This window comes from Catharus ustulatus, chromosome 1 (assembly GCF_009819885.2).
Source record: "Catharus ustulatus isolate bCatUst1 chromosome 1, bCatUst1.pri.v2, whole genome shotgun sequence".
NCBI classification, from domain to species: domain Eukaryota; kingdom Metazoa; phylum Chordata; class Aves; order Passeriformes; family Turdidae; genus Catharus; species Catharus ustulatus.
In genome coordinates, this window is record NC_046221.1 from 71422537 (window position 1) to 71494003 (window position 71467).

The 71467-nt window shown below is 39.7% G+C and overlaps 2 protein-coding genes and 1 long non-coding RNA gene across 10 annotated transcripts; 2 read left to right on the forward strand and 1 right to left on the reverse strand.

Annotated features, from left to right (window-relative positions):
- The first annotated feature begins 7903 nt into the window (after window positions 1-7903).
- ECI2 (enoyl-CoA delta isomerase 2) lies at window positions 7904-38961 on the forward strand. Of its 5 annotated transcripts, XM_033073147.2 has the most exons (12): window positions 7956-8041; window positions 21032-21221; window positions 22837-23048; window positions 25619-25781; window positions 28081-28179; window positions 29859-30050; window positions 30870-30939; window positions 32266-32368; window positions 34342-34462; window positions 36542-36631; window positions 37462-37605; window positions 38422-38961. In XM_033073147.2, the coding sequence occupies exons 4-12, from the start codon at window positions 25659-25661 to the stop codon at window positions 38575-38577; spliced, it is 1098 nt and encodes a 365-aa protein (XP_032929038.1). In that variant the 5' UTR covers window positions 7956-8041; window positions 21032-21221; window positions 22837-23048; window positions 25619-25658; the 3' UTR covers window positions 38578-38961. The 5 variants fall into 5 exon arrangements, with proteins under 5 accessions (XP_032929018.1, XP_032929055.1, XP_032929038.1 ...); XM_033073137.2 differs by lacking the exon at window positions 22837-23048; XM_033073156.2 differs by lacking the exon at window positions 22837-23048 and having other exon boundaries at window positions 25645-25781.
- A 4921-nt stretch (window positions 38962-43882) lies between these two features.
- PRPF4B (pre-mRNA processing factor 4B) lies at window positions 43883-68712 on the reverse strand. Of its 3 annotated transcripts, XR_004416989.1 has the most exons (20): window positions 68604-68712; window positions 63662-64855; window positions 60571-60744; window positions 60141-60296; window positions 59348-59429; window positions 57842-58052; window positions 55451-55524; window positions 53922-54012; window positions 53392-53539; window positions 52033-52170; window positions 50692-50845; window positions 49689-49803; window positions 49068-49219; window positions 48565-48651; window positions 47624-47901; window positions 47129-47263; window positions 46570-46615; window positions 45964-46050; window positions 45097-45142; window positions 43883-44075 (listed from the first exon to the last, which is right to left on the reverse strand). XR_004416989.1 is itself a non-coding variant. In XM_033051186.2 (15 exons), exons 1-15 carry the CDS (start codon window positions 68639-68641, stop codon window positions 47698-47700), a joined length of 3018 nt encoding a protein of 1005 aa, XP_032907077.1. In that variant the 5' UTR covers window positions 68642-68712; the 3' UTR covers window positions 46570-47697. The 3 variants fall into 3 exon arrangements, 1 of the variants encoding a protein (XP_032907077.1); XR_004416988.1 differs by having other exon boundaries at window positions 47129-47901; XM_033051186.2 differs by lacking the exons at window positions 43883-44075; window positions 45097-45142; window positions 45964-46050 and having other exon boundaries at window positions 46570-47901.
- A 58-nt stretch (window positions 68713-68770) lies between these two features.
- On the forward strand, window positions 68771-71252 carry LOC116992058. Of its 2 annotated transcripts, none has more exons than XR_004416992.1 (2): window positions 68771-68843; window positions 69564-71252. It is a non-coding gene; the product is annotated as an uncharacterized LOC116992058 (long non-coding RNA). The 2 variants fall into 2 exon arrangements; XR_004416991.1 differs by having other exon boundaries at window positions 68778-69074.
- The last annotated feature ends 215 nt before the right edge of the window (window positions 71253-71467 follow it).

The window sequence follows — 71467 nt, forward strand, 5'->3', positions numbered from 1 at the left end:
TTAAAAATAGAATGGATATCATATAAAATTTTCTAGACTGAATTCATCTGACTTTTTATCATCCAGTCACTCAGTATCATGATATCCTTATGCACATCTTTGCAATTGGCATGTATCATTCCTTCTGTGTACCTACTGCTCCTATTCCATCAAGAGTTGTTAGGGCAGTGGAAAAGGAAATAGCAGTGCATGAAATATATTGTCCTGTTTTCAACTGGATAGAATTAATTTTCTTCCTTGGAACTGGCATAATGCTGTGGTTTGGATTGAGGTTGAGACAAATTTTTACAACATACTGATGTTTGTTTCTAAGTAGTGCTTACACTAAGTTAAGGATTTTTCAGTTTCCCATGCTATGCTAGGGAGGAGGTGCACAAGAAGTTGGGAAGAAGCATGGCCAGGACAGCTAACCTGAGGTGACCAAAGGGATATTCCATACCACAGACATCATGCTGAGTATATAAACTGGGGAAAATTGTCTGGGAAACAATCCCTGTTTGGGCCTGGGTATTGGTCTGTGGTAGGTGAGCAAATGTATTCTGCTCTGGTTTTACCTCTTTCTGTTTTCTCCCTTATCATCATCATCATCATCATCATCATCATCATCATCATCATCATTATTGTTATCTGCAGTTATTAAGCTGCTTTTACCTGAAACAGAGGGTTTTACTTATTTCCAGTTCTCCTTGCCATCCCATCAGTTTCTCTGTGCGTGGGCTGAGTGAGAGGCTGTGTGTTACCCCTAGCTGCCAGTTGGGGTTAAACCAAGACGTACATACTGATTAAAATTGACCACAATCTCAAAACTAAACTTGTCTAAAAGTAGAAAAAATGCAAATAAGAATTACAAAGGAAAAATCTTACTTGCTAGAGTAGCTTCCAAGAACATCATCAACACCCCACAAAATCACTAGCTCAAATTTAAAGAGGAATCAACAGCCTCAGACACCCTGAGTTGTGCAAGCAGCTCAAGCAAAGCTCTGAGACAGACCTACACCATACCCTTGTCAACAGATTTATGGTGGCCTGGAGTCTGCTAGGACATGCAAGCCCTGGGCTGTGGGAGGAAATGAATTAGCAGGACCCCATCTCCAAATTACACTGTGTACAAGAAGAATGCCCTGCTGCACTGAACTCCAACCCAACTGGGATTACTGCTAAAATTCCTTTGCTGACACTGGTCACCATGTGGAAAGGTGAAAGAACAAAGGAACTATCACTAAACATAGTGATGCAGTGCAAATGGAAGTGTTTCAGAAATCTGGTATCTCAAAGAGTGACTGTGCTCTGAGTTGTGTCAGCTTCGCTATTTTTGTGGAGAGAGTAAATCAAAATGGGAAACTGGTCCAGCCAATGAGTTTTTTTGCATGGATTATTTTTTAACTGCATCAGTTCTCTGATCTGGTTCACTGAACACCCACACAAATACCGGTGTCAGCACTGCACCCCGGGCTGTGCAAGAGTGATCACAAACAAACAAGCAGAAGCAGAGAACACTTATAATACATCAAGGACCAGAAAATCTCACACGAGAAAAATGTTTACTACAACAATCGTTTAATAGAGTACAAAGACTGTGATGCAGTCTTTTGCTACTGGAACCATTAATAGTTTCACTTTCTTCTGCCAACAAAAAAACGTGTAGGGATTTAATATCTTCCCCTATCTCTCTGTCAAGTTTCATTTTAACATGCTAATTGATGCAGATCACTGTCACTTTATAATATGCTTCCTAGAAGAGCCAGGTAACAGCCGCATTTGTACCTACTTATAGGTATAGTGCTTCCTGCAAAATAAAACATTTTAGGAATATAAACAGCCCAAGACAGAAAGCATACCAAATCCCTCAAGGCTATGACAGAAACCAAAACAAATTCCCCAGAGGCAGTGCATCAATGCCTTAATATCATAAGCTGATGTAACTGCTGCTGAAAGAAGCAATCCCGCTGCCTGTCAGGACCCCTCATAACTCCCTCCTTGGCATCAGCATGAGCGTGCATTCATGTGTGTGACAAAAAGGATAAGTTGTTTGATCTGGGTCACAATTAACCATTATTTACTTACTGTGTTTTGCCTGGTTAATTGTAACAGATCAATCCCCTGAGCCGGGTCAATGCACGGCCATGAAAACAGCCCTGTCAGCAGAAAACAAGGCATGGGAGTGAACTGGGAGGGACTGAGGAAAACAGAAAAATTGCTCCTTTTAGTAGTGTGTTTGCTTATTCTGGCTTAAAGTTTAAACTGTGAAATGATGGCCCAAAATAGGTTTGGTTTCTTGTGGCTTTTTCTTTTTTTAAAATTTTTTTTATCTCAAGTGAAAGCACAAAAATAGGAGTGCCAGTTTTTTGGCAAAAGGGTCTGATGAGCCCACAACCTGCATCATTTAAGGGTTCAGGAAACTAAAATAACTCCAGTTTAAAAGGATTTTAATTCCTTTAATTAACAGTTCTACCATTTGTTGATTCATACGAAAAATAGACTCCTGTAACTACATCTCCTGATTGAATTCCAGGCAATAATGTTTCTTTACCAGGTGCTTTTGGTGTGAAAAACCACCGCAACTCAGCATATCATTTTAGATGCATTCAAACAGGATTTTCTCATTTCCTGCATTTGCAGATTAATTTTAATGGTTAACTTGCCAAAGTACTGACAAATAAGGTATGACATGTAGCCTTGCACAAATAGTTGTAGCACTTCAGAACAGGAGGATGAGAATGCACACATTCCACAGATTGTGAATAGGGGTTGCAAATCTTCAATATATTTGAAAACATGCAAGTCTTTCAAGAGCTAAATACATAGATTTGCTGGTTACCATGTAAAGCTTCACAAAATATCTTTGAGATTGCTTTCCATGTTATTTCCTAAAATAAATAAATAAATAAATAAATAAATTTGCAATTGTGCTTTTGTTTCTGTTCTGGTTAAACATCTTTAGAATAATATTCCTATGCAGTTTAAATGTTCATTCAATAAACCAAGCAAGATGATGAGGAAAGCATAGTAATTTCTGAACACCAAAACACTGGTTAGAGAGAAGAGGCCTCAAAACAAGATTGCCAAGTAGTTTGTTTAAACCTGAACCTGTGACTTGTAAGAGTAGCTAAGTGCTGGTGATAAGAAGCGCTAAAGTTATTATGATCATGACTACAGCATAAACAGCCTTCTCCAGTGTCTGAATACTGTAAGTAAATAGTGGATGACTAAAGTAAACAAGAATCTGCCCACATTCTACCTACAGAAAATTGTATTAGACCCTGCAAAACAAGTGCCTTCTGCAACTGTATTGTAAAGGGATGAGAAACACTCTACAGTGAAATTCTGGAAGAAAATATTGAGAGACATTACAGCACACAGAGAGAAGAACTAAGCAATAAAAAAATGTGACAGCTAACATGGTACAGTTGAGGTAAGTCCTTCAATAACATTATAGTGCCTAACTAATTGCAGTTGTTTGCAGACAGGAGGCTTAACCCCTCAGATACTCTACAGTGAAAATATTTCAGCGAGATAGGCCTAAACTTATAGTCCAGTACATAGGATCTTAATAAAAATTATATGTATTGTCCACTGAATACTGAATGCTGAGAATTTTGGAAACATTCATAATTCAAGATAGAAGAGGGTATATTTTTATTAGATGAGGATAACCTGAAGCTAGATGGCATATATTAATTTACATTCATGGTAAAAGAACTGCAATGGTTTGGAGTAACAGGGATGGTTTTGGATTGAACATTAGGGCAAAGTGTGAGAAGACTGAACAGCTCAAGGCATGCACCAGGTGGTCAGTGGAGGTGACTATTGAGAATTGTGGACCGAGAACTTGGTATTTTAGATCCAAAGTAAGCACAATGCTGCAAAAAGGCTGTTCCTCCAGAATTAATGATTGCATGAGAATGAACCATCAATCCAGCCAAGAAAAGTGGAGTACAATTTGTTAGCTCCTGATTGAGTCTCATATTTATATTTCGCTGTTGGTAAAAACCTCTGCTTAAGTAAATAAATCCAAGTCTAATTCCTTCTTGAGTGTCAGGAACTGAGCATACCTTTCATGTTGAGGAAAAAACAGCCCCCACATAAACATGAGGTTCTAAAGCCAGTCTTACAAAGACATCAGTGATTAATGCTCTTTGCTAATATTGTAGTTTTCTACACTGTAGCAGCAAAACTATGAAAACCCTCTCTCCTGCACGTCTGAAACAGGATTTCATCATCAATGCAAAAAACATGCTAATATCATCAGAAAGTGAGTCTTGAAGAATTTATTGGACTGGTTTTCAAGGGGAAAACCATTCATCATGGAAATCAAGTTCCGAATAATAAAGTACACAACACATCTGTTTTCTGGATAAACACTTCCATCAAAGAGAGAACAGTTGCCTTATCATGGTAAAGAATTGCAAATATTCAACTCCTTAACATTGAGTTTAATCCAGCAACATTACAAAAAGCTTGTTTTAGAAAATCTACAGGAAAAGCAATCAAACATCCAACACAAAGACTAAAGAAATTATTGCAAAGATGCAAGCAATATCATCACAGAAAAAGAAAAAAAAGATTATCGTGCTGGTGAGACTGTGGAATATTGCACAACTGAAGAAGAAGAAACTGATGCAAATTTCCTGAAGAAACTGGTGGTACAAATGATAGAGTGATCACCTTAGTGTATCAAAATCAGCTTTGATTGTGTCAACACTGTTCCTCCCTTCCACCGCAAAGTTACGCAAAACACTTCTTGTTCAGGCTTGTATCAACACATCAGAGAGCCTTCAATTATGCTGAAACACACAGCACGTAAGTATAGATTACAACAGACAATCATTCTGCAAATAAAACATCAGGATCTTGTGGTCTGGAAGCTTAGTGCATGATTTGGTGTTTCATAAGAAGGGCCCAGTGTTTTCTCTAGCACTTATACATGTGCCCATATATAAAGGGATAGAACAAAAGTGCGTAACATTGAGCCACACTGAAATCTTTAAGGTTTGTGACCTTGCTCCCCCAATATCACAATTCCAGGAATAAGAATACATCAAAAGAAGAAACAGTTAAAAACTTGCTAAGAAAATAAACTGTATCACATATGTAAGGAAAGATAACACCACCTATAGGACAGAAAGAGGTTTATGTGCTGAGATATTAATAAAATGGGGGAGTGGTTAGCTCACCTGAACAGTGAGATGAATGCTAGGAAGTTGAGAGAAAAACTAGAGAAGAAAAAAGAGAAAAGAAAAAAGGAAGGAGGACACCTGGAGGTACAGGTTTCTAGTGACAGACACATGTGGCAAATTGCACTCTTGTACACACAATACATGGATTGTGACCTGTATCATAGAGAGGTGATGAGAAAAAGAAGTCGCTGAGGTTATCATTTCTCCATATCCTCTCTATAAGCACAGAATACTGCTAGTGTCTGTATTTAATCCTACAGGATGCAATCCATCTTTGAATGCAAAGATGCCTTTTTGCAGTCTTCAGGCAAAACTGAAAAACGTTAATGAATTTTCAGAACTTCCAGTGTGACTTTATTAAAAAGCCTGGTCTATTTAAATTGACATAGATACAGCATAAAGAAATTAAACAAAATTATACTTCTAGGCAGCAGCAGAAAATGTGAAGATGAACTAAAGGAAGAGCGTGAGAATTTTACCCAAGGATAAAAGTGCAGCTAGGAAAAAAATCTTCATCTTACCATTAATAATATAATGCTAGAGAGGGCATTGCCATGAGGGACTTGTTTGTCAAACAATAAATCTAAAGCAACTTACTAAATGAGTCCTCTAGGGAGCCCTCTCTAGATTCATTACTTTAGTGCTAGCAATACTACTACAGTAAACTTTCAATTTATATTCATTGCATTACATTTCTGTAGTGATTTTTCTGGTCTTTACAAATAACAAGACTAAAATTGTTGTGTTCATAAGGTTTCGTTTCAAAAAAAAATGTGTTCCTACAGCAAAACAAATGCTAGTATTTTAGAGCCAAATTCTCCTCTTATTCACAGAATAAGCCTTGATCCTATATCTCAGAGTAAAACAGTCCACAGTTTGTCTTTATATGTTCAGAATACTGTCTCCAACAACTTACATGCTTGTAAAACATGAGTTTTGCTTGGTTAGGGGAAAATAAGGATATAGATTAACAGAAACATTTACTGCAACACCTTCAGGAGAGTGCTTTTAAAGTCTTCTGCAAATGTGAAACAATTCCACATCACAGTCTAGTATAGCAGAGATGGAAATTGCTACTGAGAGGCTAAAACACAAATAAACACCTGCTTTAAGTACGTCTGCTAGAACTGTAAACCAGTAAAGGTTGTTTCTGAAATTGTGAAATGCTAGACTTTTGCGTCTGTAATCATGAGTAAAAGTCGTGTGCCAAGTTCAAAGAACACCCATACTTGAAACCCAAAGCTATGTTAGAAAAAATCAGCTACATGACCCAGTCACACATCATGACCTTGGCAGTATGAGGAGGAAAATGTGCCATCCTGGTTGTTAGTCTCTAACAGTTATGTACTATTTGGAAAACTATAATCAAACACTTAAGGAAGGAGAGACCTGCAGGTCATTAGCAGCTTCAAAACATTTATCCTTGAGGAGAGTCTTAAAGGCATTTACTTTTGGGGAGGAGAGGGTAAAGCCCCAGGACTGAAAGGTGATTTTATTAGGTGTGTTTTGAAAGGAAACTAACAGAGCTGAGTACCTGAATTGTGAAGATCTTCAGAGTACCGAAGAGAAACATCTTTCACAAAGCAAGGGAAAATTAAATATACCTTCAGGAACTGAAGATGAAAGAGCAAAAACTGAGCAATAAATAGTGATATCTTTTAAGTTAGATGGGGCAGACACTAGTGCTTATTCTGCCCTTACACAGTGCCAGTGCCACTGAGGTACAGACACCAAGCCATTCAGCAGCCTGCCAGGTGATTTGTGTGCACAAACAAGAATGCAAACATTTTAGGAGCTTCCTAAACAGAAAGTTAGTACAATAAGTGGCTGTAATTAACAATACAATGCCCATTACAAGCTGCTTTTGGGGAGACTGAGACACATTTACGACTTTTGCCCATGAAAGGGCAAAATTCATGTCAATTCGTTTTCCATTGACTGCTCTGGTGACCTTGGCTGACCACCAGGTTTGCACCACGACTGGTTCCATTTCTGACCCTGCAGAATTTGCGGCACGTGGAACTGCCTGGTCCTGTTACTCTTGCTGTGAGCGAGTTTAAGGAGCGAGTCCTGAGCAGTGCCTAAAGCACCTTGAAGACACTCACAAGTTTAAGGAACCTAATGGGATTTTATCCCATGGTACTGAGGGAACTGGGTCACTAAGCTGCTCTCCATTATTTATTATCAGCACCTTGGGAGCTAGAGGTGTTCGGCCTGGAGAGAAGGAGACCCAAGGGTGGCCTTATCACTTCTCCAACTGCCTGAAAGGAGGTTGAATCCAGGTGGGATTGGCCTCTTCTCCCAGGCAACGAGTGACAGAATGAGAGGTCGTAGCCTCAAGCTACATCAGGAAAGCCTCAGATTTCGAACATTACGAAGAATTTCTTCAGGGAAAAAATGAAGACATTGGAATGGGCTGTCAAGGGAGGTGGTGGCATCACCATCCCTGGATGCGCTCAAGAAACAACTGCACAAAGTTCAGCTTAGGTGGTGCCATGGTTTAGCTGATGTTGGGTCATAGGTTGGACTCCGTGATCGCAGAGGTGTTTTCCCAACTAAACGATTCTGCGGCTCCCAGCCACAGCTTCGCAGCCGAGCGCCACACTGCACTGCCCGCCCGCTTTACGGGCAGGGCCGAGCTCAGCCCGGCCCCGCCGCGGCCCCGCCCTCAGCCCGCTCTCTCCGCGGCCATGGAGGCGGCAATCCAGCCCCGGGGCGGGGGCGGATGGCTGCCACCGATCCGGCCCCGGCAGGGCGGGGTTTGCCGTCTCCTCCTCCCTCCCGCCTGCTTTTCCCCTAGTTATGGCGTCCCCAGCTCTGACCTTCGTCCGGAGCTTGTGCTGGCGGGCGCCCTGCGGGACAAGGTGAGTGTCGATCTCTTCAGGGCTGCCCGCCGGGGCTGGGAGGGTGCCCGTGCCGGGGGGTGCCCGTGCCCGTGCCCGTGCCCGTGCCCGTGCCCGTGCCCGTGCCGGGGGGTGCCTGTGCCCATGTCGGTGCTGGGCAGCCCCAGCTGCCTCCCGCCGGGGCTCGGTGTGCGGAGCAGGAGCTTCCCTGCCCGCTCCGCTGGTGCACCGGGCCAGGCGCCGCTCTAGTCCCAAAAATGGGGGAGGTCGCTTTCTGCTAAGATCGGGCACCCCTCCGGCCGTACAAACCGCCTTTGAGTGTTTGAACACAGCGTCGGAGTGGGAAATCTGTGTTTGATGCCTTCCTGACGCGAATATTTCACCAGCAGAAAAGTTGTTGGCTAGGCTGGGGGGGAGGTATCCAAGATGTTTGGGCCTTTTCTTCTTTTCTGTGTTATATTTTATCAGTCGCATAGATCACATGATCATAAATGGTTTGAGTTATAAGGGACCTTAGAGTTCATCGAATTCCAGCTTTGGACCAGGTTACTCAGAGCAAGCCTGCCCTTGACAAAACCAAGCTTAATTGTGTGTCCAGCTAATTAGGTCTTCTTGCTAAGACTGTTCTGACTTTCCAAATAATCAGTATCTTCTACACCTTTATTTATTCCATTTTGTCTTTAAGCTGTTTCCAAGTAAAGTTTCATGGGCAGGAGCGTGTGGTACAGCACCTGTGCACCTTCAGGGTTAGCTGGGCAGTGGGAAGCAGAAAGGATGGCTTTAGTTGCAATTGCACTTGGAATTGTGTGATACACATTTTTGTTGAAAACAGCTAAATAAGCTGTGAAGTTGCTTGTATATGTTGCTTGTAAAGTTGCTTGTATATGAATAAGAACCACAAAGTATGTCACTTGATAGAGTTTCCTCTTCCTATCAAAAATTGCTCAATACTCAATAAAAAGCAAGGTGTGTTAAATATACTTGGTAAACAAGTTCCTAAATAGAATAGTGAAGCAGACATCATCATACCAATAGATTTAAAGATGTGTGATACTCTGATTGGTAACAACATTTAGATTTGACTGTTACAGTGCACACTTTCATAAGTGAGATGCTTTTACTCCAATATCCAAGTAATGTCTGTTAGGCATGAGTGCATCTTAACCAGAAGACTGTAAGACATTTATGCATTAAATTGTAATATTTTTCACCCAAAACTTTGTAAGAAGTTATTTGAACATCCTAAGACAGAGGAAGAAACAAAGAGAATTAAATGACTTCTGCCCTCATTTCAAAAAAAAGAATTCTCTAGGCAAGCTTTCTCAGCTAAATCATATTAATTTAATGTAGCTAACTTGTTACAATGAGAGTGAGGGAAAGCAGTTCTAAATTGAGAAAACATGTAAAAGACTGACCTGCTGATCAGTGTTAGGCTGGTGGAAGCAGACGTATTTGAAATGGCCTGATTCTGTATGAAACAGCAGTTCATAAATCAGTATTAATAATGGCTTCATGTTTTTAGCATTTAATCAGATATAATAAAGAAAAGTAGTGCAATTTTTAATGCTGGAACACTAGAAAGTTGAGCTTTATTTTTTATATTAGCAGTATGCAAGCAGAATTTTGTCAAAGACACTGGCAACATTGCTGTGCCAGTGAATTTAGACTGCAAGAAGTGCTGCCTAATCTTGGAAAAAGAAGTCATATCCTTGGAACACTGAAAGAGAAAGACTTGTACAAATATAAAGGCAAATGCAAGATTTCCTCTTACTTTGTTTTGGTTTGTTACTTTTTCTAAATAAGACATTCATAATTCTTTCAGACACAGAATTGTACGTTCCACAGGTCTTCTTGTCCTGCTCTGTTGCAGTATATAATATTTCAAGTTTAAATTCATCTGAGGAGAGGGGATACTGGCACAAATGCACGTTCAGAAGAGTCTTACTGGGGCTGTAAGCATTTGACAGTCTTTGCATTCAGATCTTTGAGGTTGGAGGCCCCTCTGCATTCAGATCTTTGCCATGAAACTTTCATGGGAGCACTATTAAATGCTGGTCTTTAAGTGAAGTGAATTGAAAGCCAGTTAATTTTTTCTTATACTGTTGGCTTCTCCTTGCTCTGCAGCCTTGTTGGTCTCTCCCTGTGCAAGGAGTACTTCCTGCTCACAGTAAATATCTACTACAGTATCTGGTTTTCAGCTTGGGAGGCAGCACTCTTTAAGAGTTCAAGTTCACTTCCATCTGTCTCCTGAGCAGCATTCCAAATCTCTTCTCGGCATCCTCTCATCATCTCATGACAAAACATCTGGATGCTTACAGCCCACCCACATGGCAGGAGCTCAGGTGTTCCAGCATGATACACAACAGTACTTATTAAATTTCTGCAGTCTTTTTGTACTTCTGCCTGGGAGTTAATTGATCCTGCTCCCTGAATTGCTTGCTCTTTACTTGGTAGTGCAGTTGTATTTGTTAGTTGTTATATCAAACACCCTTTAACAGATTTATGGCAAAGCAGGACATTATAGCCCTTCCATCTTTTCCTTTACCTCTCTCTGATTACAGACCTGTAGATCCACAGAAAAAGGCTATGGCTCTTTTCTGCCTTGTCTCCCACTGAACCAGTCAGATGTAAAGTCCTGGGTCTTCAGGGCCCAAAGGCTTTGCTTTGCCATGAAATGGTGCTTTTATGAAGAAACACTGCACTGAGAGCAGAGGAGGAACTGATCTCTTGCAGCTGAGAGATTGTTTCTTGCTTCATCAAGTGACTGTGATCAGAGGCCTCCTTCAATTAGTAGTTCAGTATTCCAGGTCATTCCCTAAAAAGACTTTTTGATTGCTGTTAATGATGTATCACCTGCATCACAGGATTTTGTTCGCTTCTTTTTAATATCTGAGGAGCACATAAATACATTTTCCCACTGCTACAGACATGCAGTAAAGTTTCCTGCATTTGAGGAGATTCCAGCACAGAGGACATGTAAGCCTTGCCATCAAGTCCCTCTTTGAGCCTACTGCCACTCTGGAGGTGACCAGTAAGTCTGGTGGTATCCCCTTTTCCATTCTGTTTCATTTTTCTGGGTTTGGCCATGAGGACCTAACTGGCCTCAGACAGAGAGAGTCTGCCTTGTATTCTTGTGGTGGGAAATGTCTAGTCCTTTCTGTCAATCCTATTCAGATGGTTGTGGTTGGGTATGGACGTACAAATTTTAGGAGCTTTGTTCTGATGTTCTCATGCTGGCTGAGCAAAGAGGGCACTATTGCTTCTTCACCCATTTTCCCCCCACCAGGCTCTATTTCTGTATTGTAGCAGCTTTCTTTTTCTTTCTTACTGTCTACTGTCATCCCTAATCTGTTGCCTTCGTTGGGGGAGAAACGAAGGCAAGTGGCGACCTGGTTAGAGCGGGCCACGGCGAACACACACACATACACTTTTACAATCCCAGTCGCCAGACAAATCACTCGCTACACTGATGCAGTCGACGGTGAAATGCGTTTATTTCTCGGCAAACGCCGGCTTAAGTAACTTCGATACAGCTGTGATTGGCTAATGCCATGGAGAGGGCGGGGCCTAACTCCTCGTGTATAACGATGTCTTCTGAACGAACTTTCTAGCTCACCACATTTCCCCCCTCTCCATGACCGATTAAGCCTTCGCAACTGTGCTAAACTGATGTTAGTAACAACTCGTGAAACATATTAGTAACAACACGTGAACTATTTTAAACGTCAAAATGCAATCGCAACTTGGTTATAACTTATCCAGGCTAACAATGAAAAGGGAACCGAACATTAACACAGGTACAACAACTGCAACTAGTCCCACTAGGGTGAACACATGGGTGGTAAACAGGGCTGTTGGGTAAACAGGGGAATTGAACTGGTTTCATTGCCGGAGCGTTTGGCCGTGACGCTGGAACTTGTCTTCGAGTTCTTTGCTTGGCCGATGAAGCAGGTTTGGCAACGACAGAACACCGAAGCACGAAGATGGAACGCGAGGCTGATGAGATGGATCACGGCGGTGAACCTGTCAAAAGAAACTCAGAGATTTCGTTAGTTTCATCGGTTTTGTTAGACAGCACGGGCTTTATGGATTTTAATGGGCACCACTTGATGACGTCATCATTTTTTACTGCTGCGTACCCTCTGCCCATTACAACTAGCTTCCATCGTTTCTTTAGCATAGGAAGCTTCTGCTGTCTCCAGAGCAGTCACTGCTTCAGAGGTTAGCTCCAGTTCACTTGCTGTGGTGTCATCACTCACATTCTTTCTAGTCTCTGGCACTGTCTTAGCAGTGCATCCTCCACAGTAACACTCAGTTCGGCTGCTTTCTGAATTTCTTTCTCTTCTCTTGCCTGCTCAATGCACTCGTCAGAGCAGCAGATATCCATGATGGTGATCTCTCCTCAATGCTGCTCACTACCTTTTCTTCTTCCACAACGGTAACAGCAACTGCATGTACCAGCCCTTCAGATCCTTACTCCATCCTCAGGGTCTCCTCTAACTTTTCTGCTCTCTCTTCCTCTGAGGTTTGTTCTCTCATTGCTTCAGCATCTTTCACTCATTGGGCTTCCGTCTTTTCCTGTTCTGCTGCTTCATACTCCGATAAAGGAACAACAGCTGGAATATCAGAATGTTCTTCAGCTGTTTCTGCCATGTCTTCTCTTGCTTGTTACCTGCAGCTGAGTCCGCACACCAGGGCACTGGCAAAGGAATTCTCGCATGTGTGGGTGCACTCCTGCCTGGACTGCTGGATGGGGACCCGGTGCCCCTCCAGGAGGAGCGCCCGCAGTCCTGGCGCGAGAAGAAGCTGATGGAGGGACTGCTGCGTGGATGGGAGCTAGATGTTCTTCTTCTGTGACTGGCTGGTTCGATGCCCAGATGCCTTGGGGCAAATCTCCTGTCTTTCTCCCCGCTTCTTTTCCCTGTGTTTTTTGGGTATTTTTTTTTTTTGGGTTTTTTTTTTTTTTTTTGACTTTTAAAAATAACATTGCCCACTTTATTTTGAACTTCCACGCTATTGGGGCGAACGATGAAGAAATTAATTCTTTTCTTTACGTTTCAGTAGTGCTACAGGTTTGGTTTCACCGCGAAGGGTGGGAAGCAGCAGCAGCTCGTGTTTACGGAGCTGCGGCACCAACCTGGGCCAGGGCTGTGGGGTGTGAGGAATCCCCCATTCCTCCCGACGGGCTGGGAGCGGGGGGCTCTCCCTCCGCCACCTTCCCATCCTCTTCAGAGGTGCCCTCCGCCGCCTGGAACAGCTCCTCGGTGAGGGCGGCAATGCGGGACAGCGCCTCTTCCCTCAGCAGCTCCCGCAGCAGCGCTTCCACAGCCTCCACCCGCGGCCCCACCATGGCCCCTCATGTTTGTCACTGCCCGTGTGTGAGGCGCGAGAAAGCTCTTGGCCCCGCCCCTCGCCCTCAGGCTCGGCGTCATCTTGTGACGTGTAGAGCAGCGGTTGTTTTTTTTTTTTTTTTTTTTTTTTTTTTAAAAACTTCTTCAGGGCTTGCCTCTTTAAAAATGCCCTGAGACTCACATATTTTCTTGCAGTCTGGCGACCGATTAGTAGCTGGATTGGGGGTTGAGATAAGGGACTGGGGCCGTGAGCGGTTGTCAGTTTTCGACCCCGCACGATCACCAGACGCAGACTGAGTGGCGGCCACCTCCACTTTCGGTGTGATTTTTAAACAGTCTCGGGCTGCTCTCCAAGTTTCCCGTTTCAACAATGCTCCCTCCAGAGCCCTTACAACTCCTCCCCAGCTCTCCAAACGTTTACCAGAGCTGGAGACAATCACGTTGTTAGCACAGGCGTTAGTACACTCCCTCCAGCACCCTGAATGCAGGGTGTCTGTGGTACGGTCTGTCGCCCTCAATTTTAACAACTGCATGATTACGTAATCAAAATTCCTTGATTTGCATTGGATGCCACATTGCCTATGCAATTGGGAAACTACCTTGCCAAGCGCATCCATTTCTTGGCGGTACATGAGCGTCCTCACCGTCGGGGTCAGATCCAACTGCCTCGACCGCCCACCTCTTCCAGCGCGAGTCCCGTCACCCGGATCGCCCTCAGCCGCGTGTATCGGGGGCTATTCCCTCACCCGAACACCTGGGGGCGATCCCGGGTTTCGGCACCACTATGTTGCCTTCGTTGGGGGAGAAACGAAGGCAAGTGGCGACCTGGTTAGAGCGGGCCACAGCGAACACACACACATACACTTTTACAATCCCAGTCGCCGGACAAATCACTCGCTACACTGATGCAGTCGACGGTGAAATGCGTTTATTTCTCGGCAAACGCCGGCTTAAGTAACTTTAGTACAGCTGTGATTGGCTAACGCCATGGAGAGGGCGGGGCCTAACTCCTCGTGTATAACGATGTCTTCTGAACGAACTTTCTAGCTCACCACTCTAATCCAATTCCCTTTGCAAGGAGGAAGACTGCATTTTTGTAGTGTTGCTCTCAAGTAATAGATCAGACTATATTCTTAAAAACCCTGTTTGCAAACATTCCTGGATCTCCTTGGGGTCTGTACCAAAACCTCTGGTGCTGGCAGTAGAAGCTGCTTCTATGCCTGAAACTTTCCTTCCAGATGTAGGTGAGTTGGGTCTTGTTTCTCTGCTGATCTCAGTGAGGTGTAGGCAGCAGATGACCTGCAGCCTCCTGATCACCTGCTTGTTAACTTCCCCACTCACTAGCAGTTGAATGGGAATGCAACCTGGGTCACTGACATGGGAAATGTGTCCACATACAAGCGTTGTGTCTTATCCACAGTACAAAACAGACCCTGATCATACACTAGGGAGGCCTTGGGGAGTATGTTTTTTACTCCCTGATGCTGTTTTACACAGGCTCTTGCATTTTGGTTTCTGACTCTTGAAAGTTGTGCCTCTTGGTGCTGAATTTCAGGCTGCACTAGTGTGCCTTGCTCAGCTCTTCACTATTCCCTATCAACCAACATCTTCTGTGACAGATTTCCGTTTGTCAGCTCTCCTTGGCTTGTGCTGGATTCTGCAGTGCTCAGGTATTCTGCTCTGCTCCTCCTGCTCAAGATAGTGATGATTATCTTTGCAAGCTTGCCTTTGGTAGGTCAGATCTGTAGTTCTAGTTGGTGTCTGTGATCTAAGTTATGTGGGTCACAGACCCTTGCCTGGCCAGCAGAAAAGCAAGCAGAGCACATATCTGCCTTGATTTTAAACCTGTTTTCTCCCTAAGCTTTTCTGTCTTGGTGCAAGTCAGTTTAGGAAGTTTAGAGAGCTCATCATATTTTCCTACCTTTTAAGTAGTAAATTTTTTTTGTTCTATCTATTAAAGAAGCCACCTTCTTTCCTTTCTTGAAACCTTGTGCCATTTGACTTTTGCAGCAAGTTTTTTCCAAATTCTGGTAAAATCAAACTCCCCTGGCATTTGCAAGATAACTTCCGGAGTCTTTCAGAAAGGTTCTTCATACCACCAATAGATCTTGAATTTCTCTTTTGCTTTAAGGGGCAGTATTCTGAAACATAGCCATTGGAATAAACTAATCCACTGTGTTTTGAATATTGGGCTTAACTAGTCAAAGGAATGAACAACAAAATGAACAACTAAATCTCTTAATGGGAGGCTTTCTCTGCAAACACTCATGCTAATCTTGTTTGCTCATGCTGGTTTGCCAAGACAACTTAAAAGACAAAAGGTAGGGGTGAGATGATTGGATAGTTTTCCTGAAAAGTGTGTTTGTAAACTTATGTCCTTTTTAAGCACACTATTAAATTGGAAATACACACAACACAGCAGTTAAAAATCAACCAAATGTAATCCATAGCAGCAAGCTATGTGAAATTGAGCTGGATTTCACAGTTCATAGCTAATATCAAGCCAAAGTGTCTGGAAGTCCTGAGGATGGATTGTTGTGGAACACAGCTTTCTGAACAATCCCAGTTCTCTAGGACTCTCTTCATATGTGAGATGCTGCATCTTTGTTCTTTTCTGGTTTCTTTCCAGTATGACCGTGTCTCTTGTACTATGGAACTTAGGACTGGATACAGTGATCCAGATGTCACCTTATCAGTGTTGAGAAGAAGAGATTTTTTTCTTAATTGTGAATAAAAATTCTTTACTGAGGATTAGAAATATTGTGTTGTATGGGTTCTTTGCTGATTGTTTGGCCCTCCAAAAGAGTGGCTAATGTTTTTCTGGTAAGGTGTTTTGATAATATTTTTTCTGGTATAAGGTCTGGTGTAAGAGTTACGTAGCTTGTAGAATGGCCAATAATTCTTTAATAATTTGGTCCTTAGTAGCTAACCATTATACAGGGTAATTTTTAAAATTTCAAATATGCTGTCATTTCATACCATGATATGCATACTTGCTTACTGCTTCAAACATGTCAGTATAGTAGTCAGCCTGTTTCTAAAACAAAGGAATCTGTTTGGTTTTGTGTTGATTTTCTTAATTGCCAGTACGATGCCAAATGAAAAGCAGTTTTATTCAGAGGAAGAACTTCCAAGTTACATGGGTTGTCCACCTCTTTCCCAGATCAATAATTCTATATGATCTCTACAATGATAGCAGAAGCCAGTTTGACTCTGCCTGTGTTGCATCCCCACTTATAACTGGCACAATTCAACACAATCTTCTGACCTATTGTCCCACTTTAAAGGGACAGTATTACCAGGAAAAGGAAATTCAGGAACTCGCAGGCACAAAAAAAGGTATAGGTTGGGAATAACAGTTCTTTACTGATATATTTATAAGACAAACAAAAACAGCATCAGCTATATGAAAGAGAAAAAAAAAAACAGTGACAGAACAGAACGGAATTCTGTCCCAGTCCCTTTTTCAGTCACCGATGGCTCTCCAATGGAGCAGGGCAGGCGGCTTCTCAGTCGCGGCTGCTGCAGGGGCAGGGGAGGGGGCCAGGTGGCCTCACCGCCCCAGGTGGAAGAAAGGGCGAGGAAGGAATTCTGCTCACCGTGGGCGTCCCAGTTCCCAGTTGTTCAGAGGAAGCAGGAAGCTTTAGCAGTCCAAATCCAAGAAGCCTGATCCCAACAGGAGAAAAGGAACCTCTCTCCTCGAGTTCGGCTGTCGAGCTGTGAGAGTTCTCCTACCCCCAGTGTCCTCTTACTTGCGGAAAAACAAAAGCAGGACTCCACCTTTCCCTAATGGAGCTATCAGGTTGCTTCAGCTAGTCCTTTGTCTCCAGCTCTTAACGGCTAATAGGAGAGCCATCCCGGCTAGCTTAACATTATAATGGGAAAAATTTCTAAACCTGGCCAACCCACAACACCTATGTCTTGGGAGGTGCTGCTTTAGGTGCAGTCTTCTAAATGCTATAATTTAAGCTTTTTACACTTTTTTCAGATTATCAGATTTTTGTTGAGTAAATTGCCCCAGGTCTTTAAAGACAGCCTGTTGGTCTGTTTCATTGTGGGTGCTGGAAATACTGACAAAACTACAAGCAGTGTGCTACTTTGTGTTTAGACCTAAAGTGTTTGATTCTAAGCTGACTGAAATAGATCTAGACTTCGGCAGGATAAGCCATTGGCAAATACTGCTTTGTTACTGTTCAGTATTCTTTTTTTCCACCCCTGTTGTATCTAGGTGTCATGGATTCAGGAGATGAAGCAAACCTCAGACAAAATTTTTGTTTCCTTTCACGGATTCAGCTGCACTATGAGAAGTATCAGGTGCCCTGATGTGGGTGGGAGCTGCAGGAGCTGTTTGTATCCTTGTCAAGAAACCTGCCTATGTTGACCATAAACCATTAATATTAAAATATGTTTTCTACCTCTCTGTACAGCCAACAAGATTTGTCCCTGCAAGCCAAATCAAAATGGCTTTTTCTATTCTCCATTAGCAGCAAAATGATTTTGAGTATTTGTTCATAACTTTTTAAGTTATGTATTTGAGTTTGCTGCTCTCCAAATGCTGCAATAAACTCTCAATGATTTTCAATAAATGTCATATGTATGAGTATTGCCACTCTGTATTTTTTCTGCTAATGTTCCTGTTTTTAACTTTGAAATGTGTTTCAGAGGTTATCCATAAACCTTCCTGCTTTTAGAGATGTCTTACATGGACTGAGCACACACAGGAGGTTCTCTTATGCCTTCACCATGTCTAGTCAACTTAAGTCTGCTGGAATGAGAGAGTTCTTGTGGAGATTTCAGGAGATGATTCTAGTGTCCCTCCCAGCAGCTGGGATGGGAGCATAAATAAAATAAAATTGTGTGTATATAGAGCACAAAGATCAGACCATTTCATGTCTCAGTGAATGGTAATCTAGAGCTTTCATTCTTAGCTATTCTTTGATATTGAAAAAGAAACTATCAAGCACAGCTGAGCCACTTGCACTAAACAACAGTGATTCAGCACTTCAATTTGCCAATAGACACATAATTATCCTCTAGTTTTTATATGTCAAAACAGTGTAGAAGTGTAAAATGGTAAAAACTGATAAGGATTTATACCCCAAACTTATGTTTAGAACAACTTTTGAAACATTCTAATGTAAAGGGGAAAATAATTTTACTTTAATTTCTTTGTTTGTTAAAGGAGAAGGAAGTAAATTGTTTATAGAGTATTTGAACTGATGTTTTCAACCAGTTAGATACATTGGAAATATGAGAACACTAGGAACATTCTTATTGCCTGAATGCAATAAATTTCAGTTACTCCATGCTGTGGTATAGTGGGGTATTACCAGGGACTGTGCTATTGGAACAGGAAGGGATAGTTGTTTCCTTATATCTTGGGGATTTTTTTTTTTAGGAAGGCTGGAATTCTGTCTACTGAGTCATCATGGTGTTGCCATGGTTAATAAAACTTGGTATTTCGCCACTTTAAGTAGTATGAGGAAAGCTCTTATATTGCTGTATAAGTGCTCAGGCTATGTAAAAAAAATTGTGAGCTCTTTGGTTTCAGTGGAATATAACTAATGGTGTGATGAATGATTACTTGGGGAACCTGCAGATTAAAATTTTCTAGTAATTTTTATGTTAACAGCATAGACAATAGCTTCTTCTTGTCAGCAAAATAAAGTGAAGTACAACTTTAAATTTATTGCATGCAGAAAATACTGCCAGTGATATGGAAAATGATAAATGTTATTTTCCTGGTTACCAAGGAAGCGTGGTACTGCTAATGTTTTGCTCATTGTCATTATTTGATAATTAAACTTTTTTTTTTTTAATCTTGTTAGAGATTCTGATATGAGGGCTTGGGGGAGGATGAGAGAAGTTGATGTGTCAGGTTAAATTTTCTTTTTCAGATGGTTCACTCAGTTTTCTGGTAGTTACAGTTTAAATATAGTTTTCTATTCCCCTCACACTCATCATTTCCTCACAGTTGCTACAATTGCTAGTGGTGACAAACTGTCCCACCAGCTCTGCTCTTGTGCCCCTTGATGTAGCTGAACTAATGATCCAAAGTTGCTATTCCTTCTCCAGATCCCTTTTTCCCTCCAGGGAGAAAAATCAGGATAATTTTAAGGGAGGATCAAAACAGAGAAGTGCTGCTGAAATAAGGGGAATGAAGCCTGGAGCTGGTTGAAGTGGTACTATCCAGGCACCAGTGGGCAAGGACTGCCCCAGTGACCTTGGCAGGGAGCACGCGTGGTTCCTTGCTGTGGATGGATGTGTCCCCAGAGCAGGAGGACAGGGAGCAAGGAGCTCTCATTTGGCTGCTCTCCTCCTGTGTGACCTCAGAGCAGCCTCTAAGAGCAGCACTTGCTGGTGCTGGGGCAGGTGAAGCTCTTGGGGTAGGTTTTAGGCTCCTGAACCTTGTAGAAAAATTGGAGGTCTGGCTGGCACCTGCAAATCAGGTGTTGGCTGGACCAGGAAACATGTGCTGTCTCTTATTTGCAGGGATTCAGGAGAGGCATGCAATCAGAAGGTTGTTTTAGGTTATAACCAAACACTGAGTGCCTTGAGCTTTGTGGGAATTGATTGCTTTGTGTCATAACTTAAAAAAACCAATAAGAAACAACCTATACAACCCTTTAAACAGCAACAGCAAACCAGTATTTAATTTAATTTCCTCTTAAGATGGAAAGAACACAAACAGAAATAGTGCCACTTTATGATGCTGTAAAACTTTGTGACTGGGAAATGGCAGATGGTGATTACCGTGCCCTTTGCTGTTCTGCATGAGGAACGTGTGGAAGGAGCAATGGAAAAATGACAGCACCTTGAGATAGTGATCATGGCAAAGCAGGGATGTTGTACACATGATCTGAAGTATTACACATAATGGACAAAGGATGATGTGGGATTCATCCAAGTGACAGTTGCATGTGCTTCTTACTTCTGTCTAACAACACTTCCTGCTCTTTTTCTTGCTTGTCTCCCTAAAACTACTTAAAATAATGTAAAATGAGTGTTTTCCGTTTCTGTCAAGAGTTTTAAACCCATGTGTATCTAGCACCACCCTCTGCTTTTAATCCTAATAGGAGTTTTGTCTGCTTTTCTATGTGCTTTATTTCCTCGAGATCTACGAATGTTTAAAAGAAAACTTGTATAAGTAAATGGAAGATGGATTTCAGGTACATCTGTCCCTTTCTTTTGCTGAGTCTGTCTGATGTTTGCTATGCAAAGAGATCTTTTGACTTCTCCTGAATCTGTATGAGGAAACTGCTATGTTGCTTTAAAAGTTAGAAAGTGAGCAGTTAGTATTTTACAAAACATTGGCATTTTAAATTCTTTTGAAGTCCTTATGCAAGTGACAGAACTACACCAAAGTGAGAGGCCTACCTTTAACAGGCTTTGCAGTCTTTTTGTGAATAATATAAACAGTGACAAATTACTTTCAGTGTAATTGCAGTCCTAAATTTAAGGGGCATTTGAGTGTTTAGTGGGGTAAGAGACACTGAAGTGAACAGATAGTGAATAGGATCTTGGACGAGCCTCCAAGATATCCTGAGCAATTGAGTGGCAACAGAGAGATGTCTGAACCAAGGCAATAAATATGAAATTATTGTCAGCCTGGATGTTTCAGGTTTGGACAGTGATGTCCCGGATTTATTTCTTTTTTCAGAGTGTACACCTTGCGAAGTCCCCAGTGACTGGTGTTGCAGGAGAGCACAGGCATTTGTCATGGACTCAGACTGCACTGCCAAGTTGTGACTCCTCTTGCTTCTGTCTCTCTGGTGGGAGCTAGCTTTTTACCCAGCTGGGGGAGGTTGCCCAGCCCTCGCCACTCTTCTGTGGGTGCCACTACAGCCAAGGTAATTTGTAGCAGTGGGGCAGTGGCAGCTAATTGGCCACAGGGTGCAGGGCAATAAGCAGGAAGCTTTGTTAAGGAAATGATTTCACTTTGTTGCAGTTAGTAGATGAGAAATTAAAATACAGAGGGGTTTTTGATTGCCTTTCCTAGGCTTCTTTTTCTGCATGGATTAAAAGCTTGCATGTCAGGTTCCAGACTCTCTGCCTGCCTTACATGGTTTCCTCAAAGTCTTGCGTGACCGCTGAAGTCAGGCATGGATTCACTCAGTGAGTGACTACGAAGGACTCAGTGTCACAGCAAGGAAGCAGCAGATGGAGGAAGCAAGTTGTTGCACACTGTACTGCAGCAGCCTCTCCTGTTCCTCTGTCCTTGGACTGTGGCATGGCACCACTGTTCAGTGCCAGAGGTGGCAGCGCTGCTGTGTGTGCTGAGAGGTGTCATCTCCTCACTCTGTGTGATCTGCTTGGGATGGAGAAACTTTCTTACTGCTGTTCATGTGTGCCTCTGAAGAATGAAGTCCTGCCCAAGATGAATTAGTTGTGAAATAATTTAATTTTTCCTTTGTGTTTTCATCTTTTGTTGTTATTTTAATAGAGAAATCATAGTAATCAGGTTAGCCTTAGCATGTTGAGAATTGATGAGCATCTCTGATGTGTAGGAAATGTTTGTAGAGATCAGAAGGCAGAAGGAATGGGGTGAATCATCAATGTCCTGCAGAGAATTGAGTTACAAGCAGCAAGGAAGAATGAAAGATAAAAGGCCTTTTCTTAACAACAGACTTTAATGAACACCTAGGTTGCACAATTTCCTATTGCAAATCAAATCAGTAGGTAAGGAGGAAAAGAAGAATGAAAGATGAATTATTTGAAGTGGATAGGTAACAGTTTTACCCAAACATTTAACTAAGAAGCAAAAAAGTAAATATAACCAAACAGCAAAGTTCCTCTGAACCAGGACTTACTGAAAGATCATTTTAGTTTTCCCTAGCCAAATTATTTTGATTCACCTAATTGTTTTCTCATCCTCTTCTAACTTGTCTGCTTTGCATTCTTAATAAGGAAGAGAAGTATGACCTGCTAAATGCAGAGAAACTCAAACTGAATCAGTCTTAACCATAAATGCGTGTACATACCTTCAGACCAGCTGCTCTGTCATCCTCCTCTCCCCAGCTGGTCATCCTCAACTTTTGTTAATTTGTGATCACTATCAAATTGCATATAAAAGAGATTCTTAAAGCCTTTTTATGATACTGACCACAGCCAGGCTGGAGTGAAATCCAGATTGTCAAACATGCTGTAAACCCAAATCTCCATTTTTAAACATGGAATCTACCTCAGTCACTGCCTAGACTGACAAGAAAATTTGTAGAGATATATGCATCTTCTTGGGAGCAGTTGCATTCCAGTAGTTCCAAAGATGCCTAGCAAAATTGGAGGGAAAAAAAAGCCAAACCAAAACAAACAACTGCTCTTCCTGCACTCTCGTTTCTTCTTTCTGGAAATGTGACTTTAAAAACACATTTGGGAATAGGAACTGAAAGTGTCATGTTCTGGGACTCCAGGATAGAGTAATGAAAGAGATGCAATGTTAAAAATCTTGTATCTGTTTCCATTTAGGTGCCCTTTTTCCTGTTGAAGGTGTTTTGTATTTTTTTGATGCTGGAAGTGGAGTCCACAAGTTGGCTAAATAACCTCCTGGCTATTTAAGGGATGAACTCATGAAACTCAGACTGAGTCTTCTGAACACACTAACTTGGATGTTGGTTACAGTGAGAGTTGTTTACCCCATGTTTGTCTGGGTGCGCTGCTGTCTTAAAAAAGGCTTACAGGTGATCAGCTTAAGTAAAATGACCTTCTGTTCCTGCAACCTTTTCTGATTAGCCTATTCCATTTTTTTTATTGTTCAGATAGGTTTCTTGCTACTGGCATAAGATTTTGACGCAAATTTTGAAATCCTTTCACTTCTGAAGAAATTCTGTGTATAACAAAAAATATTCTTTCCATGTCTGTCATTCAGACTTGTTATCTCCAAGATATCAGAACTTGGAATTTATTTAAAAAGAAGGGTTGTAATAGGACATAAAACCAGTAGGTCTTACAAATATTTTTACATATCAATCCACATAAAATGGAAGAGAAATAAAATTAATGGGGAGCAGTTCACATTCTTCACACGTTCTGCCTGCAACTTTTAGGCTTTCATCAGAAAATAATTTTTCTTTAAGAAATAAGAGCAAAGAGGATATTTTTGAGGTAGGCAGTAGAACATCTTTTAAATTCTCATTAGGCGTGTATAAAAAGGCAGAATTTCCATGATTTTTAAATGATTGTCCTGTAACTTAAATATTAACATTAAATTGATTAAGCATTCTGTCAGTCTCCATTTGAAATACTCATTAATTTTTCAAATGAGACTGAATATAGTCTATCATATATATGAAGGTCTAACATGACAGGCATGTCTGTAAGTTAGAATAGGGAAAGTTTTTTCTTTTTACTAGAATAAAGAAGGTTCATACATAAACTGCAAACATTTTAAAAATAATAACAATGCTTAACATATATTGCAATTTAACAACAAAAAAACCCCCTGTGACAACACGCTTTTGCCCTCTTGAAATAGATTAAAATTGTAAGACTTCTTGGCTTTTGATTCCAATCTTTACTGAAGTAAACCTGCTTTTATGGAGTATTATAGAATTGGCTAGGTTTGCTACTTCTGGGGGAGGTTTTGATGGAACTGCCTTTTTCAGGTGAGAGGTTATTCTCCCAGAATATTTTAACTGCCTTTTTTTTCTCAAGTGTCTACAAGCTGGTTTACTGACAGTCCCTTTTCCAAAGTACAGTAATTTCACGACCATAAGGCGCGCTGGACTATAAGGCTCACCCCCTGGGAGACGGCAAAATTCGCAACTTTGTAGATCAGATAAGGCGCACCGGACTATAAGGCACACTTTTTTTTTTGCAGTGAGGCTCTGCCCCCAGCTCCCTCCGCACGGTTGCTGGCTGAGGCCCTGCCTCAACTCGGCAGCCATTGGCCCCCGGGCCCGCCTGTACCTGGCAGGAGGGGCGCCGTGGGCCCCCAGGCCCACCTGTAACCGGCGGGGCTGGGGCATGTCCGCCGCCCCTCCATGCCGCCTCTCCAGGGCCGGGGGGCGCCTCTGGAGGGGCGGCTCCGCCTCCACGGTGCCGGGGGGTGCCTGTGTAGGGGCGGCTCTGCCTCCATGGGGCCAGGGCATGCCTCTGGAGGGGCGGCTCCACCTGCACGGGGTCAGGGCGTGCCCACCTCCACTCCACCCCGCCTCCACCTGGCAGCCGTGGCCCTGCCGGTTTCCCCCGTGGCTCGCAGCTCTCACTTCTGGGTAGGCAAATTTTTTGAACTTTGTCCATCAGATAAGGTGCACCGGACTATAAGGCACACTTCCGGGTTCCGGGGAAAATTTTAGTCAAAAGGGTGCGCCTTATAGTCGTGAAATTACTGTACATTTTGAAATTAGTCTTCACTTGTGCTGCCCAGAAAGAAGAACCAGAATTTCAAATTTAAATGCTTCTAGGTAGAAGCACGCACACTTGAAAAGATCATGAAGAGCAGACAGGCTGCATACTCATCTTAATTCATGGATATATAAAGCTGCTAATCTTAGAACGATTTTGGTTGGAAAGGGCCTTTGAGATCATCAAGTCCAATCATTAACCCAGTACTGCTATCTCCCACCACTAAACCATGTTCCCAGATGCCACATAGACACATCTTTTAAATACCTCCTGGCATGCTGACTCCACCACTTCCCTGGGCAACCTGTTCCAATGCCTGACTACCTGTCTGGATATTAGGAAGATTTTGCCAATCTAAACTTCCACTGGTGGAACTAGAACCTGTTCCCTCTCATCTGTCACTTGTTACTTGTGAGAAGAGGCTGACCCCCATGTGGCTACAGCCTCCTTTCAGACAGCTGTAGAGACTGCAAGGTCCCTCTGAGCATCCTTTTCTCCAGGCTGAAAAACCCCAGGTTCCTCAGCTGCCCCTCATAGGATTTGTGCTCCAGACCCTTTGCCAGCTTTGTTCCCTTCTTTGGACGCATTCTGGCACCAAAATGTCTATCTTGTAGTGAGGGGCCCAGAACTGAATGCATTATTCAAGGTGCTGAGTACAAGGAGATGAAACTTAAATAATTAATAAAAATTAATAACTTCCAAAGGTTAATTATATCACAGCAAAAGCAAACTTCTAAAGCAACTTCCTTGTGACTTTTAATGTCGTTGTTGTTGTTGTTTTGATTAGTGTTGTATGTAATGTTTCACATTTACTTTAAATGTCTTAAAAAGCAGTGCATTTGTTTCTCCTCTAGTCTTTCACAAAAATCAAGTAATGGGATTTTTTCCCCCCACTTATTCCCAGGCCAACACAAGCTGTTTGTGTTCCAGCAATTCACCTGCACATGACTGCAGCCACCATGCAGGTCAGCGAGAAGGACTTCCAAAAAGCTCAGGAACAGCTGAAGCTTTTGAAAAAGGATCCTGGGAATGAAACTAAGTTGAAACTGTATGCCCTGTTTAAACAGGTAGGCTTGACTTGACTTTTGTTTGGGAAGGAGCATTTATAACCTGAGGGGATGGGCCTATAAAATTTATTTAAAATACACGCTGTTCAAATGTATTGTGTGTTAACAGGCTCTTCATTTTATGTGCTCAGATTGTGTTCCTGAAATGTCAGTCCCTTAAAATGCCTAAATTCTGAGGGAAACCAAACTTGTTTTTTCATGCTTTGAGTAGAAACCTTTATTCAAAGAAATAGAGCAAAATTACATCCATTGTGTGGTGCCTTCCATATAATAATATTGATTCACCTTTGGAAAGTGGCTTATGCCTAAGAAAAAAAGAGTAGTCTGAATGCTTCCTCTTAAATTTCTTGTATGTGTAGTCATCTGGGCCTATAGTATAATGGTGTTGACATTTGAAAGTTGATTTCTGGGGCTTTTTCTTCTCTTTTTTTTTTTTTTTTTTTTTAGTATGGTCATTGTAGGTTTTGTTTGGGGTCTTTTGTTTGTTTATTTTGAATTCAAGGAACTATTCCTCCACAATTTGAGTGAAGGTCATTCTTTACCACAGCATGACAGGAGACCTTTGCAGAAATAGCTTTATGTCTGTAGCAAGGCTTGTACTGGTATTTTGGGAAGTATTTGTGGATCAGGATTGACTGCAGGGTCAGTACAGGCTGTGGCTTGTTATGTTGAGAAAGGCAATCAGTAATTCACTTACAAAAACCTTAAAGACAGCTGATGGTTCCAGGTAGCTTTATAGATTAGTAATAGTAACCTCATAAATGTTTCCTTCCCTTCCTTCCCTTCCTTCCCTTCCTTCCCTTCCTTCCCTTCCTTCCCTCCCACTTGAAATATTTCTTTCCAATAGTTTATTTTTCTTCAGAAAAACTAATTATAGAATACTTCAGGGTAGCTCAGACCCTTGCAGTTCAGCTGGTCCAAGGCCCTTGCTCATAGCAGGGCCAGCTTTGAAGTGAGATCCAAATTACAGTAAATTCACGAATACAAGCCACACTGAGTATAAGCCGCATCTCTGGGTGTTGGCAAATATTTCGGTTTTTGTCCATAGATAAGCCGCACCCGAATATAAGCCGCTCTGTCGTTCGCAGCGAGGACCCGCGTGCAATTAGTAACAGAACCACGGGAGGGCGGGGTTTACTGGCTGAGCTAAGGCTGTGCAGGCTCGGCCCGCTAGGGGCTGCTGACGGGGCCAGGTGGCCCAGCCCGGTGCTGCCGCTCGGGGCCGGCCGCCACTGCCACTGGGCTTGGTCACCCCGGGTCGGCACTGCCCCGCGGTGGCAGGCAGGGACGGAGCTTCCCCCGCTCCTGCGGCAGCGGCGGCGGGCGGGGACGGAGCTTTCCCGCGCCCGTGGCGCCAGTGGCGGGCGCAGACAAAGCACCCCGCCTCCTCCCCGAGCTGCGGCAATGGCTGCACGGGGCTCCCGTTGGCTCCCCGGGCCGCGGCAATGGCGACGCGCACTTCCCCCCCACCCGGGCCGCGGCAATGGCTGCGCAGGGCTCCCGTCGGCTCCCGGAGCCGCGGCAATGGCGGCGCCCCCTCCCCCGTCGGCTCCCTGGGCCGCGGCAATGGCGGCGCAGGGCCCCCATCGGCTCCCCGGGCCGCGGCAATGGCGGCGCACCCGCCCCCCCCCCCCCCCCCCTCCCCTGGGCTGCGGCAGAGGAGGAAAGAGAGCTCTCCCGCCTCTCTCCCCGCCCCACGTGCTGCCTGCAGGGAGCCAGGGCAACACGGTAACACTGTAACAATTGTGAAATGCCGGCTTTTACTGGCCGGTGCTTGGCTCGGCGCCCTGGCTGGCACGTCTGGGGTTGTAAATGTCAGAAAATTATTCACATATTAGCCGCCCCCGACTATTAGCCGCACTTCCGGGTTTCCACCAAAATTTTTGTCAAATTGCTGTGGCTTGTATTTGTGAAATTACTGTAATAGATCCTATTCAATTGGTCTTTTCACATAAGTCTTTAATATTCTTTATAAGTATAAAATTTCCACAGTTTTTGAGGCAGGAGAGCTTGACATGGGTGAGTATTTTGGAAACAGTCTCTCATATTGTTTAGGTGCTTCTGGAAGCCCAATACAGTATTAGAAATAGCAGACACTGAAAACCTCATGATACGTGAATTCTCAGAATATTTTCATGAATTCTCAGAATATTTTCCAACCAGTATGCCTTCTCTCTCAGAGCTGAATTCTGATCTGTATCCTGATCAGATAAGTATTCAGAACAGTCATCATCTTTTCTACCAAATCATCTGAATTTTGATTAAAGGTTTAAATAAGTCTGTTTCTCTCTCTTTTCAGGCTACTGAAGGTCCCTGCAATGCTCCAAAACCAGGTATGCTGGACTTCGTCAAGAAAGCTAAGTGGGATGCATGGAACTCTCTTGGCAGTTTGTCTAAGGTGACAAAACCCATAATTTCACTGAGATACTCTGTAGATTACTCTACCTTGAAGTGTCTGGTCTTTAAGTGAGTGGCTGATCACTAAAAATATTACATGCTAGTTGAGCATCTCTGCTTCAGCCATAAGAATGTTTCCTACTGTATTCCTCAATCATTTCACTGCTTCAGTGTTTGGAGATTTTTTTTTTTTAGTGTGTAAGCCTAGTTCTACATTATTAATGCTAGTTTGTATCTGAGTAAGTGGTATTATGTGGTGACTTTCAGTGGAAATAGTGGTTTTTTTGCATTATGGTATTCTGCTCTTCTCTCTAAGAAAGATGGATTGAGCTTCTCAGTTCTTACAACAAAACACAAATCTCTGAATCCAGCATATTCATACCTTTGCCATTTTAAAAAGTCTCTTATGCTGTTGAATAAAAGACTAGAAAAAAATGGTGTGTTGAGAGCCTCTCTTCATTCTTCTTTCTCAATATACCTTGATATTTTTAGTATCTTTCATAACCTTTAGAGAAGTCAAGTGAAGCAAGCAGGGAGAATAAAGATGCAGAGATGCATAAGCATTCCTTTTTCATGCAGGCTTTAGTAAGTCTGACTGCATAGAGCTGCCATGGTTTCCTCAGCTGCTATTAAATGAAGGAAACAAGCTTTACAAATCAGCTGTGTCAGTGCTGCACTAGGCCTGATGCACAGTAGTAGTTGCTGAGCTCAATCAAAAAGTTTCTTTAATATAGGAGAAGGTGGTTGTATTTTTTTTTTTAAGAAAACACAGTTGCATAATTTCAGGAATATAAGATACTGTTTTGCTTTGGGTTTTTTGGGGTGCGTTTTGGTCTTTTGTTTAGTTTGGGGTTTTAAGGTTATTTTTGAGAGGGCCCTGCAGCTTTTAGGAGTATCAAGAAATACTTAAGGAAGAGAATCGGCTCCTCAGGTTAGAGTGGAGAGTGAATAGACAATTTCATGTGCTACTCATTATGGATTGTAGAATTGTTTGGAGTATATTATCCTTTCAAGCCAATAATTTATAACAACCAAGTTCTTGATTTTTTTTAAATTGCTGCTTACTTTAGAAATAGAGAGACAGGATTCTTTAGGCTTCTTTATGTTGTATTAGTTCTAAATGAAAACTATTGTCTTCAAGCAGTTTTAAAGTGCCATGGGATCCATTTCAATGCTCTTAATTTCAGCAAGACATATTCTAAAATAAAAACTTTTGTTGGAGGAATGTCTGACTGGAAAGCAGAGACATAGGATCCATAGAAATGTGTAAAATGCTGGGAATATGACAGAGGTCTCTCTGGTAATCTTAATCATGGATGGGGGCACTATTCCAGCAAAATAAGTGTCATCATACCAGCATCTATGCACTTTTATTTTGTAAATCTATTGCTGCTGCCTTTAAGGTGGCTTGAAGCATGTTCTACAGTGCTCAAATACATGTTCCTCTCCTTCCTAACTGGTATATATTACTATGGAGATTTTAATTTTCTTTTGTCCTGAAGCAGTCACATTCCCCTCCCCCTCTACTCAGGTACCCATTTTATTAGTACTATAACTGATTTCAGTTTTAGCTTTTCATAGTCTTACGTGTGATATTTTCTTCTTACTTTTTAGGGTTTTTTTTCTTTTTTTCCCCTTTTTTTTTTCCCCCTATTTTTAGTATATTTTCTTTTCTTGCAGGATGATGCCAGACAGAAATATGCAGAACTTGTCTCAAGTCTGGTCTCTGCAGAATCTGCTAGCCAGAAGAAAGAGGCTTCTCCAGAAGAGGGCAGACATGATGGCTATGAAACATTAATAGTTACTACCAAAAACAATATCACAAAGATAATGTTTAACAGACCTGATAGGAAAAATGCCATCAACCATCAGGTAAAGAAATGAACTTGGGAGTATTAATGATTTTTTTTTTCTTTCTAGACAAGCTACTTTAGTCTTTAAAGAGTCCTTACTACAAGTTCAACAGAACTGACTGAAGCATGGTGATGTGAACTTTGTGAGGGATCCAACAACAACATAAGGAAAAAAATCCAGTACAAAATGATATAATTCAGCTAAAACTTTACAGATTAGGTTTTACTGTATCTCTTGATTTCTTTCAAAATTAATAGATGAGATTATAGTCTATACTAAATTAAAATGGCAAACTGCTGGGAAGACTGGCCTGTGTTTTGGATGCAAGATTTGACTGCAATGCTGAGTATAACAAAGCATTTGTGCAGCCTTTGGCTCAGCATTGCTGCATGTGTATGTAGGTGATGTTCTGTTTCCCAGAGTTATCTTCATGAGTAAGTCCATCCTGTTGGAAGCATCACAATCATCCTGGTTTACAACTGCAGAGATACCAGAGCAGGGTCTTCATCCCACTGCTGCCAGTTCTTTAGTATTTTATTTTGTCCACTTAAACTGCTGTATTGAAATGTCTGTTTCACATCAGTACTTGTTTTTCCAAAGGACCTTATTTTGTCTTTTAGCTTTGCACTGCAAGTTTTGAGTCTTGCAAGTGTGTGTCTTTATGGTCAGAAGTATTTCACATGTAATACCAAACTTTCTGTGCACGACAAACTTTTCAGTACTTAAAAGGATCATAACTAATCTGTCTCTTGAGTTCCTTGTTGTCAGCGTCAAATCTCATTTTTATGTTCTTTTGTAGCATCACATTTTTACTTTGTTGATCTTCCTTTTATACAGATGTACAGAGAAATTATCAAAGCACTTCAAGAAGCTGGAAAAAATGATTCTACTATAGCAGTTATTACTGGTACGTTTTATATTATACCAAGGTATAGTACTGACATGAAATACCTACCTGTGTTTAGATTAAGGTAATATTAAGTGAGGAACGTCTTTCCTCTATTATAGACCAAAGATTTTCCAAAGTGTTTTGGCAAATTTTCTTTAAGCTGGTGTTTTGAATTCTTAAGCAAGCTTTTGTTACATCAAAACATCTTTCGCAACTGAGAAGATGGACGTGGAATACTCCTAAGGGCTTTTTTACTTTTGAGTAGTTGCTTGTCTGGCCCATCCTCATTGCAGAAAAGTGTCTTTTTAGGAAATTAGCCAAAATTTTTGGCTAGCTAAGTAGTGTGAATTTAATGTGAATTTGGGCTTGTCTTTTTTACTCTGAGGTAATTGCTTGCAAATTCTTCTCCACTGTCTGCTTTACCAACACCTGGTTCCCATTCCCAGGATGCTGGATTTCCTTTCTGTAGCAATGACTGTGCACCACAGCCCTTACAAGACAAGAAAGGTGATTCACACAACTGAAGCTGGAAAGTCTAACACATTATATAGCTGTGAGTCAACAGCAAACACCTCTGCAAAACCTTTCTGTTCCTTTTCACACAGTGAATTAGAGCACTGCAGTATAAATTAGCTCCCATCCTGTGGATGTCCTCATGGAACATAGGATGATTTAGGCAATTCAGCTTTCAAATGCTTCTTGCTTTTTTGGTGGTGCTTCAGACTGACTTATACATTGAATACAAGCTTATCTGTTTCTTACTGAAGAATCTCATCTTTCAATGCAGTGCTGTCAGTCTTATCCTTAGACTGCTATGCCTTTTTCTAAATAAACATTAAAAATGTGAAGCTCTACTACATATTAAATAGGTTATTCTGTATACTTTTGATTTCTTCATCAGTTTGAAGGTGGGTGAAGGGAGATGCATCAACTTTCGTTTCCATGGTCCTGTTTAAAAAGAAGTTTCTCGCATCTAATTGTTTGAATGGTTGCAAATTGACAGAAAAAAAAACCCCTGAGGAAGTGTGTAGGGAAAGAAATAAAATATTTTTTTCCATCTGACAGTTATAGAAAAAAAATTAATTTTCCCCATCAAATATTTCATGGCTAACATTGTTTGGCTTTTTGCTGATTGTTTTTTTCAACAAATTGACAGTCAAAACTTACTTTTAAACCTTAGATGTCCTTTAAGATATTGTGTATACTTTGAGAAAATCCTTCTAAATACCTAATGTTATTAGATATTCAGGATGAAATTCTTTCGTAAATTTAATAAATGAAAGCTTCTCTTCTCTTTCCTACTCAGAAACCATTGGTGCATTTACTCCTATGTGTTCTCTGCAGGAAATGGAGACTACTATAGTAGTGGAAATGATCTGAATAATTTCACTAATGTCAAGCCTGGTGAAATGGAGAAGATGGCAAAAGATGGAGCAGTATTACTCAAGTAGAATATCTTGGTTTCATATATGCATGTTACTGTAATGGGAAAATATAATTTGCATTTGTTAGAAATAAAAATTAGGCTTTGTTAGAAAACACAACAGTAGAGACCCAGTTATGCTACAATTCATCTATTTAGGTGACTGTGTCTAAGGGCTCACCGTGTACATAAACACAAGGATCATGTGGGAGGAAATGGTATTAATTGTATGAAATAAATAGATGAATATTAAAAGTGTTTTTAAGTATAGTGATGCTACAGACTTGGTTTCCTTGTTTAGACCCCAAAGTACATACAGGTGTAATGACAAAAACATTGTTTTAACTGTGTATGAAAAAATTGTGGGGTTTTTGATATCCAGCAGTGTCTACGCTAGCAGGAAATGCCAGAATACCTTCACTGGCAGACTTCTTTGAACAGGTGTAATGAGCTTGTTCAAAATTGCCCGGTAATTCTGGGATCTTTGTTCTGCCTTTAAGTTTTAATGTACCTCTTAAATGAAATTATTTTCTAAGGCAAAGTAGATAGGGTTATCATCTCGCGTAAGGGTCTGTTTCTTTTTTTCCCTTACTTAAGCAGATTTTGTCTTTTTTACTTCTGTATGTGATAATTGCATCTGAGAGATGCTTGCAAATTGGATTGTTTCCTTAGGCAGTTGTGGCTGGTGGAAAAACTAAAATACACATAAAATCGGTGGTTTTGGGTTATGTTTTAAAGATGAACTGCAAGTAAATTACAGTAATTTCACGATTACAAGCCGCACTGACTATAAGCTGCATCTCCGGATGTCGGCAACATTTCGTTCTTTGTCCATACACACGGGGCTGGCAGGAGGGAGCCCCCGACTCCCCCCAAGCCGCGGGGATGGCAGCATGGAGCCCCCCGCCTCCCCCCTGGGCTGCCAGCATGGAGCCCGTCTCCACCTGCCGTGCAACAGAGTAACCAATTTGTAACAATCGCGCAATCCTGGGTTTTACTGGTGGGTGCTCGGCTCGGCACCTCGGCTGCACTTCCGGGGTTGGAAATTTCAGAAAATTTTTCACTTATTAGCCGCTCGTGAGTGTAAGCCGCATTTCCGGGATGGGAACAAAATTTTAGTCAAAATGGTGCGGCTTATAATCGTGAAATTACTGTACTCAGTTTTGCAGCTTTTACTCACAGCTGCCCCTTGAAGTGATAATGATGCAGTGTGAGCATGTTGTAAAGATGCTACTCCATAGTACTGGGCAGGTGTTCCAGCCTGTGGTGTTTTGTAGGGTGATCAGCACAATGCAGGGTCTCATGTGCTTTATGGTCTTTCACCTTGCTCTTGTGAGAAACCTGTGCTTGCTGGGCTGCTGCTATTACACAGGCACAGTACTTTATCACAACCAGTGCAGAGAGATGCCAGAGAAATTGAGTTTTTACAACACTCTTCTCTTTTGGATAATGTTTTATTTTGAGAATGCATTTTGCACCTCTTGGATGGAGAAGCAGCTGTCAGATGAAACAAAATGCTGTTTCTCAAACCTGTACAGAAGAGCACTAGGGAATTCTGTGTTGTGGTAACATCACAGAGTTGGTGCCCATTGGGGTTTCACTGCAGAACAGAGTCTGTGAAGGGAATTACTATCCCATGAGCGGAGCTGGGATAGATGTGTAGGCAGAGGCCTCTTGTCAGTGAGCTGTGTTCAGCAATTGTAGCTGAAGAGGAAAACACTTCCATAACTTGATCACAGGAACTAGGAAAGGTCTGCTGACATGTACATGTTTGATTCTTAGTTGCCAGAGAAATGCAGCTGTTTCAAATAGTTCTTATTTTGTCAGAATTCATTTCTGAAAGGCTCAAAAACCATACATTACCTAGTTTCTATCTAGCTCATGTGTTTTGTTATGCAGTGTCTAATCATGTGTTTTGCAATTTGTTTATATTGGATGAAAAACACTTGAGATGTGTCTCTTACAATCTTGCATCTTCTATTTTCCCTTCTCTCTAGAGAGTTTGTGGGTCAGTTTATTGATTTTCCTAAGCCACTGATTGCAGTGGTAAATGGCCCAGCTATCGGAATTTGTGTAACAGTCCTTGGTTTGTGTGACCTTGTCTATGCTTCTGATAGGGTAAGTACATTACATGGCCTATCCCAAGACAGTCTTAAATCCTCTTTCTGTATTAAATATTACGTGATTTGGGGTAATCTGAAAGAAAAGAACACTTCAGAAAAATCTAAAGGCTTTGTATATCACATCAAGGAACACTGACCTATATTAATAACCAGCACAGGAATGCATCTGTCCGTGGTTAACATGCATGGAATTTCCCATGCTGTAGTTATGCTTATCTAGTTACTGACTCCAGCTTAGAGGCTCTTTTCTAAGAGTCTCTCTTCTAAGCTGGTGTGAAATGGTGTTTGTAAGGTCCCTTTTAGGTGTGAAAGGGAGAGCAAAAGTTTATTATGGCATGGAAATTCAGTAACTGGCTGACTTCTTTACAGATCACTGATGACTGTGTCACTCCTGACACATGGTTGTATAATGTGTGTGATTTATTCAGTTAGTTATGGCCCAGAGATCCTTTCTTTTACTAGAAAAATGTTAGCTTCTCCCTCTTTCACCCCCTCTCATCTGATCTATTTTGCTACAGAGTGAACCTATTTTTCCTTGTTCCTCAGTTTAATGAACAGTCTATATTCATCCTCTCTTGAAGTAACCTTAGCCGTCAGTGTACTTAGCCTATTAAATGTATCTCAGCTTTACCTTCTGAGTCTTTTCCTTTTTTTGAGCTGAACACCTGCCATTTGTTCAGCTTTTTCTCATGCAGCCTGCAGTCACATTCCTCAGGACTCCTTCCATTTGCTCTGTGTCTCTTTAAGCATAGTAGTACAAGCTGGACACATCACTCTAGCTTATGTCTTACTGATGTGAAATGGAGCAGAAGAACTTCTCTGCATTCTGTATTTCTGATTTGACTCCCCACTGTGTTATTTGATGTATATTCTTGTGATCTGATCTAACACCTGGATCCCTTACTGCAAAGTTTCCAGTAAAACAGTTTTCTCTATTGTATATCACATGCTACATACCAAGATGTTCCTGAGAAACTTTAACTTGTCCATCAGTAGTATCTTCTTACTCATACCTCTCAATTTTATTAAGGCTATTTGGAAGTCTAGTCAATTGCCCTCAGCATATCATCTCCTTATACCCATCAGTTAGTACAGATTTAGTTGAAGTTTAATCCAAATACACATGAAATGTTTTGTCCTGTTAACATTATCCTTCTTTCTTGAATGGCTTGAAATTCATACTTGAACTTCCTTTTACTGGTATATATAATCATTGGTAAATTCATCTTATTTTTGCCCTGTGTTTTTTTTTTTAATTTCTGCATGCTTATATTAGTTGCATACTTACTGTCTGACATAGTGTTTACTTTCTGTATATTTGTGTTTAAAGTTCATGATAAGCTCATTATTTTAGAGTTTGCTAGTGCCTTCCTGCGTGCATTGGGACAGCTTTCGCTTGAACCCTTGGTAACAGTTCTTGTATGATTTCTATAGGATCTAACCTAGCCTTTCACTCAGATTATCCATCGTGACAGTTTTCCTATTACCTTCAAGTTTATTGAAGCCTTCTCAAAGTTGATTTTTCTCTGTGCTAACAGATTTTTCACTGTTTAGTTCTAATTTACAACTATGGTATTATTTATGACTCCTTACTGCATTTCTGACACAGGCCCTTTTTAGATTTGCTTAAAATTTGGCAAAAGAAGATTCAGTGATTTGAATTTTTCAGGAGAAAAATAAACTTGGTGTGCCTTCAGAAAGACAAAGATGCTTTTTGCCTCCTAAGTTATTTGGAATATGTATTTAATAACTTTTAGGGGAAATGTGCATGAACATCCTTTGTGTAAAGATTTTGCACATACACATTAGTTTCTTTAAGTGCTGTATTCAAACAATACAACTTCATCAATAGGGTTGTTGGATGTGGGAATTGAACGACACCAACTTGGTTCTGGGGTGCATTGAGAGGATGAAGCAATGTTACCAGATAGTATTTGAAGGCTGTTACGGTAATAGTTCAGATGTGTTTGGTGAACTCTGTCTCAGTAGAAGTTTGGAAATGAAAAATTAAATCCTAGTACCTCAATTCCATGCTCTAATGTAAGGTTTCCTTTATTTTGTTTTTTTTCCCCAGGCTACGTTTCACAGCCCATTTAGTCAACTTGGGCAGAGCCCAGAAGGATGTTCCTCGTACCTGTTTCCAAAAATTATGGGCTTAGCCAAGGTAAGAATGTCTGCACTACCTGTGGCCTGTGGGATCATCTGATCTTTGTGTTGGTATCCTCTGACCATGAGAGGAAGTGTGATCTTCTGTCCATACTCTTAATTTCTCTGTCTATTCTAGAAATAAGGAAACTAAATAATAGTAGGTAAAAAAAGGAAAAAAAAAGAAAGAGACAGCAGAATCAATTTTTTTTCTCAGAACAGCATACATCCTTTTTGCTTCTTTTGATATCCCACAGAAAAAATTTTGATAGTTTTAAATACTTACCTGATATTTCATGCATTAATATAATGTATTTTTTGAGCAGGGTTTAATCTATAAAGAGCAGAGCAAGTGCTTCATAGACATCCAAGTTCCAAGAGTAGTCTGTTCAGTGAGATTCAACCTGTCAGTACATGTTCTATAAACCTTGGAGTCACTGCAAAAGTGAACAAACACATTTGTGATGAGGTAATTTCAGATTGCAACCTTGGAGGTCTGTTCAAAAAGACATGTACAGTCTTAGTGAAGAGTAGAAACTTTAGGCCAGTCCCTAGTGATGAAGCCCAGGGATTGATTCAGGGTGTGAAACTTGCTCAACCTCTTCATTATAGCCTGGATGATGGGACTGAGTACCCTGCTCGAGCAGGGCCTTTGAAGTAGAGAGCATCTGGAGGTTTCTTATTAACAATAATAAAAATCATCATCATCTATTCTGTGTTCTTTTCAGAGGGCAGATATTAACAAGAAAGAGGGTAAAATGAATGTGATGTGGAAGCATGCAGCTTCCCTGTCAGATAACTCAAGTCTTGTGTCTTGTTGAATCACACTTTGGTTTTTTTTTTATATAGGCAAGCGAGATGTTGCTTTTCAATAAAAAGCTGACTGCAGCAGAAGCCTGTGCCCAGGGACTTGTGACTGAAGTCTTCCCTGACAGCAGTTTTCAGAAGGAAGTTTGGGCAAGATTAGAAGCTTATGCAAGCCTCCCCAAAAATGTCAGTATTTTGAATTTTTCTCCACCTTGTAAGCTTGTAGTATTCCCAATTCTTCTGCCACATCTATCCTGTCGCTTGGTTTTCACTTCATCCTTAATTGAAATAATGAGGCTCAATATATTTTCCTTCAAGCACAGATCTGTCCCTCTGCTGCTGGGAAACAGATCCTTCTTTTCTGCTCTGTCTGCATCTAGGACAGTACACAGTCCACAGAGATGCAGTGGCTGAAAAGCCTTACAAATTAACAGATTAATCCACCTGTGCAGTGTCTCTGTGAGTGCTTTGGGTGGCTTCTCTTAGGTTTTTATTTTGGCAGTAGTTTATATTTAAGAATCTTGCCACTGGTTCTGCAGTATTATTATAGTGTGTGCACACTGGGTACTCAAGATGACACTGGGTGGCTTTAATTTTTGCTGAACTCAATGTTCCTGCTCCCTAGTTTAGGATTTGCAAGATTGATGAAGCCATGGTGGTCTTGTGTTACCTTGGGCAGGAGGAGACAGCTGTACCAGCTGTTGATAATGTGGGTGGCATTTGACACTGCAGATAGTTCAATGGGTTTTGTTTCTTTTGCCCGTCTATTCTGATTATGAGCACTTAGGGGACTGGTGGTTTGTCTCCCATGAGCCTTCTTCACCTTATTGGTAGTATGGGGAATTAAACACAATAAATACTTTCAGCAATAAGGTTGACTAAAAGCTGAGAATTCTGATGTTAATGCACTTGGATTAGGATGCCAGTGGGTTTTGTATTATTTCCTGAAGCATTGAAGTATAGAAAACCTACCTTCCTATTGTTCCTCTCTTTCTCCTCCAGTCCTTGGCAGTGTCCAAGCAGCTGTTACGAAGTATGGAAAAGGAGAAGCTCCATGCAGTCAACAGCAGAGAGTGTGAAGTGCTGACGGAGAGGTGGTTGTCTGATGAATGTGCAAATGCTATCGTCAGCTTCTTCCAGAAGAAATCGAAGCTCTAATCTTCACCAGTAATTTGCCACTTGGCAGCAGCCTAATGTGCTCTCATCATTAATAAACTTCCTCTTCGAATAGTAATTCTTATACCTTTTCATGTGGTATATCTCTGTTCTGAGTACTAGCTTAAACCTGGTTCCCAAAACTAATACACTGTTATGTGCCTTGGATCCATTGTAGCTATTTAGGTTGGGGAAAAAGGTTGATTATTCTGTAGGCATCAGTGATGTTTGTGAATAATACTAAAGCAGATTCTTCCAAAAGAAGCAAGAGATTCTGTAGCACTCTATTTTGATAACTCTTCAATAAATATCTTATGAACAATTCTTTTTATTTGTCTCTGGGAAAGGAAATACTGTATTAATGAAAAAATAGAAGTATTTAATTACTGTTGTGGTGATTCTTATTCTTTCTGTGACACATCCTGAGTGAGAGGGCAAGTAGTTCCTGGGGGCCCTATTTACTATATTATCCTACAAAAAAGCATTCACTTGACAAAACAATAGATGTTTGTTTTGAGCTTTGTGGGTCTAATCTCCAATGTATTTTTCATTAATTGCTTCATATGACTCTTTTTCTGTGGAAAAGTGTGATGTGTTTGCCATCCTCATGGGGAAATGCAGCCCATGATAACCTGTTGATGAATGAAATAGCAGAAACTGGGTGCCAGCATACATCTTACACCAATGGGAGATAAACCACTGCTCTCTGTGAGTGATGAGGATAAATCAACATTACCTCCAGGGAATGGAACTGTGTGGTTTTGGTTAACTTTTGGAAAAGTTAAATCCATGTCTCAGATCACTTAGAAAGTTAATAGCTTCTATGTTCACAAAATGTTTTGAATTAGCATCTTCAGTAACTTAAACACATTTTATAGGTATCTGGTATTAAGAACAATGAAGTCTGATGAATCTCTTAAGACTTAATTTCTATTTATACAACAAAGCAGTAACTTTGGATAATTTCTTCTGAAATACAGTCACTTATTAATTATATCTATTATAATTGGATTTTGAGAATTACATCAGTGTTCCTGAATGTTCCCTTCCAAGGTATCACTGTTGGATGGTGCCCATTTTCCTAATGGGGGTGCAATGTACAATAGGATTCAGGTCCTGCTTGGCACAGTTATGCACACACCCACTATCTGCCTCTGTGTTCCTGTGGAATCACAGGCAAATAATCAAGTGGACCACATGAATAACAGAGGCAAGACACCTGCACCAATTTCAGAAAATAAGGTGCTCTAAGTTTACTCTGATTAGACTTGCAACATTCATTATAGTTACTCCTAATACAACACCTGTTTGGCTAAAAGCACAATTGAAACCAACAATTGGAAAGCCAAAGTCTGTCAGAACCTACAAAACTCTGCCTATAAGCAATATACTTAATTTCACGATTATAAGCTGCACCATTTTGACTAAAATTTTGGTCCAAACCCAAAGTGCAGCTTATAATCAGGTGTGGCTTATATATGGACAAAGAACAAAAAGTTGCTGTTTTAGTTTGGAGGACAGGTGTCTGCTGAGAAAGGCAGGAGCTTCTCTTTGAAATGGGGAATGTAAACCCCCTGCCTCCAAATTACTGTAATTTTGAAATCAAGGGGCTTTCAGGCAAAAATATGGTAATTAGGAATAACAGTTCTTTACTAGGGAAATTAAAATAGAAATACAGTACTACAAAGAAACAAACTCCAAACCCTGACAAAGTAAGAGTACAACCTGACACCCCATCAGGCAGGGTGTTATCAAAAAGATAAATTTCAATGAAGAGAAGCACATTTCCACTCATACTACCGTTGTATTTTCTTCTGATGATTCTACTAACAATTAAATTGTTGTGTAGTAATGCTACAATTAGATGCTCCAAGAATGGACATAATTGCTCTAAAATTGTTACTGCAGAACAATTTCAGTAATGATTACTTTTAAGTAAACCTTAAATAGGTTTGTTTCAAATTTAGTTCTTGCTAATCTACCCATCAAGGACAAACAAATTTTGCAATATGAAGTAAGAACCCAAAAACTTCTTCTATTAAACATTTCCCTTTCCCAAACTCTGCCCTTACCTCACAGTTCTTCATCTCTTGGAATGTGCTCTCTGGTTGCTCTTGCTGGAAAACAGAGGTACGAATGGGATGGAGAAGGGAATTGTTCCAAGTTTTGCTACTATGTGCTGTAGCTAGCAGAGAGCACATGGCCAGGCTTTGGATGTTTTTTTTCTTTTTAATATGCTTTTGCAAGTTTTTTTGCAAACTCTGTATTTCGAAAGATTTAGGAAGAATGTCTGTGATATTACATTTCCTGTTACAGGACAATCTGGTAGCAGTTGTGCCTTTTTCTATAGTATATGTGTGATACTACATGTATATAGTATAGTATATGTGTGATTGCCTCTGCTCAGTCAACTAGAAACCATGATGGGGGCTTCTGCCACTCTCCTTCTCTACTCCATAAAAGCCTGTGGAAGTCCAGTGGCTTAAGGAGTGCTCAGCAAAGGCAGATAATATTTTACCTCCGTGATGGATAGTAAACCAAGAAACCACTAAAAAGATTTAAACTCCTGCCCCTTGCATTGAAAATCAGCTTAAACCAAACCACAGTTTCCCTTTTGCCTTTCAAGCTTCATTTCCTTTTATCATTCCTATTGCAGATAAAGACCTTGATAACACTTTATTTTCTTCCGGCCAGTGTATTATCACAGGGTATTCATCACAGGGCACCAGACTGCTCACGGGAAAAATGAGATTGGGTCTAGAACAGTTTTTAGACCAAAACCAGACTGCAGTTTGTGATTTTTGGTTTATTTATTTGTTTGTTTTGTTTTCTTTTTTTTTTTTTGCCTGACATCTAGCTGTGTTATGGATGTTTGGATAGCTTTTAATTCATAACATTGCAGCACACACTCTGAACAAGACTCTGCTTTGCCACACTCAAATTTCTGTCACTGAGGGCCAACTGAGAAACAGGAGGGAAGCCTAAATTTTGCACAGATGTTACTTGTGTTTTGATGTCTTGGTTTATGTGTTTGTTCTGTTTTGTGATCAGTGTACTAGAAAATCAAAACCATGTTGTGAATCCAGTAGGAACAGTACAGAAAAGGTCCTCAGTCTCTCCCCAGCCCTAGCAGCATGAGAAAGTAAAGTGGGTGTGCACCTTTATGTGGGAATCTGGAACAAATTTGGAAGTCAGTTACACAGGATTAGTTGCAGTCTTTGGAGCAGATAGTCTGTGGGATGTCCTAAATTGCTCTCAATTCCATGTATTCAACTACTATGTAATTTACTACAGGAAATGAGCATTTCTAGATTATTTTTAAAGAAAACCCTCAAGACAAAAAGGTTTTGATCTTGGCATTATTTGGGATTTTCATGTAAGCACAGCTCAGATTTTCTATTAAGGCCTTATAAACATAAACAGATTGCAAATTACTTGCAAATAACAATGGACATGGTATATTAGCTTTAATGAGCTACAGAGTAATTTGGGTCAACTTGTGAAACCACCCATTTGGTACCCTGTCAGAGTGCTGGATGTTCTCTCTAAAAGAGGAAGGAACCTCTATGCCTAAATTTGCTCTGCCAGATTTATTTAAGCCTCCTAGAGGGAGAATAAGGATAGGGATTCTGTATACATTTCAGATTTAAATTAAAAACTCACAGTGACCAAATTGTCATTATTCTGTGTGAAGATCACCCAAAGTAATACAGGCTGTCCTCATGTCCAGCCATGATGCTACATATTCATCCAAGAGTCTGAAAGGAACACACCTTTACCAGTTTAATCTGTCTGGATATTAAATCCACACTAAATTTTATGAAATTATTTACAGAATTCTGTGTGTTGCCTTCCTAGTTGTCTAGTAGATACACAAGTAACCATAGTATGGAGGTCAGCTTGGCTTTAGTTGAGCAAAATCTTGTTCCTTCTCATAGAAAAGCTGCAGCCCAAATGTCAGGTTGTTTTACATGGGAGTACCTCATCTGGATCACACTTTTAGGATGAGTTTTGTTTTAACATCAGAGAAAGATTTGGATATCTGAGCTGTCCCCTTTCCACAAGTTTTGCAATCAGTAGTTACGAGTTGTTTGAAAAGTGAATATGCAGAATGTCAAAGCCAGACTATTAAATACCCTTTCCTTGCTAAGACTGATTACTTGAGGTGGTTACCTGTCTTTATACCAATGAATTGAACTGTAGCCTCTAAAAAACTACACTTGTGCCTAATACTGTGCCAGATTCTGTGTCAGATCTGCCTCTTCAGAGAAAGGTCTAGTGTAGCTGCAACTTTAAATTGGCTCTCAGATTTGAACATGTCAGTTTCACCAGGACTCTGTGAAAAGGTCCATTTCCTCTAACACCACAGAGTGAGGGTTTTAACATGTACTGGCAATCAAGAGTGCTTTCTTCTCTGCCTTCTTGTGCCCAGTATCCTTGTTATGAACTCCCTTCTTTTTAAACCTGTACAGACTTTCTTTACCATCAACATTTACTCTATCACATATGGCCTATTTGTTTATACTTGCCCATAAGAAGCTTTAAATTATTTCTCAGTAAACTTAAGCCAAACACTAAATCTTTGTAAATATTCAAGTATTTTCATTATTTTATAAATAATTAGCTCATACCTACTTTATAGAAATATCTGGGCCACAATCATCAAAATCAATGGTTATGAGGAGATAATTAAGAGAGTGAAGAATTCCATAGATGCACAATGGAAGGAAGGCCAAGGTTTTACATTTAAAATAGTACTGTCACAAGTTAAAATTAAGTTTTAACTACATACTTTGAACAAAATGAAGACATATTAGTGTAGAACACACCTGGTAGTGTCACTTCTGTACCCACACAAATATACTCAAATTAATAATGTGATACATAATTTACAAGTTAATAAATGAAAATACACCTTCCCTCTCACTTCACCATGCTGCTAACTCCCCATCTATTTTTCCCCCTAATGAAGATTGATCTGTAAGTATTTATGGCTTCCCTTCACTGCAATACAATGCAATTCTTCCATGCACTGACTAAATACCTTGCTATAAAAGACAAAAAAAGGCACAGTGAAAATATAAGTGAATTCACTTTAAATCTTTGGTGCTGACGGGGCTTCCAAAACTATGGGAGAGGCCACTTAACAAAAGCTTCATTTCACATATTCAGGAAGACTTTTCCCACAGATTCTCTAATGCCTGGTATCTAAGGAGACAGTTCTATTCAAAGAACTACACTTAATTTCTAGTGCATTATACTTCACAGTACTTTGCAGTAGGATATACAGGCACAACAGAAGACGGGATGAAGGCAAGTTTTAAGCATAGTTTATTAATTTCAAGCAATTGCCAGTTCTCAACATCCTCCACCCACATTACACTTTTTACACATGCTGTAGAAGATCCCTCTATCTCCAGTAGTATCACAGTCTGGTCTGCCTTCTGTATGGGGGGTCAATATACACATAAGGGTTCTTCAGAGGTATAATGCCACTTACCCTATGTATGGAGATAAAGTATTATTAAAAAGGTTTTAAAGGAATAATTATCTTCTATTTAAAACTCTTGAACAGCAATTAATTTTTAAACTAAATAGTATGCTCCAAGGTAATAAAACCACATTCTAACTCCACAGGCTGGAATCTTGTTTTTTCTGAAGGCTTGGAAAACTGAGTATGTTAAATATTAAGCTCCTTGTCACCATGAGGGAGAAGGAAACAGAAATCAGCACAGTAGATTTAGCCAAATCTTCCGTATGTAGGACCTCTAGCAAAGACATAAATTAAAAATTTGTGCTCAGGAGGAAAAGGTAAGTTATCCTCCCTATTAGATGAGCTGAGAAATTTTTCCACTCTGTTGCACAGCGGTTCTGTTTGCAACCAGCCACAACAATGAGAATTCAGCTGACTAGTGGCAGCCACAGCTACTCTCCTCAGAGACCTCAGGCTACAGGGACAGGAATTGCCTTAACAGTGTCAAAAAATCCTCAAATCCAGGTTTTTGAAGTCAGAACTAAAGTTTTCTACTGTTTTCTACTGTTGTCAGCAAGAATTAGCCGGATAGGGGACTGAAATCCACTTCGTTTAAATAACCCCTGCCAGCTATTCTCTGTATGGATAATTATGTTTGACAGAATTGAAATAAATAATGAACCTACTGAAGTTAAAGAAAAAAGTGCATCACCTGCTTAAATGTTTACTGGTTAACACATTTATTTTAACCAAATATAATTGCCAGGTTTTTTCCTAAATGTAATAGATTTTGTACTGCTCATTCTATCATTTTAAGAAAACTCCATTTAAAGAGCAATGCTAGTTTACCTACATTTATTGCAATTAAAAAAATCTCTTCAGCCAGAAACAAAACAATATATGTAACAAATTTTAATACAGCAAGTATGTTTCAGGAATTATCAGCAATGCAGCAGTGTTAATCAATTCTAAATTGAAATGCTGGAAACTAAAAGATTAAGACAGAACTAGATGAAGAGTATTTTTCATATCTTTTATAGGACAGAAACCTTTGTTCATGTCTTCTGGTAGCCTTCATCTTCTTTTGAGCTGCACCTACAACACAAAGAACAAGTAAACGAGCAACTTTATGCTTCTCCAGAACAGCTTAAAACAATTCTGTAGGCATTAAGGGGCATCTTTTCTACTGCTTTGTTTCTGTATCACCAACTCATTACACTCTTTCATATTCCTATTTTAAGAATAAAGTACAAAGCAACAGAAAGAATAAGCTACTACTATATCTGTGTAAAAGTGCCCTCAGAAGTGCTGTCTATGTTGTAAAAGCGCAAGTTACACTTGCTGTATTTAACTAGCAAGCAACTAGTGTTTCACTAACATGAAAGCTAACTTCTTTCACTTCCTGTATTAAAGATACCTCAATATGTGGAAATAGGGAGAGTTTGGTTTTTATTAGGAATTTGACAATATAAATTAAGAAGAGACAGGTTGAAGGTTCCAAATAGGTATACATAACCACCCATCTCCTGCTTGTTTTCGTAGTTAGTTCATTACACCTTCTCGGTGGGGTATTCCCCACCAGCAGAATGACCTGCTTTGTGGCATTTTTCCTCATTCTTGAGTGCACTAAGAGTGCATGACTGCTGCCATTATGTACCTAGATGGATACAAAAATCCTTCTTAGTTCAAAGTATTATAAAGTATGTGAAACCAGTGAGGTTTTCACAGCCTGTCAAGATATATTAATAAAAAATGAAAAGATGAGCTTCTTAACATCGTCAAAGAGAACATTAAAACAGCAGTATGGACCTGAAAAGGTTGTTTCTGTTTTCCTCACCCTGTATAACCAACTCAATTGTCTCAAGCTCTTTTAACTTGTTGCTAAATGTTTATCTACACATGCTGTCAGAAATAACCTTGTTAGGAAGGTGAAGTTGGTGTCTCAGCAAATCAGACCCATGGAGTAGGCGTTGAGTGGCCTGTGACTCGCTTTCCTTTTTTCTCTTTCAGCACCATCAAAAGGAAAAGTGAGAAAAACAGCACAAACATTAGTTAAAGCCTGAATTTAATCCCATGTCCTACAGGAATAATTTCATTACAATGAAAGCAGACAGACAGTATCTGTAGGGCTTTTTGCTTTGTTTTTAAGCAGTGATAATTATATAACCAATTAAAATAGCCTATAGCTCTCCCAAAAATCAAAACATATAATAATCCTTTTAATTAAATGATTAATAGGAAATGCAGGGGCGGGTCTTACAAATTACCTGATTTACCATCACTGAAGACAGATTCTTTTAAAAATGGCTACAAATGCCTTGTTCACAAAAGACTTTATTATCTAATGATGCATACTGAAAACATACAGAAATCTGCATGGTCCACTTTACATGCAGCATAACAATCTTCACTTTACAATAAGTAAGTGTCAACTGTTTTATGCAAGAGACAACACTTTAAAGTCACATTTCTTAAAGAAAATCTTCATTTACAAAAGAAATAAAAGGTAAAGAAGCAATTACCGCTTTTAAAAAGCAGCTGCTTTGTTCAAGAGTGGAAGGTTTATGCCTGTATTGAAAGACAACATGATCACAAATAATGAAAACAATGAACAAATGAAACACTTTTAGCATAAAGCAGTACACTTTCAAAATGACATACAAATAGTTAAAAATTTCATTATGTTGTCTATCTATCCTCTAGATATAAGGTCTTTCGAATGAGATCCCAACATATGTAATTACTAAATGAAAACTCTTCTGTAAGTATTGGTTCTATGTCATAGTGAACTGTATTTAACAAAATGTATACAAAGTCTATAGCAAGTTGATTAAAAAAACTAAAGTAATAAGAAACAGTACACTGAAGGCGCTCTATCCATCAAGTGCGCTCTCTCCCAGTTTTAAATGTGATGAACAGAACAGAAGTTGTAACTATGCCACAGTTGCAATGCCAGAAAATAAAACAAGATCATTTCTCAAACATGCAGGGAATTCTGCCACAATGCTATTGTCTCTCATTTGTCAGTTGTTCCAGTAAAATAACAGCTTAAACACCGGTGATGTTGATGGGTTAGCTTACCTTCAGTGTACTGAAAGTTGTACACAACCTGCTTTAAAAGAGGAGACCATCCCTGCGGGCAGGCTCAAGAAGGAACAGACCCCCTTCGGCACTGACTACACCAAGGGCATGCTGCTGTGGCCTGCACACACACACCTAGGAAAATGTGAATATAAACAGCATTTATGCTGGCCATTTTGTAAAGACAAAAATGAAGCCAAGTCTGCTAAAAACAAATCAACCACCCAGTATTACTGCTCTCTTTTTTTTTTCTTTCTTTTTTTTTTATAACAGATGCTTTTTTCTTTTTATAATATATACGAACTGCAACCATATACATTAGCATTGTACTTTTGTGCAGTCTTGGCAATTAAAACAGTTCTACAGTGAAAATTTTCACATAAGACACAAAACAGAATTACTCTAACATTTCTAAAAGAAATATCAGCCTTGATGTTAATTCAAATGTATCATTTCTTCCTCAACTTTGCAGGGGAAATATTTATGTATATATACATTAATAACTGCTGTGAAATTTCTTCAGTCTTTGTATCTTAATTAATCAAACCCTTTGAACTTCTTCATCTGGTTTAAATTTTCTCCTGGATGAAGGCGTGCTGCAGAGCCTGGTTGATGCTAATCCGTTTAGCTGGGTCTAGCATTAGAATCTGGTCCAACAAGTCCTTAAGCTGGTGCACTTTTTTGCGCTGGTCTTCAGGGAGTCGTTGGCACCCAATCAAGTCTGCTAATAGGTCCTTGGTTGGATTAATGGTGCTCATAACAGTAACTTTCTCCTACAAACACAGAAATGGCAGCCTTGTAGAACACAAGTAATGCACAAACCCCCTATCCATCCCTTTTTACAGAGCTTCAGCAGCAGCTTTTCTGCAGGCTTGTCTCATATCTGAGCAGCAGCACCCTGCTCCCAAAAGGGCCTCAAAAAATCATCATGTTCAGAGAAAAGAGTGGAAAAAACACTGTTGTGGGGGAGGCCACCATGAACCTAACATCCCACTTAACTCAGAACATGGGAGTCCACACGGAAAGTTCCCATATTTGACCACTGTTTTGTGATTCTTCTTAAATATGCCAAAATGAAACTAAAATTAATAGTGACCTCATACAATATAACCATATCATACTGAGCATCCTTCTACAAAATGAAGGCAGATTTTCTTTTATTAGTAATTTAAGGATCTGTTATATGGAGATATATCTATACCCTGTATATCTACCAGACTAAATTTAAGATTTTTCTTAAGGGCGTTCCTATCTCCTACGTAAAAAAAACAACTACTTTTGCAATTTTATAACTATCTAATCTGTCCATACTGCTGCAAAAAGACTAGTAGCTTATAAAATCTTGTTTTTAATTGGGAAGCCAAGGTACATTTGAAAGACCATACATAGGAAAGCTCGGAAAAAGTGATGGGTTAATCAACACATGGAGAACTTACCCTTTCCGTGACTTTATCTACTTCTATATACATAAAGTTGAGATTTTGATCAAAGTGCTGATCTTTGAACACACCTTTTCGAATCATCTGGAAAATGAGGAAGAGGCAAGAGTTTCAGGCAAGTTCTCTGTCTTACACATTTCACAATTAACATCAATGTCTATTAATTTACTGCAACATAAGTAATTTAATACTAATAAAAAAATCAAAAGGACAGAAAGAGATGTTCAGATTGAATACAAAGATACAGTTCAAACCCTTCGAAAAAGGACACAGTATCTTTCATTGACTTACGCATTTTTTTTCAGGTCAATGCTTAGAAGGTTTCTGCTTTCACTTTATACTTAGTCTATGAAAAAGAAGCTGTACACTTTCACTTCATAATATTTTAAATCAGTATAAATTACACAGTCAGATCAAAGAAAAGATGTATATGATAAGAAACAGAATTCCAGGAGAACAAAGATTGTATGTTCTACATATTAAGTACTTCTTTTTCTTACCTTGTTTGGCATCTTTCCTTTGAGATCCATGGCAAGTTTCAACATATGATTATTGGTTTTGCCAGGAAACAGTATTTTTCCTGTATAAAGCTCATATAATGTGCAGCCTACAGACCACATATCTATACCATAGTCATAGATTTTTCCTATAACTGAAACAGAGCAATTCCAGTTAATTCCATAAAGGTAGACTTTGATATAATATCACAAAAGCAGACAGATGAAAAAATTCTGATTTGTAAACTATATTGGTGCTGCTCTTTCTTAGGAATAAAAAGCTACCATAAAAGAAGAATGTAAACCTTTCAGCTTTTAAAGTACCCCTATTGTAGAAAAGGGAGGCTTTTACCGAACACTGATCAGCTTTAAATCAGCAAAAACCAGGAAGTCAGAACAATACCTGTAAACTGAAACATAACTATAACCCATCTCACTGAGCTGATCAGCACCATGCATGAAGAGTCAAATGCACACCTTCAAAGTCTGAATTTTTGACAGTCATCATATTTCCAGAGTCATGTTTTGCTAAGACTAGAGAATAAATTCAAGCCAAATTTTCATCTGCTAGTACTGGCACTTGCTGGTTATGTGATAGATGTAGCTAATCCAAACTGTACTTACTGATTTCTGGAGCTCGATAAAATCTACTAACTAGATAGGGTGTGATGTCATTATCTGCAACATGTGAAGCTGAGCCAAAATCACAAAGCTTTAGTATTGTTTTAGACTCGTTCACCTGAAAGTTAAATATAAATATCTATTAGCACTATTTGTGGACAGAATTGATAACAGAACTGTAAAAGTGACAACACATTTAAGTCAAGAGACAGGAAAAACATTCAGTCTTTAAATTGGAAGTTCCTTCCTCTCTATATTCTCAAAAATTATAAAACTTGCTCATAATCAAGCTGAGCATTATTATCTTCAGATCCTACAAAATACCAAAAAAGTCAGTTTCATGTTTCCCATAACAAAATATCCTTGGTGAACCCAGATTTCATTCCAGATACTGAAATTTTATGGATTTAGACTTGCAACTCTAGTATCCAAAGTACCACTAATAAAACAGTATATTATTCACATCTCATGCTTACATAGTAGATTCTACTACTGAGATAGTAATAACAGAACATTTTAGAAATATTAAGTTTGTCACAGTGATGATGTCCAAAAAACCAAAAGGAAACCACCAGATTCCTCTGATGTAGCTCTCATGCCCTACTGGAAAAGAGGCATTAAGAACCTTTCCCCATCATCTCACTCACATAAACAGAATCTCCATTCAGAGTCAAACAACCTACTTCCATTTTGCAGAAAGCAAGAACATCTCTCAACTACTGACGGAAAAATTTCAAATATTTCTCCTGTAAGACACTGTCTTACTTTGGAAAGTCTGCTTTCTATAAAGATAGAGCGGGATGCATGTTTGTTTGAAAAAGATTTTATTGAGATGCTGTGGATGTATTTCTTACTATTTATAACACAATATAATTTTATATCAAAGTTTGAACACTCAACATTTAAATTCGACTTTACCTAAATTAACAGAATTATATGAATTTCAAATATTTTATTTTACACTACAGACCACACAAATAAAAAGTTTTAATTATTTGTTACTTACCAAAATATTATCTGGTTTAATATCTGCATGTAGGATATTGCATCTTTTAAGCAGTTTTAAAGCCAGGAACAACTGCTGGCTGTAGGAACGCACAGCTTTAATGTGGAGTCCAACATCTTTCCCATACTTCTTCAACACCTCTCGTAAATTCATACTGTTAAGGGAAGTCAGGAAAGAAAGAATTGGAAAGCGCTTAACAGAAGAACTTACAGTGGCCTCCTAAATTCTATTACAAACTTGAACAAACCAGTTAGCTTCAACTATTTTTTGAGAAATATAGCATTCAACATTCCACTCTGTGAGCTACAGAATTGAAATAAAAAGGCTGGTCAATCAGATCTGTCTTATACTGTGTAATTACTTACTACAGTGGACTTACTTAGTTCAGAGCATATTTTTAATCAATATCGATATGAGATGATTTATTTGCACATGAACAGCATTTTCTTAACAACCATAAACCCTTTGTACTCATTTTCTTCAGAAATAAATTAAAAAGGAAGCACACAAAAGATAAAAGTTGAGGAGATTCTTTTTTTGCGACTTAAGCAGCAGATGAAAAGGCCATCATTCCAGGACAAAAGCATAACTGGACATAAATAAGGTACAAATGTGTTATCAAGAGATAGTGCAGCAGAAGACAATAATTTGTTCTACAGCTTATTAATGAAACATGATAGTAATCTCACAAAATTTGCATTTTTTCAGTATGTAACTTATCTTCACCCCAAATATGGTAAAACTTAAAATACAACATACAGAGAAAACCTAGGATTTGAACAACTGACGTCTCCAAGAAGGAATGGGGACTAAGGCAATTAATAAATCTGATCTACCGTAAAACACTATCTATAGTCAACCTGTCACAAGAGCTTAATTGCTTGAACAAAAAGTGAGCATGCAAAGAACTACTGTTAAAATTTTCTCCCTAAGGTTGTTACTATATGTGTACTCTTTACAGAATACACAGCATTTTCTGAATCTCTCTGGGAATGCACCTTAATGCAAACCCTTAAAATGAAGAATTATGAAAACTAATAAAAACTGACATAAACAAAAAAAATCATTAAGAGCAGTACTAGCAAGATGAACCACCTTTAATACATTATCTTGTTTCAAATATTTTCCAGGCAACAAACTCACAAGAGTGCTAAAAACAAATCAGAAATGGTTCAGTAGTCTGTGAATTTATGCCCACAGATAATATTTTCTTCAAAGTTCCTTGCATTCTTGAATCTTGGCACTAGGAACAAGGTATCAAATCAGCCAAATCCAGAAAGGTAAAGAAAACACAGTAGTACTTAACCTTTTACAGAGAACCCCAAACATTTGTCATCTTACCTGAGTGGCTCAAATACCAGACAGAGATGTTGTTTGTGGTAGAAATGCCTGAACAACCGTAGACAATGAAACTTGTCATCAGGATCAGCATCATTGAGCTTCTTTAAAAATTCCAGTTCTTTTAGGCCAGTTTTTTGCCTGAAAACAGAGAAATGTGATTATACAACAAAATCAGTTAAACTCTAATTTTTAAAAAATTTAAACATTCACTTGCGTAGCTATAATTACCCAAGAATGAGAAGTGTCTTGTCATTACTTAATGTACCATAGCTAAAAAACCAAAATCACAGCAATGGTTTGCTGTCAGTGACTACACACTGGGTAAGTTTATTTAATTTCTGGATATTCACTGTACCTTTGCAACCTACTTATCCTTTCCTCCTCACTTTCACTTGTATGGAAGGATAAAACTGGATTTTCTCCTGTAACGTGACAGATTTCAAACAGCACTCACTTAAGTTTACTTGTTTAAAAAAGTGCTTCACCACATTCAACAGTATTAAAAGATTTAAACTCAACTGACTATAGATTCAATTACACATCCAAGCTTATTACCTGTACAACACACCAAACTAAAACAGCTTATCACCCTCCCTTTTGCTTTCAAAACTTTCCTAGATATTTATTCACATAACTAAAACAAATCCAGTTATACACACAGTAAGACAACTTTTAAAACTTTCAAGGAAAAATACATGGAAAAAATTTTCATTTAAGTTGTCATTGACACTTAAGAAGTGGACACAAGAAATGACTCTATAAATACTGCAGCAGAGGGTGAAAACAAGTATTGCAGAAAAGTGAAGTCCTCAAAGGACATAGTTTAGGAGATCTTACTTGTTAATGTTCCCTCATTCCGTAAGACTTTTTTTTCGCATTTCAACAGTGAGAGTCCCATCTCTTTTTATGTATGTTATATACATGTAAATGTTCAGAAAATATACAAAAATAATTAAATGTATGGAGATCTTTTTGTAAGTTGCAGATGATTGACTGGGATCCATTCCACAGCCTACCAAACAGATTTGGTCCATCGAAACAAAAGTCCCATCTCAAGAAAAGTGGGGCTCACAACTTGCTGTAACCTTATTTCTCACTATCACTGTTCCCTACAGTTTTGCAAATGAGAAAGTGCCTGATGAAAATGCAAGTACCCTTCTTCCTGTGATAGCTGTAAAGAAGTGTGGATACACAGTCCTCAAGCGCTTCCCATTATCTGGCTCATATTAGCAGAAAAGGCAGGAATCACAGCTGTGATCTGTTACTTCACTTGAAACAAAGGGAGATTCAAATCACATCATGAAAAACTTCCAACTGTTCCACATGCTTTATTAGCATCAAAAAAATCCCATTACTTACATAAGTTCATTGTTCCTGATGATTTTCACAGCTACTTCTTGGTTTGCTCTGGCCATGTCCCTGGCTCGCACCACATTGCTGAAGACTCCCTGACCAGTGTAACCATAGACATTGTAACGTTTATCGAGAACTTCACCTATGTTAACACCTGAGGGATAAAAAACCAAGCAAGTTCAAGTTACAAGGGATAAATGTTATGGAACTTCTCAAGAAAAATAAACCATTCTCTATCATTACAAAATATGAGGGTAAATAGCAAGATCCTTTAATTACATGGTGTAGAACGTTTTGTATCACCTAGCTTTGTGGAAATCATGGGGATCAAAGGGCGATTCTTTAAGTCTGGAGTCCTTTCAAAACTGAGGTTAAAACCTGTATGCTTGTTTCACCCATTACATTACACACTCAAAGAGCACTCTGGGATACATCTACATTAGAACAACAACATTTCAATACTTTCACACATGAGGATCTTCTCCACTCAGCACCCTCACTCTACCTGTCCTTGCTGATAAACAAACACAACTTACGGTAATAGCCCTCTGCATCTGTCCAGTTATCCCTGAGATTGGGGTTTTCTTTGAAGTCTTTTCCAAACCCAGCAGCCCTTAGTCGAGCACTCTGAAATAAAAAGAGAAGTAACAGCTTTGCTTATGTGCTCTGTATTTTTCTTTAACGTTTACTTATCAAAGCCCTTTTTCCCTACTGAAAAACTCTTCTCTCCAAAATACAAACACACTTATCTTGCAGGAGAGAGAAATAACTTAATGTTATTTACATACCAGTGTCTAAAGACTGATGCAAGGAAAAATTGTGAGATCAACAAACAGAATTATTACTAAACATAAATGGGCAAAGTTTCAATTAACATCCACAAGGAATTTATATAAGTCACATTAGAATGCACATTTTGGACCATCTAAGTAAGACTTCTTATTTACAGTAAGTTTATAGTAAAGAAGCTCAGCAATTTGCAAGGAAAACACAACTGTTTAAGCTTTGAATTACATGCTAGTTGTTTCACACCGTTATAAATACTACCATAACACTTCTACAACTGCTGTTGACATCTCTTAACAGACTGGACAATATTTTAATCACACATTCAGAACTATGAGTAGTAAACTTTATCTTCAACCGAGCAAAAGTTTCTGGAAGGGGGAGCTGCTCACTTACAAGCCATATAAATCCCCACTTGTAACTTCTGAACTTTTAAAAATGCATCCTCACACACACACACACATAACCCTTCAAGTATTTATCTTTTTCCAGGTCAGAGGGATACCAGTGTTACTAGAGTAAAAACATAGCCTATGTTATATCTGCCATAAAAATTCTCCAGTTAATTTTGCTTGAAGTTAAGAAGAAATTTCTTGTCTTTACTTATTTCTCAGTGTTGTGCACCAGCAACAAAGCAAAGGATTTATACAAAATGGCACATAAAGTCTCAAAAGCAGTCACTGGACTGCCAGTGTCTGAGGGCCACTGTAACATATTTAGAGAAAAGCTAATGAAATAGTATTAAAGTTACTTTAGTAATTTTAAAAAAGCTGAAGTAGTAACTTAAGTAACTATTCACTAAATTAATAGTGTTAAAGTAAAACCAGAAAATTTCTCTTCATCCCAAATAATCTCCAAAAAAAACCACCAGATTATGCAACATAGCATCATTAGCTAATTACAGTATCTTACACATTTTTAAATTAACTATACATGAATCTGAAAAAAGCTCATATTTAGAACATTGCAATACAGTAACAAAAATAAAAAGCTAAACTTAGATGTTTTTACCATGTGCCATTGTATTCAAACAGCAGGTGAATTAGCCAGTTGCTTACTCTGGTAAAATTACCACTAACTTCAGCAGGTTTTATTTCACAGAAACACTAATTAAGAACACTTTACCTGCCTTGGCTGAGCAAAAGATTAAGAACATACAAGTCACTTATCAGCATGTGCTTTTACAAATCAAAGTCCTCACAACCCTCAAGTGACAGTGACTCTTAACAAAAATCAAGCAGAAAAAAAATCATACATTTCATCTCCAAGAATTACCTACATCAAAGTATGCAGCGAACATATCATCAGATTCTGTGAACATATCGGGAGCTAGCAGCTTCTTCTGAGATGAACCTTAAAATGAAATTCAGATTACTCAATAAGAAAAAGATGTCAAATGATAACTGTTGCCAGTGTAACATGGTATCTTTACAGCATAGTCTAAGGTCAGTATATTGGCAAACAGGTAGCTCTACTAATATTTCTAGCAAATACCATTTCATGTATTTCACGCTCCAGAATACAAAACTCAGAGTAGCTCTTCAAACAACTAAAAAATTTTTATCTCCTTGACAGATTATGTGTAATAGCTTTCAAGTAAACATAGCAACGAGAAAAACTACATGCTTACATGCTCCCTACAAATAATGACTACATCTATATATGTCTATGTATAAAAAGAAGTATAAAATTACTACGTGTATATATAAAAAAATACAGTCACACTTTCACTACACAAGTTCAGGCTTTTCTGCTAATCACAAGCTATTTTGCTGAAAACCAAAGTAGTGCAGCCCAGAAATTATTTCTTTGGAAAATGTTTTCTCAAACCCTGCCAAAAAGGAGCCGGTGTGCGGTTTTTTGTCAAACACATTTACTATTGTGTTAAAGAGAAACATTTTTGTTATGGGCAATATTATCCCTTTCTCACCTTTTAATCATCTTTAAGTCCCAAAGACATTTTACTTGGTTGATAAGATAAAAGTAAAGAAATATAAATTAAGTACACATTAGTAAAAGCAAGCAAACTTCAAACTACTTCATTCACGCACACATTATGGTAGCCTTCCATGAACATGGTAAAATGGAGCCCCTCCCTTCACTACACAATGGAGAAAAGTAAATGGTTAATTCAGCTCAGAGGCTTCAGGTCTCATGATGCACAAACCCCTTCCATACCAAATAAGCAGACTGAAATCTGACAGCATAAAAAAGTCATTCAGCATGCTGATACCACTGTTTCAAGGTATAGATCTAACACTTGTGGGGAGGCAGTTTATACCACTGTTTTGAGCTACAGACCCTTCTTGAAACTTCTCCAAATTTTCCTTTTAGTTCCAGTTACCTGTACTGGGCTACAATGAGTATTGACTAGTTTCTTAGCAACTCATTACTCTGGCCCTGTAAGAGGTCATGATAGAAATAAAAATTTACTCTTGCAGAGGAAGATAACCCACTATTTTCAGCTGTTCTTACAGCCACCTCCAACCCAGAATCCTACCACCAGATGTGAACGTAACTTTAAAAATCTTTTTTACAGGTCTATGTGGAAAATGTCTACATAGTTAAGACTTAGTATGTTTCAATAGACAAAATTAGAAAGCAGTACATGCTTTGACAAAATAGGAAAAAAACACTGTTAGACATCACAAACCTAGACTTGTGGTATGCAAAGAAAGCGCTAAAACAGTTCTTTCCACCAATGTTGCAGAACAATCTGAAAACACACAGCTCAAGGGAACAGCATAAACTACAGTGCAGTACAGCAGTCCCAAAGAGATGCAGCTTAACTACTGTGAGGAGAAGCACCCACTAGAGATAGCGTATTTAGCCCCCAAAGGTACGTGTGGCACAGGACATGAAATACAAGCTAACTGCAACTCTCCCTCTGAGGGGTTGGGTAGGCTCCACAGCCCTCGTTAAACATTGCCATTGCAATTAAACTGTAGAAAGAAACCAGAGCAGCTTAAACTAGCTCAAGTACAATGACACAGTAACTGCACACACCTCTGACTACTTGGAAGATATACAGTAATCCACTTTCAAAAGACAAAAAAAAGCAGGAGACTTTCAATACTACAGGGTGCACTGGGAGATGTCCCATGTTCCTTTTGTTGCAGTTGGCACAAGGCAGGTTTTACATCAAAACTTACTTCCTTTCAAAATGGTTGTACAATAGAGTACAAGAAGGAGGGAAGAGAAAGAAAATACCCATTTCAGCAATTAGTGATGCTGCTAAAATGGACTGACTAGCAATGACCCACAAAAGCTTTAATCATTCTAAATTACTATAGACTCATTTATATTTTGTCATTGTGGTTTTCACCAGAAAAAGGTATAAAAGGAGCATAATTTCCAACCCTCACAAAATAAAGTCTAGGACTACACTAAGCTTCTAAGAAAACAACTTGCCTAAGTGAAAAGAAAAAATTTGGAAGGGTAACCATACAGACCGACATCATTATTTGTTCTTCCAAATGTAAAACACAAATTGTATTAAGAGTTATTAGAAACTAATGAGGAAGCTTTATTTTAAGTACCATCATATTTGCAAGAACGTTTGCAAATTCCATCCAAAAAGTCAATCTACTTCCTAGTCAGGAAGTACGTAAGTAAACTAAGCCAAATGCCTGAGCTTTCATAAATTGCATTAGAGATTTCAGAATCTTACCATTGTTCTGTTCAACTGTCATGAGGTTGTGCTTGGCTTTCACTGATGCCTCAAATGTGTCCACATTTTCCCGTTCATACTCCTTAACATCAGCAGCAACTCTTTCTAGGATGTCGTCAGGAGAATTTGAGCGACTACGTGTACTGCTTTGAGGGCTGCTTGGTTCAGATGGCACAGATATGTTACTGTCTTCTGTCTGGCCTTTGTATTTCTAAAAAGAAATTTAATTTTTAATCTCACTGAATATTAACTATTTGATTATGCACAACAAAATGTCAGCAGCAACATATTTATTACTAAACTGTCCTGGCACACGAACACTGAAATACAGTCTTTGAGGAAAAAATAATTATTTTATATCCTACATTTTAGAATACTTCCCCAGTTTTATTAGTGTTATGGTACAGAAAAGCAGTTTTTTGATTCTGTTTTTTATATGAACTGGAAATAATATTTATTCATTCGTGTCGAAAAATTTCAGAAGCATAAAAAAAACTTCAAACATCATCTTTACAATTTTTGTTACTCTTAAGTACTATGAAATTACACAGATCTCACTTCCTATCCCAAAAGGTAAAAATTAAGATGAAGAAATGCTGCTACAACTCAGTTGTCAAGGTCGAACTATTGAATAATACAAGCAGAGGTTTGTCCATTTAGGGAATTCAGCTCTGCAATTTGCTTCCAGCCTGCAGCAACGTAACCAGTCTTTAAAAAGAGTTTATATGGTTTGGCTCACTCATTGTCCTGAGGGATTTTACAATGGGCTTTGCATAAAATTCAAACCATTACCAGTATTTTTAGTGCTATTTAAAATACGCAGGACATTAAAGCCAGTGATTTTGTACCTGATACTAAATAAATACACTACAACGTTTTGCCTGCTATGTTCTAATCGTGTGCCAAATCCCACCTTTGAAAAGAGGTAACTGACTTGTACTGCACAATGCCACCCTCTTTGGCCACAGCTCCCTTCAGGGATCTCGATCACACATTACACCTGTGACTACTGTTACCTTGCTACCTGTAGTAAGAAGTTCAAGCTACGTTCACGTGCTTTTAGGGAGGAACCCTTGACAGTGGCTTTACAAGATTTTCGAAATTGACATGGATAACTTCTACTTGGAACAAACTGACCAGTTAGGTTAATTGATATATAATTTACTGTTACACTGACATTATATCAATGATTCAGCTACAGAGAAAACCTACACATGATGAACATTTTTAACATGTCTTAAGACTGTCAGAGCATGTTTAACTGTAAAATTGTAAAACTGTGTTTTAACTGCAAAAAATGACTCACAGAAGAGTGACTTCAGTTTTAAAAGCAATGCTGTGACAAAAGAAGTGTAGCATTTAAGAGAGACTAACACATTTACAATGAACTAACTGGAAAAATACAGCAATAGGAATTACTATTGTAATGAAGCAATAGGCAAAGAGCCTTCCTTTACTCTGACATTTCACGCTAAAAAATCAGAGTTAGTTCCTGTAACCATGTACCTGAACAATTGCTTGCCGCTGTAATCTCCTTTGTCTTATCTCTGCTTCTTCATCCTCTTCTTCCAAATCAAAGTCTTCAAGACTACAAAAATATGGTTTTTTTATATAACTTCATAAACATACAATTATCTACTGAATTTTACCAAGTGCAGTTGAGCACAGAATATATTAAACAATAGCTGTTCAAGTGACTCAGAAAGCAATGGTGTATGAAATCCCACTGCATATATTTACACTTCCTTACAAAGAAAATTTATCTCTTAGTATCTCATTGGGGCTTTCTGCATTGCATTTTTAATTGCAAACAATTAACAGCCCTCTTCTAAAGGACAACAAACAAACAAAAAATCCTTGCTCCTTTTCACTGTGACATCACTTTTCCTTAATAACTTACAAAGAATGCATACTCTTGCACAATTGAATAGGTAGATGTTTAGGAAATAAAAACACTATTTGCAGACAGCAGTTAATCCTTTCAGCCATTAAAGCTTTTCTCAAGGAGTAAGTTTTAATAATCAGACTAAAAGTTTTCACAATATACTGATCAAGTTGAATTTAAAAACCTAGTGATATATCCTTTCCTCAGGTCTGCCCACCAGCCAAAAGGTCTTGGTATTTTTTGCATATTCTAAAGTTTTCTAGATTCTCACAACACTAATTTAACCAGATCACAAGAACAAAGACATGATTATGGTTTTAGGTGACAACTCAAAACTGCATCATGAAGATAAATGTTAGTTCATTCTTGGTATCAGTGGAACTGCAGGTATAAATAATCAGTGTATAGTCTTACTTTTCATCTGATGAAGACTCCTGTTCTGCTTTCATGCCCTCAGAAAGACTCCCTTTAAATTTGTCTTCCTTAACTTTGCTTCTGCTCCTACGTCTATGGCCACCTCGTGACCTGGACCTCCTTCGAAGGCGAGATCTACTTCTCCGGCCTCTATCCCTGTTTGATAAGAACAAGAGATTTGGATTTTGGAGGAGATTGTTTTGGTTTTTTTAAGAAAAGGAAGAAAATCTTTTCAGAAAACAAAGACACACAATGATTCCAAGTAATAAAACAATTTAATTCATGGAGGACAAAAAGAATATAACTGTGCTAGCACATATTAACATGGACCAAAAAAAAAATAGCATGGTCTTTTTACACATAAGATAGCAATCCTTATTCTTCCTGTAATATCTTACAAAATACACTTCAAAACACAGGGTGTCTTTACCTCCTCCGAGGAGATCTACTCCGCCTTCTGGGAGATCGGCTACGTCGAAGGGGTGTTCGAGATCTCCTCCTAATGGGGGACCGAGACCTTCTTCTGGATGGGGACCATCTGCTGGGTGGGCTGACATCCTTTGACCTTTCACGCCTGGACAAAATGTCATCCCTGGTACGTGTTCTTAAAACAGAGGAAGAGAGTGGTAGTAAAAATCAGGAGCAAGCTGAAAACAAAAAAGTCCATTCCCTCTAAAAACTCAGTCGAAAAATCTTACTGCAGGTGAGGGACCACCAGATGGGCTTCTGAGGGAGAGATGGATAAGTAGGCTGCAGAGCTGGCTGCCCTTCCTGCATGTCTCTCCCCACCCTGGGAAGTCTGCGCCCAGACAAAGATCTAGTTCAGGACAAGTCTGGAAACAGCACGCTAATTACTACCATGAAGCTAAGAGAGGTTTTAAAACAAAGCTTGTGTTTAGGTCTTGCATAAATAGTGGTCTGTTTTCATGTTTACCAGAAACAGTACTGAAACAATACATAAACCCCAAAATCTTATATTGAGAATTATTTCACCAACTTTCCCACCATGCTATTGAAATTTAGGCTTAGGATCAAGCTATTTCACAGTAGTGACAAAAATATCTGTTTTAATTTGGGGCACTACAGCTGCATGGCTTGAACGTTTCACACATTCTAAAACAGTATATGAAAGCTAGAATTCTTAACTAAAATCTAAACTATCCCTTCTCAAATTAAAAAAAAAAAAATCAAGTCTGATACTATATAAACTATTCAAAATGTGTTTATTCTTGCCTATACAGATTCACAATTATTCAAGAAAAAAAAAAACCCTTGATGGGGTTACTACATTAAAAAGCATAACTGCATGACATCAAGAGCTCAGTCAAAAACAGGAAAGATAAAAATTAGAAATTCAACAACTATTCTAATGAGGCTGCACTAGAAATCAGAAAATATTTTCACAGTATTTCAAATGAATTGTTGATACTCTATTTTTTTCTGCTTCTTATTTTTGATTTTTAAAAAAAAAATCAAGTCGGAACGACTCATTACAGGTGCTATATCTCATCAATGAACAAAATATCTTGGGTCTGAAAGACTAGTTCCACCCATTCTATGATTTTTTCATTTGTTTTGAGACTTCTACATCAGTTTCAATTACCTTAACTACAATGATCAGACATACAGAACTGATGCAAAATAGTAAACAGTGAGGCAAAAGGAAAATTTATGCATGTGCAGAGTACTGGCAGTTTCTACAAGGAATTACTGTACTCAAACACTGGAGTAGGCCAATACCTTTAGGTCAATTAATTTATATTATGTTCTTGTGAACGATACTATATGAAAAGGCACAGGATGAAGAGTTCCAGGCTTCCTGACTAAGAGAGTGGTTGTACTGCCAAAACCCAATCAAAGTATCAGTTACAAAAAATTAATTCGTTCCGAGATCACAGGAACGAGATAAAAAGTGGAAGATGATTAAGAATTCATAGTAACATCACATAACGAGTAACTCTAGTCAAAGACCTGAGAAGTGTCTTACAAGATTAGAACACTGGAAACAAACTTGAAAATGAAATTACTGGGATTTTTTTTTGGTTACAACTGTTCATTAAAGCTCCTGAAATTCTCTGGTAGTCTGAGTAATTACAGGTAGTTAAAAGCTGAACACAGGTGGGATTTATTCAGATGGCTTACAAGGAAAGATTATTGGCTTACAAGGAAAGATTATTCCTGCTGATCTGCAAAGACCTCCAGCAGAAAGTATTTCAGTAGACCCCACTCACATGCTCCTCACCACGCAGCTACAGAAGTATGAATTTGACAGCAAAATTCTAGACACATGCATCACTTGAAATAAGTGTCTAGACAACAAATTCAAGCTGGCTGCAATGTAAGCTGTCAAGAAAAATGAAAACTGAAAGATGCAAAATGTTGCAGAGGAAAAGTCAACTACTATGCCAGAAAAACTCAGTGGTTGAGCCGACACATTCCTGATTCACCAGAAAGCAGCCAGATAAACTGGTAGCATTTACAATACTTGCTTGATCAGGTTAGCATCACTAGGGCCACTCTCCAAAGTAGCCAAAGATACCCTATCCTGACACCAGAGTAACCTTCAGTGATTCAGGCTGAAACTTTCACATTTTTAGATGATTATTCACTAAGCTTTGTGGTTCCAATTTGTTTTAAATTCATACTTCTTTGGTCTTAGTTCTCAGACCGGGTGATGCTGAGCCCCTGATACAAAGTTTTAAATTATTCAATGCTGAACTCTTGAGACTCTTAAACTTCTTACAGCTAATGAATTAACTTCCAAAAATGCATACTTATATTGTTCTCTTCACGGAAACTTGCCTCCCAGGTATTATTAGCTTTCAAATATCAAGATAACTGCTTTCACAGCTAAACTTGTCTTTTTAAAAAAATGCCAAGACTACACCAATCCATTCTTCTCCTTCAAGTGTATGCAAAATAAAGTAATTACATACAGCAGTCCAATAACAAAGTAACATTGCCATCCCTCTAGTAACAGATTAAATGAAAGTCCACATTAAAAAAAAATTAAAAAAGGACTCTGAGAAGGACATCTTGATATAAAAACTTGCTTACATTTACACACACTAACTCCATCTATCATTAGGGCTTTTTTTAAGGGAAAAAAGGGGCTAATTACCCACTTTCAGCCAACACTAATATGTAACCCCGGAGAGGATTCTCACTCCACAGAAGTTTCAGCAAGCAACAGAACTACTGACTAAGAAACAAAATAGAAGCCAAATTCTGAATCCAACCAGCGATAAAAAGGAGAACACAGTTACAAAACTTGTTCCCAGTAAGGGTGTGAGCAGCAAATAACTTTACCAACCACAATATGAATTTGCATATCTGACAGCTGGGAGGAATAGTTTTTTTAAAAAACTGAATACACACAAAGTAAGCATATGATATAATTTACAATCTGTTTACTTTTTAAAGTACCTATTTTCCAAATAAAATGAGGTGATAAACACCAAACTAAAGACAGTTCATCCTGTAAAGCATTTTTGTGATGGCTCATGACACCTTTAAGTTACCTGGGAGAAGAAAGACGCCTCCTTTCTGATTCTCTTCTTTTTCTTTCTGCAGATCTACTCCTCACTCTTCTAACCGGAGACCGGGTTCGAGAGGGGGATCTACTCTGTTTAGATCTACGATCGTTAAAGAGAGGGGATCTGCTCCTCCTTGACTTTTCACGCGGTTTGGGAGATAAGCTTCTCCCTTTTGGGCTACGGCCAGGTCGTCTAGGGGACCTGTTTTCTTTCCCTGAAGAGGCATCTTTAGAAGGAGATTTAATTGGCTTTTTTTCTTTGTCAGTCTCTGATCTCCTAGGTTTTCTATCTTTGGATCGTGATCTTCTATCTTTGGATTTGCTTCTTAGTTCTGCTGGAGATTTAGATTTTCTACCACGATCTCTGCTTTTGCTTTCATTTACAACTGGAGACTTTCTGCGGTCTCTTGATTTACTTTTATCATCAGCTTTACTTCTATCCTCTGGAGGAGACTTAGACTTTCTGTTTTTCTCCTGAGATCTCCTCTTAAGTATGGGAGACCTAGATTTCCTTGTCTGATCTTGAGACTTACTTCTCTTGTAAGGACTTTTGGATTTCCTCCTTTCTTTTGACTTGCTTCTAGTAGTCTTCTCTTTGACTCCATCAACTCCTGTCTTGGCTTTCTTTTTGTCAGATCTGTGCCTAGTCCTTTCTTTTGATTCACTCTTACTTGCTTTCTTGGAACTAGTTTTATTGTCCACAGGTTCTAATTTCCCCTTAGTATTTGACTTTGTTGTAGGTCGTGCTCCATTTCGTGCTTTTTCATTAATCTCCCCCTCTTCCTCAGATCCTGACTCGTAACCTTGTAATATTAATCCCATCCCAGACTGGACTTTTCCTTCCATTAATTCATTTTCAAGTTCAGCTTTCAGCAATGCTCTTTGTTTCTCTAAGTCTTCCAGAGGAGCCAAAAAATCAATTTTAGTTCTTTTAGCTGGTCCATCTTCTTTGTCAGAGGCATCAGCCACCTCTTTCCATTTATGTTTCTTATGTTTGTGTCTGTGTTTATGTTTTTTGTCCTTATCATCTTCTGAAGAATGTTTATGTTTCTTGTGTTTACTTCGGTGTTTGTGTTTCTTTTTTTTGTGTCGGCTGTGCTTGTTCTGAGGTTGGTCTGCCTCTGACACTTCCCCATTTTCTTCATTCACACTTTTCTCAGATGCCTCAGCATCCTCAACCCTGCAAAAAAAATAGAGATCAGTACCATAAACTCACTGTAGTCCTTTATCTCACAGTAAGTAAACAGCCTTTTATGATAGAAACTAACTGGCATTTATTCACCTACCTTTGGGAGAATTAAAAACGTACCACTAATTTAAGTAAGTTATAACAGCAGATACACTTCCTCAGGAACAGAGAGCTATGGCTGCAGAAAGAAACAGTACGGAAGGAACAGACAGCAAACGCACTGACAAAACCAAATGTGTGGATGGAATCAATGCTTACACAATACGTGACATTCCATTCTGACCTATCTGTTAATAGCACACAACAGTGCTGAATATTTATCTGCCAGTCCATAAACATCCATGTCGCGTTCTGCTCCACTCCAGTGCCTAACCTGACCTATGCCTTTTACAAGTATTTTCAAGTGGCAGAAAACAGCTGTGCTCTAAAGACCAAAAATTATTTCAAGGTATGATGTTAATCACCTTAGGAAACCTTGCAAAATCTCATGCAGAGTTTACCAACTCTGTTAGCTGCAATTTTGTTCTCTAAGTGTACATACCTGTTAGAAAATGTTCTTACACATTTATATTATTTATGCAATACAGGGAACACTATTGAGGAACAGGATAAATTAAGGAAGTCTAATTTCAGAGCAGTTTTCTGATAGTATGCAGCAAATTAGCAGTTTCAAAAAAAATGTGGTAATCTTGAGACCATGCCATTGACCAAAACAGCTGAAAATAAGTCTACACGCAGGTTATTAAAATAATAATATACAGTATTTCTTCTAAAAAGAATATTTTCAATTAACTACAATTTCTCCAAACAGGAACTTCAAAAAATGTAAAATTCAGTCCTGATGTTACACATTCCCTTGTATTATCTTCAATAGCCACTGAAACTGGCTTAGCAATAGGGGTTTTTACAGTGTTTAGCAAATCCCTCCCAATCTCCTTCAGAACATCAATTAAGTTACCATCTGTGGTAATATAGACATTTGCCTTTTGAAATAATATTACAGGTGCCAGAGCTCACCTTTCTACAAATTCACCCCATCTAAACTACAGTTTTGAAATTCAGTAGTTACCATTTTAATAACTTAAACATAGCTCTTTGCTGTATACTAAGCCTCACCAGGTGAAAAGAAATTCCAAACATGACAGTAAGGAGCAGGTGGTGAACATACACAGAAATGGGGAAATTATGTTCTGAACTCCACTGGTTTCACACGACACTTGTTTCTGAAGAGTATGATCAATAAGCTGACCCAATTAACGTATCAGAGATACTCTAAGCCAGACCTAAAGGACAGAACCTCACTACAAATTTGACTGTGTTCTTAATTAAGGACCTTCAAGCAGCACACATTTACTTTCTCCTGCTTAAGGCAAATTCTTGTACTAGTAAATAAAGGTGACTTTTCTCAAAGTAGACTAAAATATTTGCTAAAATCATTCAAATTGTAGTGCTATGAAATGTTCCAAAAGGAACTGTTTGAGTTAAAAATATAGAATATTCAGAAACTTAACTCAGAATGCTCTTGTCTTTCACATTTTCACTACTACTTCTGCTTACTCAAGGCATACAGAAAGGTGTTTTTCTTAATTGCTACCTCCTGATGCTCCACATCATTATAAGAGAGTATCAGAACAAAAGAGGAAAAACTGGCTTAAAAAGAGCTTATTTTATCTTGCACTTGGCATTAAAACAATTTTTAAAAAGAAGAAGTATTAAATGTAAAACTTCTTCAACTTGAATTTGCCATCCTGAGCAAGTCTATCTGTCACATAAGTGGGGAAATGGGACCAGGAGAATTTTAAGGAAACTATGTGCCTTTCAAGATTTCTTTTAGTTGGATCCAAGATCCTGTGTAAGTACCCAATTAACACATTAAAGGTACTTCAAGGCATTATAAAAATATTAAAGACAATACAAATCACATCTGTTCAAGCTGTTCCAGGTAAGTCTTCCTGCTCTTAATAGCAGAAAGTGACACCAAAATCTTTAAGGAATGTATTTTGTTATTGTATTTTGGAGTTATGTAATACCCTCATCTTAAATTCTGGAAAAGCCAACTGGTAGCAAAGGTGCCAGATGAGACACATCACCTCAGTATTATCTCAAGCCACTACAGCTGCCAATACAACTGCCAGCTGTCTTTGTAACTCAACAGTAAAATTAGGTTCATTAATATGCAAAATAATAGTTCAAGTTTTCTTCATGTACAGGGACATATTTATTTCAAGTAATTTCATTAAACTGTGGACAAACTTTTACTTCAATTAAATGCTTCAGAGCTATCACGACATGGATGAAAAAACCTTTTAAGAATGTTTTAGAAGGTGATGAGGCATATCTACACATTTACGTTCTAATGGCTTTAAATAGAGAGGAACTGTGACATGAACTTGTTATAGCCCTACTTTTTCCTATTTTTGAATTCAAGGAGAAGAATCACAGGAAGCTCATAAAGATGTGCAGTGATTTCACACATCTTTTCCTTCATACAGGGCTCCTATCATCAGCTCCTACCTTATTACTTTACTTTCTCTCTACAATACTATTCTTCACGTGCATGCGTTTTACATGGCGCACATGTACTCCCACTGCATTTCCTCACCTCCTTCGTACTCTCAGGATAAAGAATAAAACCAAGCCCCAAATCAAAACTCTTCAAGGAGAAAAAAACCACACAAAACAGTTTATATGCCTAAATATTAATGCAGTAAAGAGGAGCGATAGGGCAAGCTCTCTAGAGCAAGATCCTTAACTCCCAGCGGAATTTCCAGAAGATTGTGCTCACGAGCTCCCGAGTGTGGACAAGCCCAAACCCCACGGCACTAACCGGGGTGCCTGGAAAACGCACGCCCGGGAGCCCCGTTCCTGCGGGGAGGCGGCAGCTCGATCTTAGCTTCCCAACGGGAGCCTGGACTTGCCAGTCATTTCAAGGGCTGGAAGGAGGGGCTGGCGGCAACAAATCACTTTCTGCTTCCACCAGCACGGGCACTTTCTATACCGCGAGAGCGATCGGGGCCCGGGGGAAGCAGGGAGCAGGGTTCGCCGCAAGGCGGGCAGCGGCTCGGCGGCCCCAGGGCAGCCCCTCGGCACCCGCCGGCCCGGAGCCCCCCGGCCCCGCTCGGACAGAGTGTGTGGGGCTGACTGTACGTTCGAGTGGCGGGGGGATCCCGGGGAGCGGCGGCCCGGATCGGCCACAGGGATGCCCGGGCGGGCAGCGGCCTCGCAGCCACGCGAGGGATGCGCTTCCCTCCCCCGCCTCCCTCTGTCCTGCGGCCCCCGCGCCAGCGGCAGAGCCGGTTCGCCGGCGGCACTCCCGGTTCCCGCGGCCGGAGCGCCACCAGGGCGGGAAGGCGCACGCGGGACTCCCGGGGACACGCGCCCGCCGCCGCTTCTCTTTCCTTCTCTTCTCTTCCCTTCCCCCCTCCCCCCGCGCGGCCCTCTCGCATCCACAGGCAGATCCTGCGCCCCAGGCCCCGCTGGGCCGCCTCGCCGCGGGGCTAGAGGCCCCTACACCAACCTCTCTCCCCTGGAGAGGCCGCCTTCCCCCATCCTCCTCTCCATACTCCCTTCCTCCTCCTCCTCTCTCTCCACTTCCACCCGGGCCGCTTCTCGTCGTCTCCGTCCCGTGTATGTGTCCCCCCTCCCCAATCCTCTCGCCCGCGCTGCTCCTTCCCCCTCCCCTCTCCTCCTCCCCAAAGCTCCAGAGCGAGGAGCCTCCTCCCCTCCAGCCGCTCCTTACTCGGGCGGTCGCTGCTCGGGCTCGGCCGCGGCGGCCATTTTGAACTTCCGAACTCCTTCGCTGCCGCCGCCGCCGCCGCTGGGAGGGGGCGGGGGGAAGACGCGGGGCCGGAAGTGAACCCCGCGCGCGGGGCCGGGAGCGCGACGGCGGCTCCGCCCCCCCGCCCCCCCCGCCCTCTGGGGGCGAGGCGGCGGCGGGAGCGGGAATGGGTCCGGCTGGGAGTCAGCGGGGTTGCGTGAGGTATTCGGCGGGAGCTTTTCGCCGTGAGGGCCTTGAGACACCGGAGCACGTTTCCCAGAGATGCTGTGGATGCCCCATCCTTGGCAGCGTTCAAGTCTGGTTTGGCCGGTGCTCTGAGCAGCCTGGTCCCGTGGAAGGGTATCCCTGCGCGTGGCAGGGGGTTGGAACTGGGTGACTTCCCAGGTCCCTTCCAACCCGAGCCGTTGTGTAATTCTATGATCCCGTTGAAAGGTGTTGCTCCGCTTCATTTGCCTTTCCAGGCTCGGCCGGGCTGCAGGGAAAGGGTCGGTGGGGTTCGGGGCGGGGGCTGTGTCTGGGTGCGCTGTGGTGGCTCCTGGGCTGCAGGGTGCAGGTTTCTCACCAGCCTTTTAAAATGAATATTAGATTTAAGGTGACTGCTGCCTGACTCTTAACGGGAGCTGCTATAAATTTAACACAGGAATGCCGTAACCTTTCCATCCTTTCCTCTCCTTCAGTCCCAAACCCCAAAAACATCCCTCCCTTTCTGCTAACTTGTATTTCGTTTTTGATTTCAACAGGTGACTTGAGCAGTCATTTATGGCATCGTTTTTCTCACGCAGGACCCTCACTTCTTTCAGATAGTCGTAAAATCCCTGGGGCTGGAATCTGAATCTGGATGTCATTCCTCCCCAGACTTTGGATAAGACACTTAAAATCATGAAGTGGATTTTTACTCTTTTGTTTTTTGTCTTTTCACAGATTCGCAGAATATTCTGAGTCGGAAGGAGTCCCCAAGGATCCTTGAGTCCAGCTCTTAAGTAAATGGCCCATATGGGGATTGCACCCACCACCTTGGTGTTATCAGCACTGTGTTCTAACCAGCAGCAACTACAGAAAGTTAAATTTAACTACAAATACCAATGTGTTCTGTCAATGAACCTGCATGTCACCGTGAGGACATCACAACATCCCTGCTGTATGCTGCTTTTCTTGAGGATTTTGAAGCCCAGATTACGTGGTCTGGTGGAGACATATAGGCGCAAACTCTGCCATTTCACAAGCAGGATTAAAAGTAAGATCAGGATACACCTGGCTCAAATGCGTGAAACTGATGCAGCGTGTCGAATTTCAGGTTATCCTGAAATGGACCAAGGTAAAAACAAATTATACAGCTTTAGCGATGAAAAGAATGAAAACAAAGAAAATCTTGCAAAAAATTACTGTCATGTTGCCTGTGTATCAGATGCCTTAAAATAAGAGTGCTTGCTGTTGTGACATGAGCCCAAGCATAATCCTTATGCGTCTCACTCCTGTGAAATGAACGCCTTGTTTGGAGAAGTAGCTGCTTATTTTCAGCTTTAGGAACCCTGCAGTTCTGACTTCTCTTTCATATTCCAAGAGAAAGGACAGATGAACCCAGTTTGTGCTTTAGTGTCTGTCACATTTGCAGCATTAAAACCCAGACTTTTGCTGGGGAAATTAAAAGCCCCTAAGGCTCAATCAAGGTGTAAACATCATAGGAAAATCAGTTGAAAGCTGGCTCTAAAGGCTCAACTCACCCTGCAGAAGATGCTTGTGCCTTAGAGCTGGTTTCTGAAGGAAAGCAGCATTTCTGGATGTGTGGAATGTAGCATTAGAGCTGAGAGATGCTGAGAAAATCCATTTAAGGGGTCATGATGTGGATCATGTTTTGAAATGTGTTTATTGTCACATGACTGAGTATATTTTAATGAAAAATCACACGTGGAGAAAAAAAACTTACCAGTGCTTCATCTGTGAAAGTGCTTTTACATCACTTTATGAAGTGCCTGCAAAATGCACAGAAAGAGCCATTAGAGGAAACTTCACCTCAGTGCACATCATCTGAAACTGAGCAGATAAGCAATCTTCATGTAGCTTGCTTGGCATTATCAGGATATGGTTATGTGCCCACACAGTGATTTTACCAGTAAGTCAGATTTTATTTTTCATTCTCATCCAGTTGCCTTCTCGGCTTAAACTTATCGCTGCAAATAACTTTATTTGGTCAATGCAAAATTTATTAGAGTATTTCAGTATTAACTGTAAATGCTATCATCAGAAGCTGCTGTAAAACATCTTCAGGATGGTTTGAGCAAAGAAAGTGTAACAACTGTAAAAATTCTAAAAATGTCTTGTAAATGTTGACATTTTGGTGATGTTCATCTGCAAAATCCTGTCTTATTTCATATTTGGATTCTGAATATTTTTATGAGTAGTTGACCATCGTATGCTAACAGTTTCAATATCAGTGACTTCTTGATGACTCTTAACATTACTGTGAAGGTACTTCTATCAAGGTGAATGTCTTTTATCTCTACATTTTGTGACATTTTTAATAGTTAAATGTTATCTCCATTTCTAAATCAAAAACCTTGAATAGCATAATCTGTCTTCTAAACAATAAAAGGACATTGTTCCTGTATTCTAGTTCTGTTCCCCTTTGCATTAATTACAAATGTCACTTTTGTATTACACATTTTCCTCATTGCTTAAAGAATGCTTCTGTTAGTAATTGCAAGTGCTTTGCCCTCCATAAAACTGTGCATTTAGTGTTCACCTTCATGTCTATAGGTAAAAATCTCGAATGATTGTGTTACAAAGGTAGTCTGCCATTTTTCTATTTAACCATTCAGTATGGCAGG

Bases quoted from the DNA above. Each gene is read 5' to 3' on its own strand.
- ECI2 (XM_033073127.1), top strand. From the start codon at position 7,980: ATGGCGTCCCCAGCTCTGACCTTCGTCCGGAGCTTGTGCTGGCGGGCG. The intron at 32,369-34,341 runs GTAGAATATCTT...CCTTCTCTCTAG, and splicing joins GATGGAGCAGTATTACTCAA to AGAGTTTGTGGGTCAGTTTA. The intron at 34,463-36,541 runs GTAAGTACATTA...TTTTTTCCCCAG, and splicing joins TTGTCTATGCTTCTGATAGG to GCTACGTTTCACAGCCCATT.
- PRPF4B (XM_033051186.2), bottom strand. From the start codon at position 68,641: ATGGCCGCCGCGGCCGAGCCCGAGCAGCGACCGCCCGA. The intron at 58,053-59,347 runs GTACATGGTTAC...ATTTCTTTTTAG, and splicing joins AGCGGCAAGCAATTGTTCAG to AAATACAAAGGCCAGACAGA. The intron at 48,652-49,067 runs GTAAGAAAAAGA...CTCATTTTCCAG, and splicing joins AAGGAAAGATGCCAAACAAG to ATGATTCGAAAAGGTGTGTT.